Here is a 59560-nt window from a genome sequence, read left to right as displayed (position 1 = left end):
TGTTTTGTGAATTTTTTTGTGAATTCTACACCGTGACATATGCACGTTTGCTTTTATATAGCACTACGCTTGTTAAAAGAATATTCATCATCTCATTAATGCCAGTTATCCTCGTGAAGATTCCTTCAAATTAATATAAGTTACAAAGATTGTACAATGTATTTTGACAACGCCATTCTTCGATACTGAGTATACATTACCGTAGAGTACTCTCTCTGTATGGCATTGTATAGAACGGCAAATTTTTAACTAACAAAAAAGTATGAATTTCATAGCGATGGATTAGTTAAAATAATAAAAACACTATTACATTGTTTTGTTGATTTGCACTTATTCATGAGCACATGGCATATATTCGGCACAAAAGCTTACAAGTATGCAAAGCATGGAAAATGCATGCTTGGATTTGAACTGATTGAAAGAACAAATGAAACGGGGTACAGATACACATTATGGACATTGACTGAACAAAAGTCAGTGGGATTGGACAAGACACGCCGCCACGTATTTATGCATGTATGTTGAACTTCTTTCGCACCGTACGTAGCCAATCGTGTTGATAGGAGGCGCGGGGGAAGGACGAAAAGGGATGAGTTGTAAATGGTCGAAACTGACAGTTGAATGGCAGCCAAAAGAGGGGACACATATTAGATGACAACTGCTGATATTGAGTATTAATATCAAATCACGTGCAGGATTATTTCATCACGAGATCGTGAGGGATGGTGCATTGAGGAAGCCTTCATCCAGCAGTAAACAGATCATGGCTGATTATATTACACATTAGTTGTAACTTTTGCGTTGAACTTGAATTATAGTGCATAATTATGGATATTTTTTAAAAATCTCCTTCCATATACCTTAACGCATCTATTTTCACAACATGAACTCTCCTACACATAAACTATGAGTTCTAAACTGCAACTGTGTTCATTCAATCAGGGGACTGCATTTTCATGATCATTAAGTAGTTTGAAATGTTACATTTTTTAAAATACAGATAAGATTAATTATCTTGATTTGAAGCTTTCGTGACTGCCGGAATCCATACTCTTTGGTTATTTCGGTAAAGTCACGCAGATAAAAAAAAAGAAAAGAAATCATAAATGTAAAACAATAAAAGCAAAAAAAACCCACAATAAAAATATAAATAGTAGAATAAAATTAAATAGAAAATAATAAAAGCAAAAAACCCACGACGTTTCAATCGCAACACAAGCGGTCTTCATCAGGGCATAGAGAAAAGTTTAGTTTTGCTAAGCCATTCAGATCTGGCATCTTTGTACCATTGTCTATAAATGCTGAAAATTACAGTACCGTATAGCTACTACTACACTGTAGATGATGAAATTATTAATATAGAGTACAGTAATGGAAAATAATTGTATTTATACTGTATGTTCGTTATCATTTGTTGTACATCAATGCACAGCAAACAAAATAACAGTAAAATATGGCAGGAATAAACGTGCCGTTTATGTGTTGTACTGTAGTAATGGACAAGCTGATGATTCAACTTTATATTAATAAATGTATTTTGTACGGAACACATTTCATTTGTTTTTGTTTAAATGTGTTACTAATGTAGTATCTTTGCACAATACATCTAAGTTTGGTTTACATCGTATCTTTACACATTTCAGTTGGATCAGTCAAATCCACATTCTGCCTTTATCGGATTTATGTGAGCTAAGAATACAGTATAACACCTTGTATTTGTCATGAAGGTAAAATAAGTTTTCAAACTCAAGGAAAGTCATTTTCTCACAAACCCCTGGACTGTACTGATACAATTTCTTCATAATTCCCTGTTTGAGGCTCAAGTTCATATACTGTAGTCTGCCAGGTTTGACTGCAAGTCTTTGTGCGTTATTATGACCTCAGGTATTTGACACGTCAAATTCGTTGTCCACTGCACGCAAGGCAGATGATAAAAAAATAAAGCAATGGAATGATAAACTTAACACAAGTCAGATGCTAGTTCCCATAGAAATGTAGATTTATTGTTTATGTTAACCTCCTCTGCCCTATACATTATTGAACAACATTTTAATAGAGGTAATAAATAGAAGTAAGAAATTTAAAATTGCCTGAAAAGCATATTCCTACTGAATTGTACATAACACAATATATTGACTTCAAGGATGTATGGAATGCTCTTTCCACCATCGAACCCCATTTAATTTCCATAAGGTTCTTCTGACAAACATCCTTGAAGCTACCAGAATGATTGTAATTCGTTGGCCATCAATACCCATGACAAATGTCCGTACATCTTTAAAGCTGTAGGTGTCATTTATAAAAATGCATAAATCTAGCACATGGTGACATGCTTTGATTGTGTCAAGCCCTAAGGAACTGGAGACGTTTGTGATAATAACAGGTGTCAATATTGTACTATATCACAGTTTTTATTCCGAGATATATTTTGTAAAGAATTTCAGAATGTGTGTCGCTGAGAGCACTGCAATGTACACGTTTGAAATGATTAGGTGTGCTGAATTTTAGAAAGTACATTTATGGTGATACGTTGATTAAATGTTTAACGAGGCCATGATGAGTAGATTATTGATGTTGAATAATTAACATTGAAATAATTATGAAGGTGATGGACAAGTAATATAATAATCATCAATTTATGACAATTATAATCATGAATAAAGGAATACCTAGTTTTTTAAAAATGTAAATATGGTTCACAATACATTAATTCAGTAATCTATGCATGAACCAAAACAATGATACATTAATAAAACACGGAACTTTAAAGAACTGATAAACTTGTAATGGTATGCAGGCAAAGAAAAAGCTCCACATTCTCATAATGTTAAAACCTGTTTGACGAGAACAGCAATATGTTATGTGAAATCGCAATGTCAAAACAATCCATGAAACAGTGCAATCGGAATTCAGAGAAAGCATGGTAAAAAGTACTCAAAACATCAAACACGTAAGTTTGAAATGTAATGAGAAAGTAATTTTATAGATTAATAGCAGGCAACTAGTTGAAGAACAAGCCAGTTTCACAGCTGTACGCAGCACAAGAGGATGTTTTCAATGTCAGAATGTAAAATGCATCGACAGTCTAATGAAAATCTCCCGGAACATCATCGATAAAAAAAAGGAAGTTGAATAAGTCTGGCACCAGGCTTCATGTGAAATTGTGTGGAAACACAATATCATTCAAGGAATGAAAGCAATCGTATCAAGGCCCTCACACAGGAACGCACAAAGTGCAGTTTTTTTCAGGAGTATACTCATCGAATGGTTCAACACGGAAAATGGAGCACGGAGTACAGCAAGGCCACCAGCTGTCACTCTGCATGTTTCATTCGTTTTGGAGAAGATGATGATCGACACAGTTAAAGGAAAGGAAAGTCAGCAATATAATATAAGCATATGACATTGATCTAATAGAAAAACAGGTCTAATTTCAGATGACATTGAAGTAGAATACTTAAAATCTAGATGAGACAAAGCAGCAAGAGCGTAAATCAGTGTTGAGAAAAGCAAGTTGATGGCAACCAGAAATGAAACTATAGATTCTGTGTCAATCCTTATTGGAGAGGAACCTGAATGTGTATACTGTAATCATTCCAAGCAGCTCGGAAGCATCAACACTTTCAGTAGATCAGACTCCTAAGTGAAAGCAAGGTTAGCAAGTGCAAAGAGGCCACGAGCTAACTTTGAGATAAAATGGATTGGAAAATATATATCGATCAAATTTAGGATCCATTTACTGAACACAACTGTCATTGCAATTTGCGGTTGTGAATCGTGGATGCTAAGAGCAGACACAGCATGATGATTTTTTACTTTTGCACATGCAACCTAAACCATTTTTTATTTTACCAGGTAAGACCCACTGAGCTATATAGATATTTTCCAGAAGGGCTTTGGCCACAAATGATAGCTCAACGAAGTGGCTTATCATCTGGACATTTATAGCAGCCAAATAATCTAAAAGCATGCTTCCAAATGTGGAGGAAAACCGGAGGACCCGGAGAAAAATCCCAGCGACCACGGGGAGAACACGCATATACTCCAAATATAGAGAAGCTTCAGGGTCGGGATCAAACCCACAGCCTTCCTGCAGACCAGGCGACTATGTAAACTTGAAAACTATTTCAATTGCAATGACAGGTCTGTCTATATACCAGAGACGAAACGCCCCATCAAATTCCACATAAGAGAAATGTCATTATGGAAATCAACACATATTTGATTCATACCTGTCAACCCCTTATCAGTGCCTACCGTATAACAGACCAATTCAGACCTCATTGGTGACCCCGTGTCCTTATAAATCTCAACGTTCATCCAACAAAGCCTCATCGCAAGGGAAAAACACAAACAAATAGACAAAATATTTAGTTTTGCCCGTATTTAAAGGGCTGTACGCCGTATGGACCTGAAAACTCAATTCCCTTGTACAAGAATGCGGGTAAATCGTATGGGTTGACAGGCATGCTGATTATTTATCATCTTTACATTTCTCAGAATGTGTTATAGTCATAGTAATAATTAACAGGTTAAGATGGATTGAGATCTGAAGACCAATACGTACTCATGTGTTGCACCGCCACCTGGCGTATACGCTCAACATGTGCACCGATTTGAAGGTGAAACGCACAATAAGCTTGATACATCTCACGACATTCCGGTATTTATTTTTTAACACAATTAAACGGTGCACATTACCTGTATTGTAAACTATTATAAACTAACACACAGTACACACTAAACCAACACGTTCCACAACTAGTCTGACCGTGCAGGACACTGGACACACAACAATTTGTAACTCACATCAACAAACGAAACGAATGCAACGCTGACAACAAAGGGACACGCAAACTCGCAGTGCAGTGGCACGCGACTAATATCGGGGTGATTTGTGTGGATTTCATCAATTTGCTCGTGCGTCTGTATGTGTGCTTTGCGTATGACATAAGATTAAGTACTGCGAACACATCACGCAGGCAGCACACAGCACAGACAGCACACACATCCTGCAGGAAGCACACAGACAGCACACACACACACAGCCTAGGCAGGACACACACAGCACACACACAGCACAAACACACACACAGCACATAGCACCAACAGCACACAGCACCCACAGCACACACACAGCACACACACAGCCTAGGCAGCACACACACACACACACAGCCCACACACACGCAGCACACACACACCTCACACACAGCACACGCAGCACACACACACAGCACCCACACACACAGCACACACACACAGCCCACACATCACACAGCACCCACACACAGCCCACAGCACACACACGCAGCCGACGCCCCGTGGCGGCATGGAGCCGTCTCTCTCGGCAGGCATCAGGGCCTTCGCGCGAGGTTCCCTGCGGCCGCAGAGGACGCGGGTGACCACCCCGGGGGGCCTCAGCTACACCGAGGGGCCCCCGGGGGGCACCACCCCGGGGGGGGAGGCAGAGGCCCGCGGGGCTCCGGGCGGCCGCTCGCTGGGCTTCGTGCCCGACTGGAGTGTCGACCTGCAGGTCGGGGCGGTGAAGCCGTGGCTGCTGCTGGGTGAGGGTCTTGCCCCGTGTCCATCATCGCTGTGTCCTTCATCGCTGTGTCCATCTGTGTGTGAGCGGGGAGCGGTGGTGCAACGGTTAGCGCGCTGCTGCGTTGCGCAGCCGACCCGAGTTCTATTCCAACAACAGCAACACCACCACCAACACTAACACCAACACCAGCAACAGCAACATCACCACCAACACCACCACCAACACCAAATGCTACAGTAAAGGTTATAAGGAACCACTAGCCTAATAATAACCCCTATGGCCTTACTGGCTTTGACATTGCACTGGATTAGATTGTCCTCTCCACTCTGTGTTGTAGTCCCGCCTGGTGGTTGAAGTTAGCACTGCCGATCTAAGTTTTGTGAGAGAACTCGAGAACTCGGGATGAGTTTGATTTGCAAAAGTGACCTGGGATCACCAACATGGCAGAAGCAATAACGAATAAAGGACAGCAATGAATCAAACAGAAATTAGAGCAAACAATTGCACAAGTGTTCAATACAGAAATGCATTGGATGTTGTCTTAGTCGGCTTGGGCAGATGGTTTTCAGACTCATTTCAGTATACTGTACGTTTAAGTTACAGACAAAATGCAAGAGATATTGGGCAACTAATGTGTAAGTAAACGATTATATATGTCAAATGTAATTGCAAGTGAAATGATCAAGAATCGACAGCTCGGCATCAAATTGTGACAGATGGGAGTAGTCACCAAATAAATTTTGAATCGATGGAATTTCAGCTGTTCGGGGCAATAGCAGAGAATGAGTGGGAACCATGAGATCTCTATGTCCTCGGTACTGGTCCAAGCTATGTGGCTCGCACACAGCACTTAACCCCCAACCATCCTTTCATGATGGGGGGAGGGTGGTGCAGGCTGCGGCATGGATGCCGTGCAGGACAAGTTACTTATAAAGGGCTCATTAGCCTCCTATAGGTTAATCGTGTAACTGCGCAACACCCCCAACTTGACCAAGATTGAGCCACGTGTAGTTTATCAGAAGGACATCCCAACATATGTAGTTCTGTACGCAGCCAGTGCAACTATTGATTATTTCTAGACTTTTGATCAACATTCACGGCAACTGCCACCATTTTAAGCTTTAACCTATGATGGGTTTTGAGACCTCCTTTACCAGTGGCAAAATATAGTAATAGGTTTTTACCCTTTCAACTGGTACATAAAGGTGTCAGTTTTTGTACCAGTTGAAAGGGTAAAAACCTATTACTATGATGGGTTCTCAGCCAAAAGTGCCTCCAAGCATTTACTCGCACAGAGGTCCTTCCTTAAAAAAAGTAAATAGCCACATTCTAAGAATGGTTTGGTATTTTCCTTTAAACTAGGAGAATTGGACATTAAGGGATGTTTCATATCGAATGACAATAGAAGTGGGCGTTGGGGACGTGTCACGAGAAGGGATGATGGCCAGTTATAGAGACTAACGATGGAGGGCCAACAAAAGGAGGGAACGTGGCCACCGCAATTGAATCAATACATTTGAGCAACTTATGCACATGTCAATAGAGGGTAGCTGGAGTTGGGGTTGGTTGGGAACGAGTGTTGATTGGGGGACAACCATACCTCATTCTGCCGAGTGAAAAATTGCAATTTCCAGCTTTCATTCATTCTCATGCCCACGGGTTACCCAAGGTATTTAAGAGTAAAATAATAATTAATGCCGTGGATAATCGGATCCGCGATATTGGTTCCATATATGAGTGCGAATAAGAGGACATTGCATACAAGGCCAATTATAATGGCTGTGCATATTGACACAGTTGCCTTTGCCTTGGGAACAAGTGGAAATCTCTTTAACTCCCGAATGTATATGCAGAGTGGCTGTGCCATCAGTGTGGATGAGGGAGGGTTTAGAAATCGGGATGAAGGGCAGACAGAAAATCCATTTACACGGCTGGAGCAGATGGAGTGTAATTGCATAGCAACGATAATTATGCAGTGCATATGGTGAAAATTGCACTTTGAGGTCGTTGAATAACATAGGAGATGGCGTGTGATGGGAAGGATGGGGGGAGGGTCAGCAAGCATATCTGCTGGTGGGGCTGACTACAGGTGGGACAGACGTGTGGTGGCAAGCTGCATGACAACCATTCACAGAGATGTGGATAATATAACATCATTGTCGTTTTGCATAACAACATTTTTTTTCATGCAAATGCACGCACGTTACATTTTGATTGTGTAGTTTAATGGTTACAAACGTGACTACGTGCAAGGTGTGCAGATTCTGAATTTGGTAAATTGCAGGACTCGAACCCTGTTTATATACAGTATACAGGGATAGGATATAGCCTTTACACTTTACTTTTATTTCTTATTGCAAGCATAGTTGTTTGTGTCATACACATATGCCCACTTTAATACAGAGCAAGGACTAAAGTTAAGAGATGTGCATATTGCAGCACGCAGACGTGTTATATTTTGAGTGTTCACCTCCACCTAGTACAATTGTCCAAGTTGTGGTGATATTACATTGACCGAAGTTACATTCCATGTCAGTGTTAATACCCAGAAAAATTGAATTGGGTATAGTCATTAAATATTTTCTGTCACTATAACATATTGATTTTATTAATTTCAGCATTAAAATGTAAAATGGTATCAACACTAAATAGATTTACATTATAATTGTAAAATAGAATTCTTAATTTTTATTTGACAATGCTTGTGGCTCAGAAAGTCGTGCTGAAACACCACACAATATGAATGCGAAAACATAGCTAAATAAAAGTTTTTCAGTGTAATTTACCCTTTTTTATCAGGCTAAACAGCATATACAGAACATTGTACATAAAACATGGTTAAATTGCTCATGTTCTGGTATACATTTCCCGGGGTACAGGTTCACAAGACGTGGCTCAAGACATCCAGACACTACAGCAACATAAGGTTTGTTGCATAAGCTGAATAATTAATCCATGAGATTAGGTTTTCCCCTTTTTTTCTGGCAACAAAACAGGTGCTGAGATGTTTAAACACCAAACTGAAACCTTTTACAAGGAATCATGTCTGCATTAAACACAATACTTGTGGTCAGAATGCAAACAAAAAAACATGTTTTGATAATATATGCATTATCTTTGAAACTGATTGGTCCACACCAGAGACAGTTTTCTTTTGAGCCTCGTCTCAAATGGTGTTTGACCAGAGGACGCCAAAAGGCGTACAGCCCGAAGACAACGCATTATCAGAGTAATGAGAGCTTGGGGTGAGCAACTACATTATGGGACCTCCTTTGCCAGTATCAAAATATGATAATAGGTTTTCCCCTTTTTTCTGGCAACAAAATTATGTAGTTCTTCACCCCGAGCTCTCATTACTCTAATAGTGCGTTGTCTTTGTGCTGTACGCCTTTTAGTGTCCTCTGGTCAAACACAGTTTTGAGACGAGGCTCAAAAGAAAGCTGTCTATGGTGTGGACCAATCAGTTTCAAGGACAATGCATATATTATCAGAGTTTTCTGTTTGCATTCTGACCACGAGCATTGTGGTTAATGCAGACATAATTCCTTGTAAAAGGTTTCAGATTGGTGTTTTAACATCTCAACACCTGTTTTGTTGCCAGAAAAAGGGGAAAAACTATTCTCATATTTTGGTCCTGGCAAAGGAGGTCCCATGATGTAATTTATCCATGACCAAGTAATCAAATCAAAAGGACATTTGGTATGTACACCATTCTTATAGCACAAGGCAATTGCGGATGCACTATATTTCAAAAACAGTCTGCACTAGTTTTGCATTTTCCAATCGAGTAATTTGGGAAATCCATTTAAACAATTTGAGTTTTGAACCATGACTGCAGAACACTTGGGACTACTTTTTTTTAAATAACATCACCCACCGACCAAAACCTGGTTGGCCTTGGGGCTTGAACAACGAACCTCTCTGAATGTCACATATAGGTTAAATGGCATGAATATGACAGGATTGCCAAGTTACACTCGATAACCTATAAAAAAAAGTTTAAGAAATTCTGTGTTGTTGTGCTTGGCCTTTGGAGAGTTCATATCTTACATTCACAGTATTTATACAGTACTTTACCATAAAAGTATGGTCTATATTAACTCTTAATGTGTACTGAAGGTTTCACACATTCTGAACGTGGCCTACGGAGTGGACAATGCATTTCCCGATAGCTACATCTACAAGACAGTGACGATGCTGGATGTTCCAGACACGAAGCTGACCAACTACTTTCCAGAATGCTTCGACTTCATTTCAAGGGCTCACGAACAGGTGCGGAAAATTACTCAATTAACCACAGCACACTTATTTCAGATGCATTCAGGAAGTTGAAGCTAAATATAATCACATACCTTTGGAGCAAAGCCAGGTGCGGTTATATATCTCAAGTAGTCTGTATCAGAAGTTGTACTTTATCTTCCCCCACACCAACAGTGAAAGGATGTGTTGCCTTTATCTAGCTTCTATTCAATAAAAAAAAATCTGGAGTAGCAGGGATTTGAAAGTTCCACAATGTATTGCCCAACAAATAAAAAAGGGCAATTGTTTTACCAGTCATCTGGAACCATACCCAGGCCCGACTTACGTGACGAGTTGACTACGAATATGTTTGGCAACTTATCTGAATGTCTGCTTATGAATGTAACGTGATTATAAATTACGAGAAGGAATTGGTAAGTTATTGATGTCTGATGTGTATATTGTAATCGATATCCAGTATTAATTTGCTGTTCACACTCCATAGTTGTGTTTAACACGCAGTTTCATGCTGTCACGATTGCATACACGTCTCAGTAGGCAGTTGTATGGTTTAAGTACTCACCGACAGGTACAGCTGTTCACAGGGAAAAGGGGAGCATAGCATGAAATATTGGGGCATGTTAAGCACGCCGCTGTAGCCTGCTGATGTGTATTGCCACAGGGTGGCGTGGTGTTGGTGCACTGCAATGCAGGAGTGTCCCGTGCTGCCAGTGTCGTCATTGGCTATCTCATCCAAGAGGACGGACTCTCCTTCCAGGATGCATTCTCCCTTGTCAAGAGGACACGTCCTGCAGCGCATCCCAATACCGGCTTCATGCAGCAGCTCAGCGAGTACAACCCTTGCCTGCAAAGGCAAATGGGCGAGAGCTAGGCTCCCCGAATGACTCTTTTTGAAGTGGCAATGACACACTTTTTTGCCCGCGTTGGCTTTGAAGGTCTTTAATTTGAAAAATAGCCAGGGCAAGCCCTCAATGTCACGTCACAGGGGGAATAAGTTGGTTGTTTCAGAATTATAATCGCAACCCAGAAATGTGTAGAAGGTCTGCACATCTTAAAATACATTTTTCAGAGCCAATTTATTCAGGGCCAATTCAGTATTGTTTAAAACGAAATCCTTGTGTAAACAAAAACATCAGTTTATGGGGCTCCTCTAGAGTATAAGGCTCTGGTTTCTAACAGTTACATTGTACACTGCGATGCTTATTGTAATACTGCAGTTAACTTAGGTTTCCGGTTGTTTACTACAATGTTTTTTTCTTCTTCAAATAAACATGAAATATGCATTCATTTAAGTCTAATTATCTTCACTAGGGGTTCCAGCATTACTGTTTTAATGATGTAAAAAGTGTGCAAAATGTGACACCAAATAAAATAGACATGAATACTCATTTTCTATATAGCACTATAGATCACTATTTGTTCTATTTATGCAACCAAGAATGCAACGTATTGCACAGCATGTTTACTACTCCACAACTGCATCTTCATAACATATCCTTTATTTTAAATTGGGTCAAGCCATCTACCTCTGGGTGTCGCTTTACTTTCCCGAACCAAATGGTTATATTTGGATCCATTCTCAATGTATTTTTCCATACTTTTTTCAAGGTAACAATTGAAATGCATTGCATTCATATTTTATTCATATTTAATCGTGACATTTCCTTCCAAGGATAGCAGACATTTAACGGGGGAACAATATATTTTACTTTACATTTCTTACGTTTTCCATATGCATTATACACGTGATAAATTTACAATACTACTTCATACGTCTCAATGCAACACCACAGTACACTTATTTTATCGTTTGATTTTTCCATTGTTTATTTAACTTTTACAAAAATGGGTGATGATTTTATTGTAGTCTCAGTTTTCCTCGATATTTATTTTACAATCTTATTTTTTTTGCCAAAATAATATTGAAGTATACATTTTTACCCTTTAAATGAAAAGTTATAGGGATTCCAGTCTTTCCAAAACTAGAAGATTAAATTTAAATACCTTAAACGTATATATTTTTAAACAAAGACTGTGATACTTTAATATCTTTAATATTTGAAAATCTACATTCTCAGCAATTCAGTTGCCTTCCAAATCCAGGCTTTTAAGAAGAAACATTTCAATATACACGAAAGGTGGCTACTGCATAACAGTCTTATCAATCAATATCATCAGCTATATTAGTCCACTGCTGGATGAAGCCCTCCTCAATCCAGCTATATGGTCTGGCAATGTAGCAAGTCATCTACCACCTGTACACGAGCGGATTGAATCAATCCATCTCCAGAATGGTGCATTCCTTTAAGTGCCATTCCGATATGAGTTCTGACCATTGACCATTTAGTGCTGTATCCTGGACAAGCTGACATTAACAGCACTGAATTGAGCCTCATTACGCCACTAGAAGGCATTGGTATTCAACAAGCTTAGCAATGTACTTCTTCAGAAATCACTGCGCATCCACATTGGGCATCATTCCGTAACATCCTCACAGATAAACAATACCATTACATGTACAGTATTTACAATGTCACCACTCAGCAATCACCAGAGGTAACGCTCATTGAAATATAGTTGACAGTAACAAGTAGCAATGACACACGGGGTATTTTTTTTTACATTTTACAAACACCAACTGCAGTCGTCTCACAGACGATATAGAGCACTTGAAATAATCATGACATCGCCTAGAATATTGGGCTGACGCTGGCTGCACCACTGAATTGTTGTGGTACTGTACCAAATGTCTGGTGGTGCATGGTGAATGAAGAGTAGCGTATTACGTGTAAAGCAAAGTCAAGGTATAAACATTAAGAACATCGTTAGATATTACCAATTGCATCAGTATGATTTAGCAATAACAGCCCCACCCCAACGAAAAATCAAGTACAATATTTGTAATTGTTGAAGGATTTTTATATACAAGTCAACGAGATGGGCATAGTACTTACCATATGCTTTACAAATACAGTACATCTTATGCAGGCTGTTGGCAAGACTTAACAAATAGCATATTACCATATATTGGTGTTCATAGGAATGTATTCTGCAACATTAAGTCAGGTAAACATTCAAATAACTGCATTATCCTGTATAAGTTCATACGTGCAGCAGGCACAATTCATGACAAGTTAAAGTTTGAATGCAGGTTTCATGATGCCAAAGATAACAATTTTTGTAAGAGTATATATATCGTGGAAAAGTTTACGAGTTTATTAAACGGCACCTAAAACATTATTTAACCAAATTATATTCGTTAAAAATTGACGGCAATAGGTTAAAACGAGCAATACCTGTACTGTTTGGACAACACAGAACACATCACTAGTACACATTTTTCATCGAATATCAACTGTTTTGCAAGATTAAACGGAAATGCATATTTTGAAACTTACCACACACGATGCAATATTTTTTTTTATAATCAGTGGGATACGTGTTCAATTTGATTAACTGGAGGCTCATTTAAAAATGCACAAAATACACCATGATATGGGAGATACACGTTTGGTCTAGTTGTAGGATGGCATTAGTACAACATTTAACATTGATTCTGCACCTCAATCTGGAACATGTGCAAAATCACAACTGGGCTCTAACCTACGAGAGGCAGTAACATCACTAGCTTATATTAAACCGTTTTGTTTACGCTATTACTATACAAGCCACAATTGTCAACTATAAATATTTCTACGACTACCATTTGTTAGATTACTAGTGCCAACTAAAAGTGTGTAAAACCCAAATGATGTCCAATACAGCGAGTGGCAGTCACTCCTTTGGTCCATGGGAACTATGAGCTGCTCAATATATGGTTCATTTTAAGAGAATACTGTATACTTATTTATCTGGAATACAGATGACTAATAATGTAATTGATGACCGATGTAGTGATAAACACATACAACATAAATTCAATACTACGATAGTGGCTGAGGCCTAAGGATTAAAGTATGGAGTGGTCAATTCGACATGAGCAATATCTGCATCACATTGGCCGTGTCAATGTAGAAAGTACACCTTCACGTATTAATCCAAGATTACTGCGAATGTTAAAAGCAATATACTACCTTGTAGGTTTTTGCAGTTATGCTGTACGGCTCTCCGTGGGTGTTCAGGATGTACTACTATGTGCCGTTCGGAATGATGTCTAATGTTTCACACCATGTGCTGGAGAGGCTCCGAGCACGTGGAGCGAAACTATGGACATGACGAACAAGACACAATACAACCCAAAAAAGAAGTCATAGGAGAGCTCAAATGCAATGTGAGTATCTCGTATCTTGCATACAAAACCCAAAATGACTATAAATATTATTTAATAAAATTATCCTACAGTTTACCCGTTTACCCATACACACTTAAAATAACTCCCAAAACTACACAAATCTTTGAGTCATCAAAACTGTATTATACCATACAGATGATAAATATCTGAGGTCTACAGTAAAACAATTACTAACAAAAGCAACCTGTAAAATGCCTTGCCACATCATGGGTCCCATTCTGTTTCGACTGATCCATTATTATTTTGAGACAGGAATGTCACAGCAATCACTCAATATTGCACACATCTATTAATTATCCTCTCAGCTGCTTTCAAAAGGAATAAGTAGAGAAGCTTATTTTCGTACATTGTATGAAGTGGCCTAGTGTATACCAAGGGTTAAGTGGAATGCCTAATTTCCACTATGCAGTATGAACACTTTCTGGAACCACAAATAGCTTCAAGTCAGATATTTCACTCATACACGTATGTATAAAATTACCAATTTATATGAAATTTCTCTTGAAATGTTACTTTTCACCCAAATATCTGTGTTAGGAGCTAGAGAAGTGTACCTTTCAAGATAATGCCCATGATTAATCCAATTATTATCTTTATAAATACTGGTGACACAAAGTACAGCAGTCCTCACTATTATCTGATTTATTAACTATTGTGGTTGATTAATGTTGTACTGCCAAGTGGATTTATCTGCTAGAGCCATTACTGTAGCACTATCGTAAACTAACGTGCTTCGTCTTGAATATTATGTATAGCTAATCTAGAAGACTCAACATCAACATGGACTTGACAGGATCAATATTTCTTGAGAAGTGCTATGCATATCCCCATGAACTTGCATGGCTATACAGTAAAACATACATGTCTCCAAGTGACAGGGAGCTGTAAACAAAGGTTTCATGTATAAACTGCTATACGAGGCTTTGCAAGAGCTACTGATTGCACATTCATTATAAATTATCACATGATGCTCACATAATGTGAAAGCACTCCATTATTTTGGGAGCTGCATTTAAACAGTTACGATTATACAATGAGTGTACAAATGTAATGGTGTCAATCGCAGTGTAGTTATTCAATCATCCAGAAATGGAGCATCACAATGATTAATAACTCGGATGCACTGTCAGGTTTTAACAGGAAGGAAAGAAAATGTAACATGTAACTAAGCATCAGTCAACATGAAGCCATACTTGTGTGGGAGGAGGGAGAACCAAAGAGTCGTACAACACAAAGCTACTCATGTTTTTTGCAAAGGCTATCTCAGGTAATAAACCAGAGACTCTGGACATAGTTGCAAATGCTGAGATACCATTTTAAAAAAGCCACTGGGCAGACTATGCCTCGCAACACAATTACAAGTTGAAAACAAAAAGAATATTGCAAATCGAGAAGCAAGGCAAGAGTTAATCACACAGGCTGACACTACGGGCAGTGGAGTGGATAGGACTGCTCATTATGGCCCACATTCAGAAAGTGATGCCTCCAATCGGGTCACGTGGTTTGTCCTCAGTCCTTGTCGGGCTGCTTTTCAGCTGGCTGTGTGGTTAGGTTGGTAAACCAAGATGACATTGCACTCTTGGCGTTGGTGAGGGCTCCCCCAACGGAATGGCCTGCAAGGGAACAAGACACCAGCTTTTCAGTTTAACACACTGGCCACGGATGTCACTTATTTCAGGGTTCTACTACAGAAATGCAAGTAATGTTATGTGTACATCTCCATTTACAACTGTTGTATGAAGATATAGAGTGGCATATCATTGTTTTGTTTACACCTACATGACCAAGTACACTGAGAATTAGGAGGGTTTTAGGTAGATTCTCTTCCTGTTAAAATACAACACTGCCGTGGAATTGACAGCAGAAAGTGTCCAGATATTCCTGCGTAACACCTTACTGATATAAACCAATTATAAAGACATGTTTGAATATATGAGCAGCACACAACTATTCTTAACAATCTATCCAATCCTAACAACATTCCATGTTGTCACTAAACGAACAAAGGACAGGAACACCCTGGCTAGCCGGTCTAACAGGGGGCAGGCAGCTCTGTTCCGGTGAGCTGGCAAGTCTCGCTAGCCAAAATTTCAATGAAATCTATATACTATCCATATAAAAAAAAACAATACACGTGTATGTGTTTTTCCTTTACACGTGCACTATAGAGTGTGTGCAGTGAGTACAGTACAGGTAAAAATCTCGACGGTGTGTTGTACAGAACTGTGGTTATCTGTCAATCCGAGGGTGTCGGCTCTCTCACCCGAACTCCCATCACCCCCCACATCTCACCCACTCTTCCCACCCACACCCCTCTCACCCCACCCCCCTCCCTTATCAGCCCTTCCCACCAGCCCCACACTACAGGACTTAATATATCGCCACAAGTAAAGGAACACATTGAACTGTGTTTTAAACATTATACACACTATGACGTTTTCCGAGTGAATTCTATATTACAGAGCATATTCCAAGGTATTAAATACGTAAAGTATTGTAATGTGTTATAATCTTTTTGCAGTTAACATATATTTTTGATGGGTTTTTTTTCTTCTTCTACTTAAGTCAACCAGGTCCGGCTAAGTACAAAATCCGGCAAGCTGAGGTCTGGCTAGCCGGGGTTTACCGTATACCTATTTGAAAATAAAGAAAACATGGGATAAGCATTTCACATCTCTTAGACTTGCCAATGAATATAAAACGTATGATTTACCAACAGCTTTGCTGGTTTGCACTACGGAGCGACTTGTAGTTATCACAGCATTCCCAATCTTCTTGCCCCGCTCACTGTTTGACACAGAGCTGGAAATGCATGCAATTGAATGCTTAGCTGGTGCAATCACTGGCCATAAACATTACATTCAAATGCAATTACTGTTTTTAGCATAACATTCCGATTAGTCATTATATTACAAAAAAGCATTTAAAGCATTGACAGGCATTCCAAGGTTAATAACAATGACACTATATTCTTGGTTCTTTCGGTAAAGTCACGTAGAAGGTAAATAATAAAGTAATATAAAACTATATTATTTCATATTATTTACTTTCTACGTGGCTTTACCGAAAGAACCAAGAATATAAATCCCTGCAGTCACGAAAGCTTTAAATCAACAATTACACTTTTAAGTGACGAAGAAAATCTCAAAACTGAAATGTTTAGTGTCATGTTTTCAGCTGTATTCAACACATTCTCACTGACATCCTGAAAGCACGAATAAACTAAGCAAGTTAGCAATGCAAGTTTCACAATCAATGCACCAGCATGTTAGCACATGCAGTAGGAAGAGAAATATCGTTATAGGTGAATGGGTTAAATACGACACGCCATTATGGCTAGACATCATGCATCAATGCATTTCATTTATTGTTGGTGAGAATGCACTCACTGAGCAAGACGCAACTTGACGTCAGCCACACTATACTGCCCATGAAAAGCATGTCTGCAGAAATGGGAGGAAAAAACCCAATACATTAGGATGCACAAAAAACTAACTTTTTAGTTTAATAACGCATTGAGGAATCTCCACGAGCATTTGAGGGTTATTACAATGCAAGGGTCACACTTGTGACAATGCTACCACGAGAATGAGGTGCACCTCAAACTCTTGTTGCCTCAAATTGAAAGCATGGTGAGAATATTGATTGTGGATTTAGCGACATGTATGCTTGGTCGGTGGTACAGAGAGCGACACATTAGACCAATTTGCCATCAAATGTAGACAACGCAAACATTCTAAAGTGCATTTTTATAGCAATTGCATGGAGCCACTAAACATTATCAAGTTATGTAAAAAAATTATATCGTACAAAGCAAATGTTATTCGAGAATTTGCCAATTATGTCTTACAAATATGGATTATAAAACAATGAATCGGTGGGAAATTGATTTATAAAAGCATTTTGCAAATTAAACAATCCTTACATAAGATGGTCCACTTATGATACTGAAGTATAATTGTCCAGTGTTAAAAAGGGCTTAAGCTAAATTTATTACAATACACATTTCATTGGCATCTTTAATATTGCATATTATCTCTATGAGCAGCTTTACAAACCTGAATCTCGGAATAGGGATTCAATGGTTTAATTAAAGGACTTACCCTGCTTGGACATCATCCATTCCAGGGTGCGTGTTGCTGTTCCACACACGATAATTGTGTGTGTTTTGCCAAGCAGTCACAAAGCCCATACCAAAATCAGCCAAAAGCTTATCATTGTCTGTGGGACAAAACGTTCATAATGAGAACTCTGTACAGATGTTGGACCTTGAATGTTGATGAAACCTGCCTCTACTGTATTGTGGGATCACATGTGGATTATTTTGACATGTGGGCACTAGAGCACTCTGTTTTATATAATGGAATTTCAGCCAAAGCAGTAAAGACAATCAATTTGCATTATGAAGGCCAACATATATATCTATATAACTGTCAATATCACTTTGTAGCTTTCTTCATGTTACAAGTTAGGGCTGAATTTTTACTTAAACCAGTCAAAATATGCAATTTATTGGTTTACTCCTTCAAAAAAGACATGTAATTGGCCAGGTTCTAATCACCTTTACAATATATTTATTTGGAAGACTTTTTGAATAGTTCATTCACTGGTTTTTATAAATAGATTTTGAGGAATCATTGAAATAAATTAAATGTGTACCTACAATGCATGTGTAATTATCATATGTATCTATTTTAAATACAATTGAAACTTTAAGACGTTTAAAAAAATCTATTTAACTCGTGAAATATTTTCAATTAAGAAAACTGCCACTGCATAATAATTCCAAAACTACATTTTCAATAAATGTTACTTTCCTATCGCCCATACCAAAGCACATGCAGTTATCTTAATACATGGATTAATATAACTAAATTACCAACACTTAAATAGCAGAGGTGACAGCAGGCTGTGTATTATCCGCATATAATTAAGAGCTTACAAGTGTCCATTACATTTTGGCATGTACAACTACTTCGCAAATTCTGCCTTCAAGCATTTCACAACGTAGTGTGGGCATCCAGGGTAGCCTCTGTTGTTACCTGGCTGCAATGTGGTCGACAGGAGCGACAGCAAGTAGAAGGAGAACTGGCTCCGCACCCACTCATCGCCACCCTCCCAACCCGTGCCGTCAAGGAAGACGTCTTGTCGATTATCCGCTACATGCTTCACCAGCCAGTCTGCAAAGCGAAGATCAGCCGTGCCAAGCGCCAGCATGCGCCGCAGCTCTGGGTCCTGTATTTCCAGCCGACACTCTTCCACCTGTAATTAGTGAGAACACACACATCTGTGTAACTGCTATTGCAACACAATCATGCTATGTACAGCTATAACTGACGTATGCTCTGTAAACAGTGCCTCCCAATAAGAGAACACTTTTAAAATTTTATATCTCGCAAATCTCACTTTTGGATGAATGTTTATTACGTATGGATGGATGAATACAAACTTCTAAGTTTCTGCCCAGATTACTTAACCATGGAATGGCTTTAGTGGGTGTGTACACAATGTGGCCAATGGTCTGGTGGGTGTTTCTACAGGCGCATAAAGTGGGATTCCATTAAATTTCCACCTGCGAAAGCAGTGGCAGGATGTGCCCGTCAGATGTGCGGATTCACCCTTACGTGAAACTTTATTTTTGAGGTAGAGATTAGATGCAGGAGGTTCTTTAGTGGGATTGCCAATCATGTGCTTGTTCGGGATAGTGGTATTCTGCTAAACCCCTGAATTTGCAAGAGCTCAGGATATGCTCAGCATGTTAAGGAATAGAATCTGTTCTTCAAACACCATGTAAACCTACTCTGTTCAAGACACTTTTCATTACCCACCAACAATCTTCACTCTTACACTTTTCACATTATAGGTGTTATGCTTGGCAAATGCCATAAAAAATGAAACTACTGATTAGTCAATGTTAGCCCAAAAGTCACAAGTAGAGTGACAAATAGGAGATACGCATTATTAAATGATTGTTGAAATTATGAGCAAAATAGAGAAATGCTGTGCATGTGCGCGGGAGTGGTGCTGCGTTTCGACAATCGCGTACATCGACGATGACATCCGAGAGGTGTTTCTGCTGGCGGAACAAGACGTTGGTGGCACCTGCGAGGAATCCGCGGACCGACACGTCCGAGAGGAGATGATGTTGCTGGAGAGCCATGTAGGGCAGCAGCAGATAGCCCTGGAGCACCACAGCACGAGTAATGACATGTACTTAGCACTCCATTTGACACTTTTAAGATTATGACGCTTGTTTACCCAGGGAAGCCTCACCTAATCTCTAGTCTCTTTTTCAGGAGGCTCTTCGCAGTAGGGGGTGATGGTTGCTATCTATATTTCAATCATCTGGTTTTATACATTAATCCTCTATATTTTAATCACTGTTTTATGCTATATGCTGGCTAAACTATTAAATATGATATAATACACGAGTCACAATTCTTGTTTACAAATACATACAAATAAAAGCTGCCATTAAAAAATAATTGGGTAAATTCCACCTTTTAAAATAAAAGGCACTAAAAATCTGTATCTCATTTTAGAAGCATTACATGATTTAATGCATGATAAAACAGCAGATCCATAATGATCATTAATTTCAGCTCAACGTATTAAAATACACTTAAACTTTGATCAAACATGATGCAGTTCCATGGCGTTTTCATTCTTAACCTTAATTTGAACGAACGACAGACTCACGGCATGCACAGTGAATACTCTTGAGCCATTAGTATATGTACAATAACATTTAGAAAACCCACATTTCAACACTCCGTTAAATTGTTTCTGTATGGAGTTACCTTGGTGAAGATGGGCAACGGCATACCATGTAGGTCCTCCTCCAACCCAGATACAATTCCCGGCACGTGAACGTCACGCTTGGCCGTTTGATCATCCTGCTTGCCAACTTGCGCATGAACCGGGCCTAACGGCGCTACGGGAAGAGCGGACGTCGCCCTCGCTGCGCTCTCTTCATCCTGTGCCGGTGACAAGATGAGAGATCCCACGCCATGCTCCACAGAGTAGTCCTGCTCCTGTGCCTTTGTGGCAAGTGGTCCCAGGTCTTCGCCTTCCAGTCCAGGGTCGAGAGTCTCCCAGTCGCTCTCGGAGGAAGCCGGCGACGGGCGGGTCTTGCGCGAGCGGTACGGGCTGAGCCGGTCCTGGGAGCGCTGTGCCGACTCTTCCTCTGGCCTGAGCAGCACGACTGCCGTGGGCGTTCGGCCGAGGCTCGTGTCACTGTCCGGAGTTGGGCTGTTCTCGTCCAGCTGCCCGTTGGTGTCCTCCGACTGGGAACGAGACTCACCAGGCTCGGGGATGTCCGATGCGGACACAGACACAAATTCATCCGTGCTGATGTCTGTTACGTCGCGTTCCGAGGACACACTGTTGTGTGGCTTGTACCATGACGATTCCAGTAGGCCATACTCTATCATGCCTAAGAGGGAAACAAACACCAACATTTTACTTAGCAGGTGAACCACAGGCAGGATCGTACACAATAGATTAGCAGAGGACATTTATGTGTTGCACTCAATTTAAATAGGAGTTGGTCCACTTGACATTTTTAAATACAATTTAATAACCACACTGAAGATAAATCAACAAACTATGCCAGCTTTGGTAATAACAAAGCCAAAATACTTGTATATTATTGGTTCTTTCGGTAAAGTCACGTAGAAGGAAAATAATAAAATAATAAAAATAAAACAATCAAAATGATCACGATGTTGACTGCAACACAAGCAATCATCATGAGGTGTGAAAACTACAACAAGAAAAAAAAGTGTTCTTGTTGTGGTTTTCACACCTGATGATGATTGCTTGTGTTGCAGTCGAAACGTCGTGATAATTTTTATTGTTGTATTTTTATTATTTCCCTTCTACGTGATTTTACCGAAAGAACCAAGAATATGAATCCCTGCAGTCACGAAAGCTTTAAATCAAAATTCAAAATACTTTTCTCAAACAAAAGAAAACCCCAGCCAAGCCTTTTTCATTCATATTTGGGTTGCTGGTGCATACGTCACCTGGAAAGAGAGACAGCAGAGCAATCATTGGAGAGACTAGCTTGTGAACTGGGGAGCCTACAAACATGACCTGTGAAAAAGAACATACGAATGTTAAGGCCATAAGGATGCAATCATTGTTATAAAAACAACACAAAATTATTGGATGATAAGTCACAGTCATACCAAAAAATCTCATCGTTGTACTACTTGCATACCTGCATAATAAAATATGCAATAGCTTTACACGTTAGTAATGAGTAATACTGCAACAAAACATGCTTGACAATTATAAAAATATCACTGACATCACCTAACTAAGCTTAGTGTCTCAATTGTGAAGCAGTATTTATTAAGCATTTACAGTATGTTTCTCAATCCCAAAAGAACCATGATGTATATTGTAAGATTACCTTCTTTTCCAGAAGCAGAAGCTTGAATAAAATGAGAACCTGCAAAAACAGTTGCTTTAATAACACGCAATAATATTTAATACAAAATCCGAGTGCGAAAATATGGAATACAGCTTCAACCATTTATCCATCAACATTCGTAACTTTTCAGAGCAAACAGCACGTAATTAGTAGAAACAGTCCTCTATTTGGGCAATAATAGAATTGTCATATAAAAAAAATAACCCAGTATAAAGTGTATATATACTGGAGTGGTGTTGTAATGGTTAGATGACCTCACTATGATTCTGGCGATCTCAGTGATACACTGCCACAAGTGACATCAATGGCAAACGATATATCTGAACCGGTCTGTGCACTGACCAGCGTGGAGAAGTATGGTCAAACAACCCCCAAGACTGACACGGCATGGGGAGTCCATCTAGCAGTGCATTAACAAAGGGCTGAGATTATACTGGTAGGAATTTCCTGGTTACACCAGCCCACATGGGATTATTGTGTCAGTCCGTCGTGCAGGGAGGGGCTGGGTGGGGAGGGGAGGGTGGGGAGGGTGGGGCTGGGTGGGGAGGGGAGGGTGGGGAGGGGCTGGGTGGGGAGGGTGGGGAGGGGCTGGGTTGGGAGGGTGGGGAGGGCTGGGAGGGGTGGGGCTGGGTGGGGAGGGGAGGGGCTGGTCACCCCGTGGTGCCCTTATAAAACTCAACGTTTAACCTACTCACGCCGGCTTGTGCCCGCCCTCAGTCATATTTGTGGAATACACCACGCCGCCGTTGACCCTGGCCATTGCCCGAGCAACCCAACGTTCCTACCAGCTCCCTCCGCAGGAATGTGTTTATTTTATAAATGATTGTACTGTACCATGTATAGCACTCCAAAGTAAAGTTAAAGCATCTCTTTGTTCAAGCTAACATTGGAAAACATTCCTCTCTCGTGCAGACCCTTAGATGGCAGCGAAAGTCCTATGTTCCCAAAGTAAGGGCTAGTCTCTTCCGATATAACCACTGCTGACTTCCCAAAATACAGTACTGATCTTATCAGCCTCATTAGGGATGATGGGCTGAATGAACCCCTGATCAGAAACCTAAGTGTGTCTTCAGTGCTGCTGTTGTTTTAAATAGTCATATATGTATATTGCATGGACATTGGTGATGGCATTTTTCAGCAAAATAAACAACATGCTGTAAGGGGCTTTGTTGTTTGATGATCAAGTAGCAGAATTAATCCAAGTGCTCTGCAACAATGACTGTTTTAAGCCCCGAGCCAGAGCAATAAGTAAGTAATAACACCAGCTCATTCAAAGTGAAACATTACTTTGAGGGTCTGTTTTTATGGTCCCAGTTTGGTCAGCAGACGTGTTCATCAGTTGATTTAGTTTGCTCAGCATTGAGATTTCAAATGAAGCCACAAATGTAGTGAAATTATTGTGTGGCAAGAGGCAGCTCTCATTAAAAAGGATAATGAAAAAGCAAATCAGCTGCGCAACTGAAAGCCGCATCTTTGTCCAAGTCCAAGGTTGTTTCCATTCAGGATATGTAATAACGAACGACCTGGCAATTTTTTTTTATTTTAATGCCTGAAGAAACATTAATAGAAAATATAAATGTGCAAAAACTATAGACACTTTGCAAGAGTAGTAAACACGAGCTGTATATATGAATGTGATTCAGGTATTTCCCATTTAACAAAGGAACAATATGTGTATATATATTTCTTAAAATGACAAAAATCCTTATAGTTAGTATTTTATCATATTTTAATGGTTAAGGCTATTATGTGGTTCTTACTTTTCAAAAGAAGAGAGATATTCAGAACTGCAAGATTTAGATATTTAAACTTTTTCCCTTATATTTGACAAATGTTAAATAAACTAAAACATAGAGAGATTACTGTACGAGGGAAAAATTGGTCGAATGATAAGCATATCTATCTGGACTTAATAGCATGTAAACAAACATTCACGATTTTCATCCCATGTCCAATGGTCTAGAATGCTTAAGGACTAAAACAAAGGATTGGGCTAATACCCATGCCTGTCCATGAATATTTTAGGAAATGGCTTCTACACACATTCCGTACAACACACTGACATGCACGCATGAACACACACACACACACGCAGTAAAACATTTCAAACAAAATGTTGTATTACTTAAAATAACATTCTATGGAAAACTATATTTACGTGTCCATTAATATCGTTTAAAACACCTACAAATATTCTGAAGGTGATAGAATTAACTGTAAAAGACAGTGCGCATCGCCTGCGATCATCTACAGTTGCCATTCTCAAACACTGTTCTCAGGTGAAGCCTCTCGTGACATCGGAGGCCATCACTTGAGATCTCGGGCAACGACTGAAAGCTACCTTTGACAAGGTGTTTGTAAATTATGATTTATTTGTTGTTGACATTTTGGCTTTGGCAAAATGGCATTTGTACACTTAGGAAAGCCCCCCAACAATAAGTGTCCTCAGACTACATCCTTTGTGTACATGAAAGAGCATCTCACGTCAGCCTGAATTCATTATTTAACTCAAGAGGTTATTTGTGCTGCACCTCTGTTTAAAACATCTGAAACCACTGCACAAAATCATATTATAACATTGATGTAACAATAATTCTTATTCCAATTTACATATTTTAACTTAGACAAACTGTCACCACAAAAAGAAAACTGTTGTAGTTATAGAAACCTGCAATTATCAATTAATGTATCACCACTGTATGTTAAATTATCTCACTATCCATGACAATACTGTAGCTCAGTCCATCCCCTTTCATTCAGACATATTTACACAAGCATAGACTAATAATTCCAAGGCTTACATAAAGATCAACAGAAGCAATCAATATCCCTTACTTCCACAAATAAGCACTCCCTTAAGGCTAACTTTATTAAGCCAGAGAATTTTACCACTTTAAATTACTCATTTTCATATGGATAATTTCAAGGCCTATTGGGACAAAACCCTGAAGGTGTTAATATGCAGGTGGAAGCCAATCACAAAGTAGATATATGCATAGGCCTTATTTTTTATGTGGAAATGGATCAAGTAGTAACTAGCAAATTTGCTTTATTTGAAAAGTAACATTACTGTACCTGTGAATGTTATGGGGTAGGTGCACTATAAACACTGATGTTTTCAACATTCCCAAAAGGAATACATTTAATAGTCTAGAGAGTCTGTTGTCCTTTCCTCGCACGTCCGATTAACAGGGTTGGTTACGTATGGTGTGAAAGAAGTTCAACGTACATACAATCAATACCACTAAATTAATCATGTAAGATCACACCACAAACTGCAGAATGGATACGTTTGTGGCAACATATATTAAGAAAAACTATGCCATAACATAGCTTCCTCAATGAGCAGTATTGACAAAAACATTTTCGCCTCAACTGGTATCACACACAATGCACTCTCTCACCATTTGCAATGCCCCATGCTCCAGTTTATATCATGTTTCAGAGTCTATTGATTTCAGCAACATTGTATTTCTTTGATTAAATTGTTACAAAAAATAAAGAGGCTTGTTTCCTGTTCTAAACATAACGTTCAGCCGTATTCCTTTAATAATTCCAACACATTAAAAAAGACAAACATGCCCATTGGTCGAATCATTAAAAAAAAACTATTAAATATTTCAGAACATTTAATTATATTTGTTATGCTACTTAACCTTGAGTGTTGCAATTTAAACAGCGCAGTTGCTCCAATATCTGTTAAGAACTTATATACAGGGACCAAATACTGTAGCCCAACCGCAATCCATAACAAACATGGATAATATTTAATGTGGAATATTTTGTGGATACTTCCGCCAATGCATCCTACCATAAAACTGATGTTTTTCCTGTGCCCTTCCTAACACTTATCTACATTAAGACACAATTCATAACGTAAAACTACACCATTACGTGAAAATGTAAATCAGCGGTCGAGCAATTTATCCCATTATACATTGAAACCAGTGTACAATGCGACAAAAAGCTCAGGACAAATAAATAAGTATTTAAGCACTGTATGTCAGCTGACAGCTTGGCAGGCAGCTGCCAGGGCAGATCCGTGCAATGCATGAACCTTCCCGGAGCAGCCTCCTACAAAAGCAGGATTTCCCGTTTTTCACTGACAACTACACCATTGCCACCATTACCGAACAATCAGCACAATCTCCCGTGGTACGTGTGCCAGATGCTACCCATGAAATCTGAATAGGGATATCAATTTACGTGTATTATACATCGAGTTCTTCGTGGGGATCGCGCGTTTATAATAATATAGGCCCCGTTGAACACATGGCTTCTTTCAGTAAAGCAAATGTTTCTGTAAAAATGACAATGCCTAAAAAGTGTTTACTCTTTTGGTAACATGACCTCGTGTCTTATGAAAGCGAATATGCATTCTAGTAAGGACACTAGCCAATATTACTAGCTAATTTATTGTTCCAATTAAAACACATTATTTGTTGATACTCATTTGCAGTGGTACCACAACCACACAGCAAATACACTGAACATATGAATACATTACTTTTCCTTAGAATAATATATAATGAGCAACATTTCAGGCAAAGGTCCTTCTTGGCCTCTTTCGTCACAGCACATCGAGGCCTCTATCCGCAAGTTTAAGCACTTCCCCTTGCATTTTCCAAACACGTGCCTCTGCACTGCTGAAGAGGTTAACGCCACAAATACTTTTACTATGCGCTCTAACATACAGCAAACCTTTGAATGCCAGGACAACATTAATACTTACGATACAAACGCTCAATAAGATTGCAATCATTACATATTCTGAGGCAAAAAGGTACGAGCAAAAGCATAAACTTATTGGGGCAATAGTTGGAGGGCAATGAGATAGGTCCACATTTTACATTCAGGATCCAGGTGGACCCACAATCACCACTTATTCCACCCAAAAGGCTCACTGCTAGCAGACTATTGAATGTATAGTCACTCCTCCTCCAACATTCAGGCCTATGCTTCATAATCAATGTGGGCCTTGCTTGCCACGTAACATAAGCTCTGTTGGAGGACGTGTACAAATGTCACCACCATGTATGATCCCGACGATGACAAAGCTGTACAGCTTCGCCGCTGCGAGTTGCACACCGTGCCTTTTCAAACAACAGCTGTTAAACAAAGGGCAGCGACAGCGAGATGTAAGAGAAAGGCAACACCGTATCGGTGCTGCTTTACCTTGTGCTTGAAACGCAACACCAGATCACGTGCAGACAGACCTACACAGGGGATAGCAGGGACAACCTTTTGTCAACTTAAATTACCAATTAAAGAGCAGAACAGCAACAGAACACCACAAGCACATTATCAATGGATGCCTAGATTACATTTGTTTCCAGTATTGATACTTATTTATTTCGTTATGTATGTACACTACAGTATATATGCACTAAAACAGGCTAAGCCATGTGGTTATGAGATATGTCATATTTAAAGGAGCTTAAGGATTGGAGTACTGTACGCACCTATTAATTTGGTTGTTATGGTAAAACACAGCTGCTATAATCAATATAGTGTATACCCATAAACTATATAAGCTAAGCAGGTGAGTGACAATGTATGAATTCCGTAAGATAACTTATTAATCCTTCAGAGGCCTGTAATAAGGGTAAACAAAGCGCCAGACTAAGTAAAAGCTTTGACTCACCGAGGAACGCTTGGGAGCCTTCCAATAGGCTTCCCTTGAGGGAGCTGTTCACATGGTCGTACAACTCCTACAGCATAAAACAATACAGCTTTGTAAAACCAAAATGTAGAGTGCAGCAGTGCGGTGTTACGTACAATGCTGTGAGCACTGTAGATCATTTCTATCAGGGTCTCACGTTTTCAGCAAAACATTATAGAACTAGTAACATATTACAGTACAGGTTAAATACTTTATTATCGTCTTCATCATTAAAATTATATAAAAATGTTAAAGTTTTTTTTATTACATGTTGCTTTTATACGATTGTCAGTTAAAATAATTTATCCATAATAAAGGTTTTGGGTTAGATTGCCTAAATATAAATGTGTAGTTAAATCCGCCACTACCCGACGGCCAATTCGTAAGGTTTGTCACGAAAAAAACACATGCTAATTATTTACACCCAAAGTATACATTAAGACTATTCAACATTTGTTACAGATTGCGTAGCTTGTGGAAATTCCCAGTATTAGTGAGATAATTAATTCTATGCATACATGAAAAACATGACAATGTAACGATGCAAAGTTTACCATACATTTTTTATACAGTAAAAGTAGATCCGCTCGCAAATGTGGGTTTCAGAATGTTGTTTACTTATATAGGAACAATAAAACTGAGGTGATGTAGCCACAGCAATCACCTACCTTGAGGATTGAAATCTGAGAAAAATCCTTCTCTTCGAAGTAGGCATGCGTAATGAGCTGCAGCTTTGCTTGCAGCAGACCAAACAGTGGCTGAACGACATAAAAACAAGCATAGTGAGATATTGACGAGTGAGTCCACAGCTAGGCCTCGGCAAGGTAAGGTAAAAGGTAAAAACAACGAGCCTACCTTTACCCTACCTTTTACCTTACCACAATACAATCACTCTACCCTTACCTTTTACCCTTTAGCAAGGTAAGGTAAAAGGTCAAAAGCAACGAGCCTACCTTTACCCTACCTTTTACCCTTACCCCATACAAATTACCCGATTATAGGGTAATTACTGGGGTACTACACATGAAAAAGGTTTATAACAGGTAAATGCAAGGTAGAGCGCTTTATTCATATAGAATACTCTTGATGATTCAAATTTTAAATGGAGGCCACGGACTGCGCCACGGAGCTTTTAGCGAGCGGTAAATAAGGTACCGTATTTACCGGGTAATATTTCGATTTAAAGCTTTCGTGACTGCAGGGATTCATATTCTTGGTTCTTTCGGTAAAGTCATGTAGAAGGGAAATAATAAAACATTATAATAATACCTACCGGGTAATTCTTCCGCGCTACCTTTACCCTACCCTTTACCTTACCCCTTGGCATGTCGACACCTTTACCCTTTACCTTTACCCTTTTACCCGGTAAAAATGGTAAACTATCTTACCTTGCAGAGGCCTATGCACAGCTGGTGCTGTAGGTCAACGTGGGCATTAAGCTAAACATGCGTACTGTTATCACCTTTAGCTAACGTTCAACTGAGGTTTTTATCTCAATTGTAATCATAATTTTGCTGACATAGAACTACCAGATTGTAGTTAGACACTTGCTCATTGAATACACATCCACTAGCCATCTGCTTAAAATGCATCCTGCTGCATAGAAATTATCACGACCACTGTTTAAATTGTCCATGTAATTCATATGAAACATCAACCCATATTAACATCAAGTTTTAAAACCCGAAATTGTCAATTTCCTTTTCAAGGCACGATTATGTTAATACAATCTTGGGAATTAATATTATTACTATGGGTTTGAAAAAAACACAAAATTAACAGTTTAATATGTAGGCTTTCGCGACCAATATAATTCATAATACAGTGTTTTTTTGGTTAGATCGCGTAAATATATGTGTTGTTAAACCCGCCACCACGCTACACAGCCAATTAGTAAGGTTTGTCACGTAAACAGAACATGCCAATTCGTTACTAGTACAGCACACTGGTGTGTTGGAGAGCCAAGCCACAACATTTACAATCTGAGTATTCAGATAAAAGAAAACTAGCTTTACTACCCGGCTTCACCCGGGACTTGGATTGACCACGCCCGGCCGCCTTTGTCTCCCCAGTGGCGATGTTCACACACCACACAGCACATGATTTTCTCAGATACCTACATTTGATTATCTTAAAGCCATCTCAATCAGTATGATCTTTCTCACTCATTTGCATGCTTTATTCTTTTCAAATGTTCCTACTTATGATACCATAGGAAACCTCTTGTCTATCAAGATAAATATGTAACATGTCATTATACTTCTCTGAATTATTTCACCAAGTGGAGAATGGTTAGAAATGTAGAGCCATTTTGTGATGCTGTACATGGTTCAAGTATTTCCCTTTGAGAAGACAATACCATAATTAGTGTCCCAAAAAAGCACCTACATAATTTGTATCTGTCCTGTTAAGGCATTATACAGATGTCTGCTCGGTATTTAAATTAACGTAACAAACGACAGTAATTGCTATGAACATTATAAATGCACCACTGTTAATAATAACTTAGACAAAGGTGTGAAAATCTTAAAGATTCTTGCTGCTTTATTTTTATAACAATTTTGTCAATTCTTAAGAGTCCTCTCAAGTTTGACCACAAACTATTCACAAACTATTATAATAGTGTGCATACATTTTAGACACACACCGAAAGAAGTATTGAATCTATTGCTTTTGCATGAGCAGGCATGTATCAACCAAAAAAGTAAAATCAATCACCCTAGTGTTACCATACAGCAAACCAACTCCTGCTGCGTGTTGTTATTTTCACAATGTAAAATAATGTTACCCAAAACCAAAGGAATACAAAAATACAACTCTTTCATACTCTAAAAGAATGCACATGCAAATAAACCAAATGGAGTTTTGTTGAAAAAAATATATGACCTTCTATAGGCTGACATTTCATGGAAAGAGCAAATTAGTAGCTGGAAAGCACTCATCTTCCAGGAGAGTTTCTCGCACACCTCTCTCCTACACTGCATCAAAATTGCCACTTACCGTGTTGCTGAGCACACAGACACTCTTCTGCACCGTCTCCCTGGTCACATCTGCTTCACGGACTTTCAGTGTCTGTGTAAGTGAACAAATTGTTACTTAGAAATGTATTACGCAAGACTGCATATAGATTGCTTCTCTATTCCGAAAGCTACCCAAACAATTCAATGATGGAAATGTCATACTTTGATTAAATTGCAACATTTCTATTTTTGGATTTTAAAATATGATGTTTGCATTTGCACTCTTCAAAACCTCCAGATGAAAACTTTCAGAAGCTAAGGTTCAATGCACCTTTTGCCTCCTAATTGTGAGACCCACATTGTTTGGCAGACCAAAAATGTTAAATGTTCGAATTTCTCTAGTTATAAGCATAGAATCAACTATATTTCTGTCAAATGTCAGCCTTCATTCACGTGATTTTGATTTCAATTAGTCACTCAATTCAGGATATATATTGGATGAAACATGATATTATTTAAACGGACATACTATTCAAAGAACAAAACACACTGGCAGCAATGCTTGAGTATATTTATATATATAATAGCAAGTAAAAAATTATACTACTTCAACAGTTTAATGCACAATAAGCCAACTTAAATTTATAAGACTAGAATTTCAGTGGCCTATGGCACCCTTGTTCTAGCTCCTGCGGAAGGGCTTCTCGATACTTTGGTGCTCACCCGTCGTCCCCACCGATGTCCTCTTCTTCCCCCTCACCCCCCATGTGCAGATACTACTAACTATTGTATGTAGGGTATGTAGGCATATATGCTTACAAAATACACTTTCTATAACTTTTTGATTCGGTGCTTCTGAAAGGCTCTCGTAATTTAGTTGACGTACAAACGGACAAATGGAGTACTGGGCTGTTATAAAAGATGAAGCACACAATGAGAAATGGTGTTACAATAAATACGATGCGTGTGTAGAGTATCTGCAAAAGTAATCTTCTGTATTGGATGCTATATCAATCATTTTGGCTTGTACGATCCCAACAAGTCTGATACGTTGCACTTAATGTGGTGAGCAATATGGTTTCTTAACAATAAACAAAATTTATGTTCACTGTATTTAAGGCTGCTAAAACACACTACCATAGATTGGATGAGAAATGAATTCCAATTTTATATATTCTGGACTTGCAATGGTATTTTTCTAAAGCTTGTTTTTGCAAATTAGAAGTGAGGCATTTAGCTGCCAGCACTGATGAATGTTGTACTGAAGCATATGCCTTATGTACAAAATTTAAGTATGCTATTTGGTACCAGATCATATATCGTGCACAAGATGTTTTTCAGCAATTCTCATTTCTACTAACCTTTGCTTCAATCTGCCTGTAGCAGGAAACGCCATACACCGTTCCTTTCTCTCCGTCACGGGCAGGAAGAAGGAAAAACACCGTGTCTGTGGAAAATATCACCATACCCTAAGTGTGTATTTACGTGACTTTAAATGTTATAGTTTAGGTTCCAGGGCTGCAGCCTTCTCATCAGAAACACCTGTTATCCTCGTATCGATGTACGAGGCTGTTATTTACAGGTAAAATTGGCACTGAAAGTAATGTTTGCTTACTGTCGGCTGAGAAAGATTTACGCTTCCTTAAATGATCCTCGATGGGTTTAACATAACGATAGCCAGGTTCATCCAGTAGATTTCATTTATATGTTGATCGTTTTCAGTGTCATTTTTGCAGGTTATATATTTGCCCACTTGAAGGGGAACACTTAAACTCCACTTCACCCCTTTTGGTTCCACACTATTGAGAAAAAATTATTTCCATTCATGAAAAGCCATTACACTAATACATGTTTTCTAATGGCCCCACTTGACCAGCACTTCAGAAAACCTGGGCTGCCTCTGATGCTGCAACGTAGAGAACACATTATTTCCATTCATTAAAACACATGACATTTATAAATTAAAACCCCACACATTCAATAAATAATTAACCACATTCATTACAAATAGCATGCAGGCAACGATACAAAATGAAAATGTGTTTCGACTGTTACCGTGGCACTATATAAACAGGGATCTGCCGTGATGTAATTGGAGAGCACAATGGGATTTGCAATCTAACAGGTCGGCGGTTCAATTCCATCTTTTGGCACAAGTTTCTTAAAATCCCCCCATGACTGTCCACCGAGCAGTAAAAATGGGTACACCACAGAGGGTCAATCAGCAGGTTTGTGTGTGGTGGGGTAAAGTGTGGGTACTCCCACCTCTAGCAACACATCTTGTCAGTGTGGAAGAACACAGCCCCTAGTGCTCCTTCAGCTAGCAGTCACATGAGCAATCAATGGCAGGGCTGCACTGTTACCTTTTACAATACAGATAAGGCTCTAACAAATGTATTTTTAGTTCAATTGACAGTGTAAACTCTCCAATGGACACCCATTTAATTTCATTATGCATTCAATCATTTGAAAATGTCGTGTGCAAGACAACGCTGTTAAATCAGTGCTGCATGATGCAGTCACAGCCTCATTAGGGGTTAATAAATGTTGCACATGTTAAAGGCACGGTAGTAGAGACACAGTGTGGCCCTCACCCTCCTGGAAGTTGTGAGCTCCATCTGGTAGCGCAAGGAAGGGCAGGTACTTCCACTCCTCGGGTAGGCTGTGGCTGTCATGTCCCTCTTTCTCCAGCAAAGGCGGATACGAGAACTCCACCTGCACCAGCAGAGAGAATTATGCAGCACCGTCTCAACACCGTCTTGGAAATGCGTGTCTGACACGGGCCAAAAAGCAATATTTAACTATGGCCAATGCCGCTGATGCAACCACACCATGTTATCACTTTCTTCCATCACCCAGATCATATATCTGTTGCAAAGCCGACACCTGTGCTCAAAAGGTACGCTATTAGAGTGAATTTCCACCATTTGGCTTTGGTTGTGGCACTCTCGTCATCCATCCCAATGTCTGTCTCAGAAAACACCCTTTAACAATTCTGCAACCTCTTCTATTTACATTGGTCCATATTGCTTGTACAGATAAAGAGTACCAAGCGGAATTCAACACGAGTGATAACATTTGGCATTTGATGTTGAATAATACAAAGTATAATAGTGTGGGTGTTTTAAATCTGCGATTTAAGAATGTATATTGTGACACTAGGCCTCGGCAAGGTAAGTTAATTTACCCTTTTTACCGGGTAAAAGGGTAAAGGGTAAAGGTGTCAACATGCCAAGGGGTAAGGTAAAGGGTAGGGTAAAGGTAGCTCGGAAGAATTACCGGGTAGGGTAAAGGTAGCGCAAAGTATTACCCGGTAAATACGGTAACTTGTTTACCGCTAAAAACTCCGTGGCGCAGTCCTTGGCTTCCATTTAATACGTAATATTTTTAAAAACTTTTCTTTAAACACGCTTTTATGAAATGTACTAGTAATGGCAGACAGAACTCCACGACTCCAGGAAGTGGCCCCGAAGCTTGCCATAACGTAAGGGACCGTGGCCAATTACAGGCAACGTCAGTTGACCGTGGACAATTAGACCCAAGCCGAAACATAACATATAAAAAATAATGTTTAAAAATATATATATTATTTTTTATGATAGAATATAGTATTGTCATCAGTATGACATAAGTATACAAAGGTTGCAGTCGATACCACATTGGGAAGTGGGTTAAAATTGAGTTACAAGATTTGAGGATACAACAACAAGCGTGTAAAATTGGAATGATCGAGAGTATTCTATATGGATAAAGTGCTCTACCTAGCATTTACCGTTATAAACCTTTTTCATGTGTAGTACCCCAGTAATTACCCTGTAATCGGGTAATTTGTATGGGGTAAGCGTAAAAGGTAGGGTAAAGGTAGGCTCGTTGTTTTTACCTTTTACCTTACCTTGCCGGGGCCTATGTGACACGATCAGATTGCTTGGCGTAAAATACTGAAAATATATCATCAGAGACCGCTTCCTCAAAATACGAAGACTACTCCCGAGTTCCATAAAAGCCCACCTGTACAGCCAATGTAAGGTTACAATAAACAATTTTTTTTAACAATTACATAAAACCCAACTAAAAAAAAGAGAATCCTATAGTGGTGTAGAATGGAGGTAATAACTAAAATCTTTACTGTTTCCAGTGAAGTGACAGTTATCGAAAACGTGTCAATGGTGCAGAATGTACGAGTTACTTTTGCGTTACTTATTTTATGTAAATCTTTTCCCATGAAATTAATCTTGCAAACTTCTGAGAGTGCGTGTAAGATCGTAACCATAACTGTCCAACACAACTATATTATTTTAAAATCACATTTTATTTTCACTTCAGGTGCACATTGATGCAAAATTTTATTCCACTGCAAAATTGCACACTGCCAAGCCAGTCCACTGCAGGGAAACTCAGATATCTTGAACACATTTCAAGTTTAAAATGTTAGAATCCTCGATGCAAGTCCAGGACTAATTTTTTATACACTACCAGGCTCATGAAAAGAATAATTATTTCCAGTTTTTCCTTTTCCACGCAAAATGTCATCGTTACACATAGTAGCATTTCATATAAACGCGAGCATGTTTGCAGTATAAACAATAACATTTCATTATATGCATTTATTTAAAAAGAAGCCACCGAAACAAAATATGGATTTCAAAACAACTTATCTATACACGCATGTGTCCTACAAAAATAAACCGATTATGTTATTCAAAGTAATGCAATGTCTACATAAAAAACTTAAATACTGCACTACAATGTATCGACCTTTGTCAGTATCGAATTGTTTCCTTTCAAATTATACAATTAAAAAGGAAACAATGGGTTCAATATATGAAACATCTAATTGATAAAAAGAGATGTGTGCAAATCTTCCATGAGCACAGATGAGGGATTGTGCGGGCTCTGCATATATTTAGCCATTTTTTATTCAGCATGTGAAAACATGGTAAACTCTGCATGTTTCCTGCAGATATATCTAATGGTGTAATTGTTCCGATAAGCACACATACTATGGTAGACTCCTTATAGACCATCCTTTTTAATCAAGATATTTTACCCGAACATTTCGTTTGCAAGGGTTGTACAAGTGCGTACATGTATGCTGAACTTCTTGCGCACCGTATAAAGCCAACCGTGCTAATCAGAGGTGCGGAAGGACAACATTGGGTCCTTAGTGTGGAAAATTTGTATTTATGGGTGTAATGACATAAAATGTCACTTTATAAAGGGCAGGGCCAGTATTCCGGAGTTAAAATAAGGAGAACCACTAACTTTAATGACTTATTCAGCGCATTTATTCTCCAGCAGGTCACATTCCACTACTTTGCAATAGTAATTCAGCCCCTCTATGCATTTTGTGGGGTCATTATATGTCACCTGGACCAATATATGACCATTCCAGATTCTCATAAAATACATTAACTGGAGAAACTTACTTATATGATTTTGACCAACATTCCAGGTGCCTGCAACATATTTTTCTGGGATGACCCTTCAAAAATTTGATCGTTGACCTTGAAATTACAACTCATTACCCAAGTATTGTATTTGAAATAACAATTTAAGTGTATTATATGCAAGTTAGATGCTTGACAAAAAGTATGTTTTACCTATCATTTCAGAAATGTATTCAGAATTTAGCTATTCATCTCAGATACTAAACAGCAACAATTAGAAAGGAACTTTTTTTGCATGTCCACGATTTTCAAAGCATAAAACCTACAACCGAAATGCTAGTTTTTCTACAGTGGGCTATTTAGAATGGGGAGCTAAAAGGATGGTGCCCTACACTACAAATTTTCCAAACTAAATGTGTTCAATAATGTACAAGATACAATTGAAAAAAAATATCTTCATGAGCTTACTTGGTGACAAAAAATGAAAAAAGACCACATTTTTCCCTTGAGCATCTTTAATATGGTATTAATTTCACACGTGTTACACACAATGGCGGAGCCAGGATTTTCAGGTAGGGGGGCAACCCCTTTCAGCAATGAAAAATGATAGGAGTTGGTAGTAAGTAAAGACTTGTCCCTTGCTTTTTATTCGACGCGTGTGCGGCGATGGCACAACCATCGATCGAGGGTCTAATTCAAACCGCGTTGTGTGATCGGCATCGCGCTCGCTGAAGGTGTTTGCCTTCAGGGAAGTCATGTCCTGTATATGCAACTGCGCACAATTCTGTGAGTCACTTATAACTGCTTTGCCGTTACTTATTGCCAATTATGGACTCAGACAATTGTCCTGGCACGTAATAATATGCTACACAGTGGCAGTGGGGGTAGCAAAATGCCGATTTATCACTAATAAATCCCTAATTTCGATCGGATTATTGGGGGGGAGGGCACGTGCCATCCCACACAATCTCTTCCGAGTTAAAACATATGTAAAATTTGGCAATTTTCACACCCTAACATTACACCAAGGCTGCTAATTGAAAGGCACACTTATGTTGAAAATTAATGAGCGATTACCTTGTCAATTGTGAAAGGTTTTCTTACCCAATTTATGAGCATAATAAATGGACCTTTAATAACTCATAATTAATTAGTTGACAGCAATATACTGTATTTCCTATTCATCATCCTGCAATAACTCAAGTGTTATACTCCTCACTGCTTCTAATCTCTAACAATCGCTTTGAAAAGTGAGAAACGTGAAAGGTTTTCACTCTTTCATGTGCTAATTGTAAGAGGAAGACTTTGTCAAATCCATGTTTTTATTGGCTACACATAACAGTTTAAATTAACAAAACCTTAGTAAAATAGGTCTAAAGTGGACTTTGGAAAGGTAAAAAATAGGCATGGCATCTACAATACGCTGAGACGAGTTAATAGGAACATTTTTCCACATTGCAAATGGTTTTAACACTGAATAGTGTACTGGACACGCAACCTCCAGGGAAAAAACAATGTTTCAGGCCAAACAAGTCCAGTACCTGAGCACAAATTTTGGTCACACTTCCTTTAATTAAAACTGCAATCAATTGCTTGATTTACTCAATTGTTAAACATATGCAATATATATGGCTGTTCGTATTTATTTTTCAAGACCAGCCTTGTATGTGAACGTAACGTAATACAATTATTGCCCTTCGAAGGACAAACTGCAGCAGAATTCATGTGCAGAAGACTAATCCGCTCGAGCAGGTTGTCATGTGTAGACAATTTAAATAGCCTGCTGCTTCTTTGTTGGAGTGCTCAATTGGGCATAATCAACAGACATAATTGGGTCGCCTCACATTAACTCCAATGGCCTCACCTGACACCGAGAATCCTGACTTGTAAGTACTCTCCAAATGAATTCCCACAAAAGCTCAGGGTTAAAGGTGTTGGCAAAAATTATAAACATACACCATGTCCTCCTGGCAACATACTCTGGGTAGGAGGGCTAATGATTGGCCACAAAAATCAATATCAGGCTATTAGAACTTGATTCCCTAGAGACGTATGCTTACTATTGGCAACAAACCACTCTACAGAATGGGTCCTAAGGCATACATTTATGCAGACTGAGCAATCCAGTTAGATTTACCTGAGTCAAAACATATATTTAAGTGGACAAACAAGGTAAATATTTAATTTTATGTTTACACATCTCATACTGAGATTAAATATGAGTACCTCATAATAAAAGATGGCCTTGGACTTGACCTCAGTTAAACCCAAGCCAGAAACCACGTACCTTGAATTTACAAAATATTGATCCATATGTTTGCCTAAATACATTGCTGCTTCAAAGGTATCTGGAAGCACCTGCTTTATGTACAAAACATCACCAAACTTATTTTCACACAATTAGATGTACTCACATATGCAGTACAGCATGTGCTTGCTGTATATTTACAAAAGTACTGAAATAATCCCCATTCATGGTCTTTAGGATGACCACAATGCACTTGTTCACCGTCTTGACACATCACAGCCTGATACCCCACCTGCCACTTTTATCCATCCATTGAAATGGTGACATGGCCAAGCGGTGGTTGTTGTTGAAATTCAGTGCAAAAATCGGCAGTCAGCATTGGTTATTACTGCGGGTGTATTAACAATAAAATACGCACAGTCTGCTTCACAGTAGAAGTGAAAAGGGTCCCCCCCCTTGTCTTTTGAAATACGGAGGGGCCATAGTGTGCTGGCAGGCGTCGTAGCATAAATTTGCCAAATTCCAAAACTTACTTGCAAATGACTAGATTCTGATTAAATATAGCAACTTGGCCATATATTGTCAAACTACCGCAGACTTGGCTTTGCACTATGAGAATGACAAATACCAAATGTATTAAATATTACATTTAGCACTTGCAGAACAGTACAGTAGACTGAAGGTAATTATTTAAGTGTGAAGCAACCTGGGCTGAGAGTGTATTATACATGACATTTGTGATTCTATGACCCTAGGTAAATGTAATGGTAACACGTGGTTTGAGGTCTTAATTTATCTGTACAGCACATTTTAATCGTGAATGTACCATTATGCATGTACTGTCAAATATTGGTACGAAACATCAAGGTCGATGGAGCAAATAATTATAGCACCAACATGTTCAGACTCAAACTTGCAGGCAAACTGAGGAAATAAAATGGTTATGTTCACATTGTGTTTCTGTAAACTTACCATCTGCTACCTTTTCTTTCCTCTCACAGTAAATAAAACCGACATTACAAGGGCTAGCGTTTTTACACAGCCAGCAATTTAAAATCCATGCGACAAAAGCAACATTCCACACTAGCACATTATAAATATTTAAAAAAATCTCATGCTGTTTTTGATTCAATGCCATTCATAACGAATGCTCAAGTGGAGAAAAAACCCAGAATGTGTTAGTTGCGTTCCAAACAGTGTTAACATCTGGACTTGTTGACCTCAGAATCATTACACTCTGAAATAGGCATGAAATATAGTTAAACAATCATGAGTTGTCAGGTTAGGACATGTAAGGTGAGCAGAGTGGGATATAATGGTCACCACCTCCCCATGGGACGACACACACACAGCTCGTCAGCCCCATTTCTTGTACAACCCTAACAGGAATAATCTGCAAACGTTTCACCATGAGATCAACTTAAAGTGCGGAAGGAAAATGGATTGTGGCATCCCAACATCAGATGAGTGATGGAATTGATGGAGAGGCCTTCCTTCCTCTGGCAGTGGGTGGATCATGGCTAATGTTGACACTGATGATCTTTTAATCGAATGGGCAATTCAAAACTGCGTACATTTTCTATCCTGTATTACAAGTTACAGGAATTGTATCAACCAATACAATTACATGATGGGCCACAGAGTAAGAGAAACTGTTGATGTGGGATAGTCACGTGGGTTGCCAAACTGGTTCCTCAAGTTCACAATGGACACAAACGCAACACCACCTTGCGTCAAGGATTCTCAAGAGATAGATTATTATCGGACGAGCTTTACACGTGGCAATTAAGTTGCAAGTGAGATAAACAATGCTTGTAAAAAGGGTGCAGATAGAGACCGGTGAGTGGGAGAACACAGTTGTTACAATGAGACGTTGTTTGGTCCAAGGGGCAGCGGAGTCAATAGATACCCGACTGAGGCAGGGTTCTTGAAAGGATCATTTTATTGAGACTGTAACTAAATAATGCTGGTTTGGGTATAATTGGGGTTAAAGGAACAGGGAACAAGGGAGTCTGGACAAGAGGTTAGCCGGGCGAGCAGGCCATGAAGAGACTTGCACGAAAGTAAATAATCCTGAAGAGAAGTCGTTTCTAAAGGAGATTAAGTAAGCAGAGGACAGGGAAGAGTGGACTGGGGAATGGAGTGGCCAGAGTGGGATTCCGTTTTGACCGATACAAGTACCCGAGGCATTAGAAAGGGGCCAATGGAAGGTGGATGCAGAGAGCATGATAAAGGAGGATGTCGGGATATTGGATGGATATGCGGGAGCCTCGATGGAGTGGACGGAAAAGATGATGCGAAAGATAATGGGAGAGGGTGATAGAAGGGATGAATTAGTTAAAGGTGGCGATATCACAGAGGTTGTTGAGTGGGTGAAATGCGATGAAGGGATTCGGTGAAGGAACGGGGTTAATGATGGAGGTGGTAATGACACAAGTAAAACAGGTAATTGATCACGAGAGAGAAATGGTTGTGGGTAATGAGGTTATAAGAAAGGAAGTCCATTAAGGGTAATCGACAATAAGCATAATTTTGGATAGTGGCACCAGTTTCTGGCCATTCTAATGGTGGATGTTGGTCTAACATGCTTATGAGTGAATATGATGACGGGTGATCATGTGAATGGCTGACTGGTTAAATTGGTTATGTGTTGAATGGGTAACAAACAAGCAGTGATGAGGGAAAGCCTCACCTCGCAGGTGTTTTGGTGATCAATTGCGATGTGGTGGATTGTATAGATACGTTCTGCAGAATGGGTGACGGGAGGTAAAGCCTCGTGGACAATGAAGCCAATGAAGGTGCTCACCTGGTCCGCCTTAAGGTGGATGGTCACTTTTCACAGGGTGATCATTTAAAACGTCATTGAGCGATGGCTTGTATTGGTAATGTGTTGAACGATAACCTATCAAAACGTGGCCAAGAGCCCCTCTCGCCTGACAGAACATCTTGTGGTAGATTGAAACATGCGACTGCGGTGACAATGAACATCGGGGGACACGGATGATAGTTTAAATGGGCAACGCGAGACCCTTCTCGCGATAACTGGACGGCACCTGACGATGGCAATGAGTTAAACGCGTAGTTAGTTTTGAATGAGCGATGGCTTCTTGAAAAGGTGTTGTTAAGATGAAAGGGTGTTCATCTGAATGTGCGACGGGTCCGCATGGTTGGGTCAACAACGCGCCCTGAGCGATAACGGAGGCCCTTTACTCACCTGGCAGCCCTTCTTGTGGTGGAAGCCCACGACGGCTACGTGCAGCACGGGGCCCCCCTTCGACTCATCTTTGACCACGGATGCCTCCATGTCCCGTTAATGTCTCTCCCCCCCCACCCCACACACACAACTCTCGCTCCCGCAGCCGATCGCAGAGAACCCAAAAAAAAACCCAAGACTTAGCAAGTCGTCATCGCGCCCGAGTGCCGGTGGGTCGGTAAACGTAGCGAGAGAGAACGCCGCGGTTATAAAGACAAGAAAAATGGATTTGCAAGTGCGCCGCCAAACACCGCCGACACCGCCACCGCTCCTAATCGCGTCAACACGGGGACGAGCCCGCCCCACGTGACACCCGGGCGCGTTCCGCGTTACGTCACCAAAGTGTGTGTCTCTGTCTCTCTCTCCCCCACCCTGTCACCGGACCAACATTGCGTCACTTTTATCGCGAGATGACGTCATCTCGCGACGGTTGTGCCGCTCGCTCTCTCGCGCGTGGGCTGTGTGAGGGAACGTCATCGGATATGGTTTACAACTGTACTCCGTGGTGTGACGTCACTCACACAGTTAAAGCCATGGGCAATGGCCTACAGTCTAGGGCTCTAGGCCATTGCCCATGGCTTTAACTGTGTGAGTGAAGTCACAGCCCAGGCATTGTCGATGGTTTTACTGTGTGAGGAACGTCACAGCACAGGCATTGCGCATGGCTTGAACTATGTGAATGACGTCACAGCACAGGCATTGCCCATGGCTTGAACTGTGTGAATGACGTCACAGCCCAGGCATTGCCTATGGCTTTACGATGTGAGAGACATACTTAGTTTTTTTTAGGTGAAAAATAAATTAAAAATAAATTAAATAACGACGTTTCGGAGGCAACACAAGCTTCCGTCTTCAGGTGGCACCTCCACAGCAAAATTACTGTATCAAGTGGAATGTGAGAGACGTCACAGCCCAGCATGACCCATCGCTATACTATGTTAATGACGTCACAGCGCAGGCATTGCCCATGGATTTACTGTGAGTGATGTCACAGTCCAGGCATTGCCGATGGGTTTACTGTGTGAGTGACGCCACAGACCAGGTCATTGCCCATGGCTTTAAGATGTGAGTGACGTCACAGCCCAGCATTGCCCATGGATTTACTATGTGAGTGACGTCATCGCCAAGACATTGCCAATGGCTTTACGATGTGATGTCACTGTCCAAGCATTGCCCATGGCTCTCCTATGTGAATGACGTCTACACCCAGGCATTGCCCATGGATGTTCTATGTGAGTGACGTCACCGGCCAGGAGATGCCCATATGGCCCATTAATGAATATGTAATGGGATTCCTAATGGAATTGGCTATGACTAACACACTTCAATAGTTGTGTATATATATTGATTGGGTTGTTGGGCAATCTGTGTAGTTATTTTCAGACGATTATTGTTTCTATAAGCCAAAGCTAATGGGCCCTATGGTGTGGAAGTACGATATCATGGTTCTCAGATGAAGACTTTGCAATATTTGAGTATTGGTGACGTATACTGAGCTGATGAGTCCTAATACGCATGAAATTGTCCACATGCAGCTGTCTGTCAGTGCATCCCTGCTGTTATCAGTTGGTCACATTTATTCAAGTTAAAAATGTAATGTTGAACAATATACATTGAATTTGAACTTACACTACAGAGAATGTGGTGATTATGGAATCTCTGGTTTTCCTATTTTGTATGACATTGACCTGATGCTATTCGGGTTGAGATGGAGAAAAGCTATTCGTCCTGTATTGTATTCAAGACACGAGCGACTAAAGCTATGCTTTGGGTTGTTTAGGGTGAGTGTTAAGGTCAACAGTTGTCCTCAGCTGTCATTTAAGCCGGATGACTTTCCATTGCCAAAAGAGGCCAACCTTATTTAGATGGGGTCAGAAAGTGTTAAACAGCAACAGTCCTTGAAAATAAAAGAGTAGCATTCAAATAAGCGCTCTCATGCAAGAATGACATACTGTACGGTGCACAGTTTATTATTACACAGTATCCGTGTTTATAGCACGTTTGAAAACGGGTCATTAAAAATGTACAGTCGAATAAGTCAACACAGATATCAGTTGACCGTGGACCTGCAATACTCAGCATAGGAAATGTACGTTTTTTTAATATTAAATTGCGTTACAATTACGAACAGTTATTGTACTACTGGAGTGTAGTGTGGACAACCGTAACGTCTAATATACAGCAATTGTATTCAGTGGTGGTAGTGGTAAATGTGCAAAATATATCGATGGGTCACGGAAGCCTGCACGGGTGACGGATGGGGGGGGGGGAAGTGTTGGGAGGTAAAGGGGGAAGTTCTTAAGGGTGACATGACCTTGCCTTCACCGCTTGTTGCAGAGGTTCCACGATTCGAATCCCATCGGCTGCCCTGGTTATTACTGCAGAGTGTATTGACCGTAAAACAATACACGCCCTCTGCTTCACATTATGCGTTAAATATGCCGTGACGTCATTCGCAAGATTAGGCCATTGTGTGCCGGCGTCATGGTCCAAATGTACAAAAAAAAATCAACAATTTCACCCGCAGATTACTGAGAAAGCTTGGCAGGGCCCTTCCCGGTAAAGAGCCATAAGACTTAGTGAGGCTTTCCTGAGTAAACAAGAATAATAGTCAATTAAATACATGTAGCAAACAAGCGCAATGCAAGTACAGCTAGCCACAACCAAGCAGGGATCGCCAAGCATCACCGACCCCTTCATTGTTCAGATAAAACCCACTGAAGGCGCGGGCTTTTGCTGTTTTAATGTAGAGAACGCTTTCCTGAAGCCCTGTCGTGGTTGGCAGACTTCGACATTGGCATTTATCTCCTTAACATATTACTGACATATGCAGGGACATATTGTAGAGTGTATTCGCATCACAGCAGGCGGTTGGGACCAAACCCATAGATAAGTAATGATCAATCTTGAGTAATCGCGCACAGTTGTTTAATAGAGTGCTAACTAATTTTGTTCCAGTTATAAGCTACGGCTTTTGCAATATTGTACATCTCAATTCGATCTGGACGTAATCTCTGCTCGAGTCGATTTGCACTGCAGGCAATTATGTCAGCAATATTAAAAACTCTCATGTGATAGATGAAGTTGCTTTTGTTCTGAATTTAATTTTATTTTGCGTTTATCATTTCGGTGACCCAGGTCACTCTTGCAAATTGGACTAATTCCTGGTCTCTTAGAGTTCTCACCCGGTTAGACTAAATACACTTAAACTGTAGTGTTAAACATTAAATAATATGCAGTTTATAAAATAAAATAAAATGTGCAGTTAAGTACTGCATTTTTTTTACATTTATACTTCTCATGGTGATGCCACCACTGATTTTACTATATCCATTAACTAAATCATATTTCATGACTGACTGTGCATTGCAGTTGTACGTTCAATCATCATTTAAATTTACTGCATTTGCAACACAGTAAAGTGTCAATACTCTGCTTCAAATTGTGTACAGGTCAGGGATTTAATTGGCTTCATAGTGTTCCGATGTTTTTTACGGTATTTATTGAATCCATTAAGCCTAGGCACGAAATTTCGGACAATCTGAAAATATTAATATATTCAGAATGATCTGATGAGGACATTTTTACTTTTCCCGGAAAAAATTGCGTTGCTTCACATTGGCACACATTTTTTTTACAGAACAATTGTACACAATGTAAATGATCCGAACAAAATCCGAAAATATGGATACTTAGCTTATACCGAAATGGTTTAACCCAAAAGAAAGTAATTGTGAATCAGAATATTGGTCGTCAAAGCCTACCTAATGAAATTAAGATCCGAAATTATTAAATTATAAATGTATGAGATGGGGTTTTTGCCGGGATGTACATGAAATTGATATTGTATGCTAATAATCATTTGAGACTTCCACAATGTCAAGTTATAGCTATGTATACTGTCCCAGCGAATCATGCATATTGTGCAGAATTGAAAAGCCTGTGGTTTTGCCTGTGGCTTAAATGTGTTGTTTCCCCCTTCCACACGTGGCTTTATTTGAGGATGCTCCAGTTTCCTCCCAAATGTATGCTGAAAACATCTCAATATATGCGCCTCTCCACATGTACAGATCACACAGCGTTGTGCGCTGCAGCTGCATAAATAGCTATCTATATAAAAACTACAAAATTATTAGTAGTATGGGCCTTATGTTTATTGAACAGGATGCAGGTGGGAGAAAATGAAAATGCATATTGGTTAAAGGTGATTTTGCTCATTTATACCATGGCGTTGATCATTGGGCTGATAGGCATGAGGTTAATTATTTATATTAATATTTTGCAACTGTGCTAGGGTCTTCCATATTCGGGTTTTATATCAGCTGTAAATGCTTGCCTTTTTCCCACAGTCCAATTAAGCTCCTACACTGGAGACACGTTATTGAGTGCCTCGTAAATGCTGAGTTTACAAACTGTCTAGACTTTTGCATTGGAACATCAGAGTACTAACGGTCTTAGACGATTAAGCACGTAATAAATGTATCCCCTTTTGGTGTCATATATTTGTTTACTGTCTGTTCAGATTGGCTTTCATTGCTCATGATTAAAAACGTAGAATCTCTGTGGTTTATTCTACACATTTCTCAGCCACAATGCTGCATGAATGTTCACTGTTTACACCCTTTGATGATGCATTGACCACACGACAGCACTTGTTAAGTCAACAAAACGATAGCATCTGTCATGCATGGCCTTTTAGTATGCAGATACTTTTACAGAGTGGTAGCCTGTTTTCCAATTACTTATATATAGGTGGCGTTGTTGGATCACGCAGAGAGTGAGTTAACTGTGTGCATATTACACCTGGCCTGGCCTGAATGTAAATCGGACCCTGGGGAAACATAGAGTCTCTGTCTTAAATAACCCCACCATTTTATTGTTGCACTATACCTACTATAATCACCCAGGAATATCTGTCAATAACGCTCGTGACGTCACTCCACATCAGCAGGGGATCAAATACTTGTTTCCCTCTGTATACTTAATGGGTCGTGCTACTTAACTGCAGTTGCAGACGGGGTCCACCAGGGGCAATACCTCGGATCGGGATAGGGGCCGCTAGATTCCCCAGCTCCCAGGCAAGGGGGGGCTGCGGGGTGTGCTGGAATCCCCCGAGACCCCCCCCCCCCCTGGAACTCTCTGGAAGGGAGGCGTGGCCGGGGGCGGGCACGCCTCCGGAGCTGTATAAAAGCCAGACCTCTGGACGGCTCTGGGAGCCAGTTGAAGACTGAAGACTAGCTAGCCAGGACCCTGGGCTCCCCTGACCTGCCGTCCTTGTAAGGGCCAGGTCTGAGTGGGCCAGTGGTGCGACCCTAGAACTCTCGGGGCCCGACGTCCTTGTAAGGGCCGGGACCGAGCGGCCCAGTGGTCGGGAACTGTACCTTGGTTGGGTCAGATCAGAATAGCCTCCCCTAGGTCACCCTTAGCCGGAGGACCCAGAGACCGTAGCCTAAGTAGTAGGGCACGTCAGTCTGGAGGCGGTACCTCCTAAGGCAGCGGGTGAAGGGGCCGTTACCCCTTCAAGTGTTAAGGTTCGCTACGTGCTGTATCGTAGCCATTGTTAATAAACGTGTTGCCTCTAACCGTCCGTCTCCACTCTTGTATAATAGTATTCACATCAAGTCATGTCACAGAGGCACGCAGTGATGTCAAATTGCACAGAGTACGGACGTATGTGTGTTTAACTAATTTCGCACCTTACGTAGCCATCCGTGCGAATCAGAGAGTATGCTGCGATGTCACAGAGCACACTGTGATGTCGAAGAGAATAACGTCGGCTATAACGTCACAGAACAAGCTGTGATGTCACACAGCCCTGAACAAACTCTAGAATCATGAAGACATGCAGTAAAGTCCCAGCTAGCCAGACCCAGGCTACCTAGAATACAAAAAAACCTGGACTGTCAGCTAATTATATAATTTTATATGAAATGCAAACAAACACAATAAATTGATGTATGATACAAAACGTTACGTGATATTTAAGTAAATGCATTGGAACACGTGATATTGTGACCTGTGGCAGACGTGGTGGAGTACTATAATACAATGAATGATCATTATTATCCTCTGGAGCAACAGACACAATCTCCCGCACCTCCGAGAAGTACGGTTGGCTACGTAGGGTGCGAAAGAAGTTCAAGATACATACAACTTCCCCTGGCGGCACTGGCGGAGCCAGTGGGTGGGGTGGCACGTGCCCCCCCCCCCCATGATCCGATCAAAATCCCTAATTTCGATCGGATCATTGTAGTTTATTAGTAATAAATCGGCATTTTGCGACCACCACTGCCACTGTGTAGCATATTATTATTATGTGCCAGGAACTCTATGAGATGATAGGACAATAGTCTGAGTCCGTCATTGGCAATAAGTAACGGCAAAGCAGTTATAAGTGACTCAGAATTGTGCGCAGTTGCGTATACAGGACATGACTTCCCTGAAGGCATTCATCTTCAGCGAGCTCGATGGCGATCACACAACGCGGTTCGAATTCGACCCTCGATCGATGGCTGCGCCATCGCCGCACACGCGTCGAATAAAAATCAAGGGACAAGTCCACTAACAACTATAATTGTTCATTGCTGGAGGGGTTGCCCCCCCTACCTGAAAATCCTGGCTCCACCATTGCCTGGCGGCAGTTGAAGGTATCAAACCTCCAATAGTTTAAACTGTACCCATTGTCTTTCATATACAATCCCCTATTTAAGCTCAAGGTCCAGTACAGTACTTTGCTTTGATTACCAAGGTAAACTACACTGAAATGCACTCTCCTTAGAATGGAGCTATATTATTTGTCGAAAGTAACTAACGATTACAAATGCATGTAAATACAGGTACTGATCAATAACATGTTTAAAAAACTTTGATGTATATTATAGCGAATGTTCATATTTGCTATCTATGTTGCCCAAGGTTTGGGGAATCTATTACCCCATAGTAAAAAAAACTCAACATGAGTCGTTTGGTCAGGGTCACGGTCAAGGTCATCAAGCATTCTGAAAATAATAACACCTTTGTATGGGTTTTTGTCATTTTTGGCTGGAAAGTCTAAAAGAAAGCTTTCCAACTATGTCTTAATTTAATATGTAGCACCAGAAATAAGCATGTTATGGCTTGCAACGCTGAACTTTACCCCTGTAGCAAAGCGTGGAAGCCGTTTGACCCACTGGCCTTCAATTTTGGAATTGTATCATATCTCCATAATCCTACGACTGTCCTAAATTTCATCAAGATTGGAGGTGAAAAAATATACGTTCTGATTTCCACTTATAATACTTAAACTGACCCAGAAAATACACGAATGTGTTAAACCTGATGATTTTGTACACAATAATACATCAGTGTCCGTGTGTCACCCAAATCGGACATTTGAGACCAAGTAATACATTCCATAAAATGTTATTTATAATGGTGAATCAGGGTACACCCTTGTATATTTCTCAAACGGTGTTTTTTTACAGTTTTAAGTCTCAAACGTGGTTATTATATGCAACAACATCCAGCCGAATCAGCAATTTCGTTGTGGATCTTTCATGACAGCAGATTGTCATCTGCATATTTTGTGGACAATTTGGCCGTAGAAAAGCATAAATCCACATACACACACACATAAAAACCCTTTTACCTTATCTTGTAGCCGGAATAAACAATTACTGTGCAAAAATAAATTGGAGTGTTAGACTGTAGCTATAATGCATGTCACGTCAATATCTAGGTAACTCAAATACAGTCCCCTGTTCAAATTCGTCTGTGATATGTTTATGTGTTAATTTTCATATTACTCTTCTCAAGAGTACATTATATATCTATTGTAATCATATTTGACACAATCTCTGGTGTTTAAAATGCTCAAATTATCAGTGTTAAGAAATATATTTTGATTTTATTCATATTTAGACAGCCTTCTGAAGGGGACTTAACTGTAATAAGGTCACAAGCATGTGTGTATATATGCTATCCTGTTGCAAGCATCAGTGCTAGATATATTCTGACATGAGCAGTCTGAAATGTGAGCGAGAATAGCAGGTATTTTTTCTTGACAAATCTCAATCATTTGGCACAATGGATCAATTCGCATCTAATCAAGCTAGCACATGTGAAGTATTGGAAAATGACGGCAGGAAACTCCTTGACGGGAACACACTTCTTTTATTAAATCTTGACTTGTAACGATACAACGCGTGGCCTCTCTTCTTCACAATGCGGTCACCATACAACGGTACAACTCGTGACCTCTTCTTCTTCACCCTACGCTTCTCTTGACTCTCTTAGATTCTGTGCTGCTGGCTCTCTGTGCCTCGTGTAGACTCCGCGCCTCGGCTACACTCTTCTCTCGCCTCGTGTAGACTCTGCGCCTCTGCTACACTCTCCACTCGCCTCGTGTAGACTTTGCATCTCTCTCTCTGGCTACACCGTATGCATACTCGGCTCGTGTAGACCTTCCTCTCTCTCTGGCTACACCGTATGCATACTCGGCTCGTGTAGACCTTTTTCTCTCTCTGGCTACACACTATACATCACTCAGCTCGTGTAGACCGTTCTCTCTCTCTGGCTACACACTATACATTACTCAGCTCGTGTAGACCGTTCTCTCTCTCTGGCTACACACTATACAGTACTCAGCTCGTGTAGACCGTTCTCTCTCTCTGGCTACACACTTATACCTTACTCTCCTCTACTCTCCATTACTCTCCTCTCCGGGCTCTATCTCTGCACCTTCGTCTTCATTCTTAGATGGTTCCACTTCTGCCCCCTGCTCCTCTGTGCATCACCTTATATACCTCTTCTTCCCGGGAGACGGAGCGGATGCGGACCTCAACGTCGGCACCGCTCCTCAGTTACCCAATCCCCACGCGCTATCTCTACGATCCGGTTCCGCTCAGCGCGTGTTTCCACTCCCCGACCAATCACACCGCGCTGCTACCCGATCACTCCCTCTGGGCGCGTCACCGGCACACAGCCAATCAGCAGCACTACCCCCACCCGCGCACTGACGCCTGCTCCTCCCCGTCAGCGCGCGTCACCACACACACACCCGTACATACGCGCTGGCACACGACGTATACACCCAGCGCGTATCACCACTACATCACCCCCTCCCACATAGCTCGCAGCCGGCCCGGCTGCTAACAACAACCAACCGCGACGATAAAACGACAACCAACAAAAAAAAACCCGTAACCCCCCGAGTGTGCCCCGTAACATAACAACAACAACAACAAGAATAACTATGTACAGATTGACAATGAACACGAAAAGTCAACAATAACACGATACGAGCAAATTCCAAAAAACGAACGCGCCCCACGTCCCTGCGACTACACGCAGTGACGAGGCGCTCCAACTGCCCCGACTCCTCACGAGGCAGGTCATGCAAAGTAGCACGACCTGGCGCGAGTCCGTCTGGCTGGTCCGTCGTATGGGGCGGGACACTGACGACCGTCCGGCGGTTCCGGCTGCTCCAGACGGCGCGGAACGGGCCTGAAAGGGCCGGCCCCGCCGCGGAGATCCGGCCGCCGGTGATCGGCAGCTGTCAGTTCCGAGACACCTGGGAGCAGATCAGGCGAAAATACGTGTGGATCAGGCAGAGACATTTCCCCCTCTGGGTCGCCGGTCACGTCACACGCCCGGCCATCACGACACAAGGGGAGGCCATATGGAGGCGAGAACGGTTTCAGTCGGGAGGGGTGAACGTACCAACGGCGCTTTCCCCACTTTATCTGAACGCACTGGGGCCGTGCAACGCGCACGACCTCCACGGGTCCCCTCCACGGTCTCGACAATTTAGGCGACGTAGCCAAGGGTGCCTGAGGGCAATGCAGCCAGGCCCTGTCACCTGGTTTCCATTCGTGCATGGACACCTTCCGTGCCCGCAACCGTTCATTAGCAATTTGGCGAGCCCGCGAATTAAGCCGTGCGGCCTCCCTCGCCTCTGTCAGCTTGTGAATATTAAACTTAATATGTTCTGCCAAATTAGAATTAGTTCGTGGAACGGACAGGCCAAGTTGCGTTTCCATTGGCGGGTCAGCTTCCCGACCGTACATCAAATAGAATGGGGAAAACCCCGTAGCTGCATGGGGGGCCATTCTATACGCGGCAAGGACTCCCGGGACCTGCAGGTCCCAATCTACATGTGCCTCGCACACCTGCTGGCACAGCATGGAAGTCAAAGTTTTGTGGAGTCTCTCCACCATCCCGTCTGTCTGCGGGTGGTACGGGGAGGTACGCACCTTCTTGGTACCCAACAGATCGCACACCTCTTGCAACAATTTACTCGAAAATTTTTTACCTTGGTCGGTCAGCAGGCGTTCGGGAGCCCCCTTGTCCAGGACATAGCCCTGGACGAAGGCATCCGTCACAGCCGCTGCCGACTGGTTAGCGAGAGGCCACGCCATAGGCCATCGGGTAAAGTATTCGACCCCCACTAACAAATATTTATTCCCTCTCGGCGTGACTGGGAAGGGCCCCAAAATATCGAGTGCAACGAGCTCGTTGGTACGCGAGACCTGAATAGATTGCAGCGGTGGATTGGCTGCCACGGGCGGTGGTTTACGCCTGGCGCACTCAACGCACCCCTTCAGAATATGTACCACATCACTTCCCATTCCCGGCCAGTAATAGTCACGCTGAAGCAGGGCAAGCGTCTTGTTAACTCCCAAGTGCAAGAGGCGTTCGTGTGCCGCCAAGACAACCCTCCCCCTCACAGCGGAAGGCACCACGAGTGCGTTCCGCCGGGACAAACTGTCCCATCTCAATAACACGCCCTGCTCAAGTACATAGGAGCCGGTACGCTCCTGGTCCCCCTCGGGACCCCCAACCTTGCGGCGCAATGCTAGCAGCGAGCTGTCCGCCATCTGGAGGCGGCCCCATTCGCTGAGCGACAGCGAGAGCAGCGAGTCCCGACCCTGAGAGGCAGTGGAATCATCCACGATCGGTGCGCCCGCTGTCGCAGCCAGTGCCCCCATCTCCCCCGCAAGCGTCGGTTTACAGCGCGCCGATCCCGACAAACACGCGCATTCATCACAAGGCAACAACCGCGACAAGCAATCGGCATTTGTGTGTCGCAACCCCTTACGGTACGTAGTCGTAAACTGATAGTCCTGGAGGACTTCCAACCAACGCGACAACTGGCCCGAGGGCTGGGCGACCCTCAATGAATACTGTAGCGCCGCGTGGTCCGTTCGGACTGTAAAGTGACGACCATAGAGATATGGCCTAAACTGCTGCACAAAAAAAACAATGGCAAGCAGCTCGCGACGGGTGACACAGTAGCGCTGCTCCGCCGGAGACAACACCCTACTACCGTAGGCGACAACTCTTTCGACACCCCCAACGACTTGGGATAGCACCCCCCCAATGCCCGTGTTGCTAGCATCCGTGTCCAGCAAAAAGGGACTGGCAAAATCGGGATAACACAAGGGTGGGGCACCCACCAAGGCGTCCCGGAGGGAGCGAAACGCGGCCTCCTCCTCCGGTCCCCATTTGAACTTCACTCCCTTCGCCGTTAGAGCGTGCAAGGGTTTTGCAATAGTGGCGAAGTGCTCAACGAACCGCCGATAATAAGAAGCAAACCCGATGAAACTACGCACGTCGGAAACGGACGTAGGTGTCGGCCACGAACCGACACAATCCGTCTTCGCGGGATCGGTGGAGATCCCCGAAGAATCGACAATGTGACCCAAGTATCTAACCGACCTACGAAGGAGGTGACATTTGGCCGGTTTAAATTTCAACTTAGCCGATCGCATTCGCAAGAACACCCCTCTCAATCGCCGGAGGTGTTCTTCAAACGTTTTACTGAAAACAATGACATCGTCCATATAAATCAAGCATGTATCCCACTGCAAGCCCGACAAAACCAGCTCCATAAGTCGCTGAAACGTCGCTGGAGAGGAGTGAAGTCCCATGGGTAACCGGTTAAACTGGAACAGCCCCCCTGGAGTCCGAAATGCTGTCTTAGGTTTCGACTCTTCGTCGAGCGGCAACTGCCAAAACCCCGATAACAAATCAAGAGTCGAAAAATATCGCGCACCAGACAATGCTTCGAGGGACTCATCCATCCTGGGGATGCGGATACGCGTCAGCCACAGAGATCTTATTCAGGCGACGGAAATCAACGCAGAATCGCAGGGACCCGTCCTGCTTCTTAACCAGCATAATAGGCGCTCCCCACGGGCTAGAGGAGGGCGAAATAATATCGGCTTCTAGCATATCGTTAACAGCCGACTGAACATGTTCCTTCTCCACGGGACTCAGTCGGAAGGGATTTAGCCTGACCGGCGCCGCATCGCCCGTTTCAATGTGATGGTGCAACAAATCCGTGCACCCGATGTCATACTTATGTTTACTGAATACATCAGAGAATTCAATGAGCAACTCGCGCAGCGCACCCAACTGCGCCGCCGACAAATCGTCCGAGGCGGCACATAGCGAATGGACCCACTCAAGGTCTTCCCTTGGCTCAACGTTCCGCGCGGGGCTCGAGCCCACCTGCGCAACCAACCCATCATCCACAGGGACCTGCGCCGCGTGAGCCAGCACGGTGCCCTGCGGAATGACAGCTGGTCGCGACCCCGCGTTCAAAACCATCACAAACGGATCCCTGTCAGCCCGCACCAAAGTGTGAGCCACCGATAAATCAAGACCCCCGACAGCCTTGTTAGAAGGACCCAAAAGCATACTTTGTCCCGAAGCCTCCCTCACCCATGGTTTCCGCAACCGGAGGGGAATCAACATCTGTGAACCCGGGGGCACTTGCACTGTCTGCGTCGCCACCGCTTGTATCGTAGCACACGCCGTCCGAATGTCAGTAGGGCCCGTCAAAAATGAAATCCGGCGACCCGATGGCAGTTCAATGCATCGTTGATCGATAAGAATTTTAATAGGCATTTTAGCCAAAAAATCAGTGCCCAAAAGACACGGAACTGCCAAAGAAGACGAAACGAAAACGAGTCCCGACAATTTGATATCTCCAATGCAAATGGACGCCCTAACCTGACCGATAATGCCCAACGATCCCCCATTAGCGGCGTAAAATGGCACATCCACTGGAAGCAGCGGACGACATTGGACTGGAAGAATATTATAAATGAGGTCCGATATAATAGTTGCCGATGCCCCCGTGTCCACTAACACCCTAATCTCAACCCCATCAATAGATCCCGTAACAACGGACGAACCCGCCGAAGCAGCCACAATTCTATGCCCCAATTCCGCCCATTCAATGTCTCCCTGGTCCCGGCCGAACCCCCCTCGCCGAACCGAATCCCCGAACCTTAACCGGCCCTCCTCCGCCGCAACGCGGCGTCCCATGTGTGCCGAATAAACAGGCCGAGCGTGTGAGGTGCCGCGACTTGCCGGGGATTGTAGAGATGACTTGGGCTCTCGGTCGTCGTCCAGCCGAGCTCCCATGGCGCGCTGCCGCGGAGCGCGGCACCCGGACGCCACGTGGCCCCGGAGGCCGCAGTTATAGCACGTGACGAGGGTCGGAGTAGATCTTGGTTGCTCCGACTTTCGGCCCGATCGCAGAGGCGACCGGGCCCCCGGCCTCCAGTCCCCTGGTCGTCCCGTGGCGAACGCCTCCTCTCGTGGGCTGACGACTTGGGGTTCGGCGACCACCAAACCCGGGGCTGCGACGACAGCAGCGTTGCAACCAACGCCTTGCTTCCGTTGTAGGGCCTCGTGCGCTTGAATACTCGTGGCGACTCTCAAAGAAGAAATATCAATCTCGTCAGCTGTGTTGATAGGGACCCCCAGGTCCTGCGCCAACTTGAGCAGCTGCTCCAAAGCCATCGCGTCTTGGCCCTCCTCGTCCATCCGAGGGAACGCAGCATCAGCAAGAGCCAGCAACGCCGTGCGATAGGCCAGCGCGGTCTCCGTGGCCGCTTTCCGTCTTGCGTAGAACTGATGGCGGCACGTAGAGGGAGGTCCGTAGACCCTGGCCAACAAACCCAGCGCATCCTTCAGCGTGGAGCGGTCCGACTTCCGTGCAGCCCTGAAGGCCGCGAGCGCATCGTCGTCCAGCATGGCGGGCAATGCCCGCAGCGCCGTAGCATCGGACCACGCTGACATCTCTTGATGCGCCAAAAACCTTCGCTGAAATTGGCCCCAGTCTCCGCCTTCCGCCTTAAAGGCTGACAACGTGGGCAGGCGCTGCTGAAAAATGAAGTCATCCGCCTCGTGGTTCCTCTCCGCCTCTCCGTCGGTGTGTAAGATGGCGGCTCCAGCAGCAGACGTAAAATGGCGGACCCCCTCGCGCGCTGATGACATCGATGCGCGCGCTTGGGAACCCACCACCACGTGGCGCTCGCCGTTCCCGCCAAAAGTAGGCCCAGGCGCAATGGCGGGAATCCCCCATTCGTTTTGGCGGGAATCTGCGGGGCGACCTTGTAAAATGTCCCCCACCATCCCCGCTCCTCCCGACGAGCTGATCTCCGCCAAGATGGACGCGGCGGCGAGCAGCAGCTCCGCCAGTCGGGAGTGCGCCTCACGAAGCCCGGCGTCGGTCCCCGGTCGCTCGGCCGGCGCCGTCGACGGATCCTGTAGCGTGGGCAAGTCCTCCTCCTCACCCCCCGCCACCAGCGGCCCCGAGTCGTCCAGGTTTTCCTCGCGGTCAATCCCGTGGGTCCTACGGGTCTTCCTTGTCTCCATGCTTGGAAGCCCGTTTCACTTCTGACGCCAGATGAAGTATTGGAAAATGACGGCAGGAAACTCCTTGACGGGAACACACTTCTTTTATTAAATCTTGACTTGTAACGATACAACGCGTGGCCTCTCTTCTTCACAATGCGGTCACCATACAACGGTACAACTCGTGACCTCTTCTTCTTCACCCTACGCTTCTCTTGACTCTCTTAGATTCTGTGCTGCTGGCTCTCTGTGCCTCGTGTAGACTCCGCGCCTCGGCTACACTCTTCTCTCGCCTCGTGTAGACTCTGCGCCTCTGCTACACTCTCCACTCGCCTCGTGTAGACTTTGCATCTCTCTCTCTGGCTACACCGTATGCATACTCGGCTCGTGTAGACCTTCCTCTCTCTCTGGCTACACCGTATGCATACTCGGCTCGTGTAGACCTTTCTCTCTCTCTGGCTACACACTATACATCACTCAGCTCGTGTAGACCGTTCTCTCTCTCTGGCTACACACTATACATTACTCAGCTCGTGTAGACCGTTCTCTCTCTCTGGCTACACACTATACAGTACTCAGCTCGTGTAGACCGTTCTCTCTCTCTGGCTACACACTTATACCTTACTCTCCTCTACTCTCCATTACTCTCCTCTCCGGGCTCTATCTCTGCACCTTCGTCTTCATTCTTAGATGGTTCCACTTCTGCCCCCTGCTCCTCTGTGCATCACCTTATATACCTCTTCTTCCCGGGAGACGGAGCGGATGCGGACCTCAACGTCGGCACCGCTCCTCAGTTACCCAATCCCCACGCGCTATCTCTACGATCCGGTTCCGCTCAGCGCGTGTTTCCACTCCCCGACCAATCACACCGCGCTGCTACCCGATCACTCCCTCTGGGCGCGTCACCGGCACACAGCCAATCAGCAGCACTACCCCCACCCGCGCACTGACGCCTGCTCCTCCCCGTCAGCGCGCGTCACCACACACACACCCGTACATACGCGCTGGCACACGACGTATACACCCAGCGCGTATCACCACTACACATGTATTACTGAACGCGTGCTGGCACATCGGTTTGAATTGGTGGAAGTCCGGTGTAATAATAATATAATTCAAATTTATAATGCGCATTCCATCCTAGCATCCCAATACACCATGGCAACTCCCTTCGTTTCTCAGGTATAAATGTAAACATTTAATGTGTACTGCTAGGCATTTCTATATGTGTGAACTAGCTGGACTACCCCGCCTTCGCCCGGGACTTGGATCCACCACGCCTGGCCGCCTTTGTCTCCCCAGTGGCGATGTTCACACACCACACCAGTTACTCGTTTGAGGCTGAGTCGACCTAGGGGAAGCCCAGGACCGGTTGAAATAATCGTCACCGGTGGTGGCCGTGAGCGGGAATCGAACTCGAGTCGCCGGGTTTGTAGCGCAGCGTGCTAACCGCTACACTACAATGCGTTACGCTTCCACATGCCCGGGTCACGTGACAGATTTGACGTCACAGCTCACTTGCAGTGCAAAAAATATATGCATTATTGAGCTCCCACCCCCCCCCCCCCCCTAAAAAAGTGTATTTTCATCATTTTTGCATGGTGTACAGTCTGGAAAGTACCCATGTGGCAAATTTCAAGTTTGTTGCATGTCGGGAAGTACGCTAAACATTTTTAACAGACACATTCACAACTTTGCCTTTTATATATATTTATTTTCATGTCATTAACAACCATAATTCAAACCCAGGTTCTCAGTGTCGTGAATAACACATTTCCTCCCCAAAATCTATAAAGGTTTCAACTCATGGTGATTACTGACAACAATACAGCACCCATTATGTATGGTGTGAGCAAGTCAACATATATCACTTTTATGATAGTTTTTTTCGAAAAATGCGTCAGGTTTTCAGTATCGTCTCATAAATCTAGAAAACAGAAGACTGAGGGTGGGCAATTTTCGATAATTTGACCATGGGGTGGCCTAAAATTTAATCAGAATATTGAAAGCTCTTTTTCACAAATGTCCAGTAGGGGCAGGTCAGAACGTTACAACAACAAACAATACAAAACACGATAGGAGTGCAAAGTATACGAAAGGTAAATAAATCACTTAAAAAAAATACAAATAAAACGAAACTATGGTTTATTTTACCAGGTAAAGCCCACGAAGTTAGGAGATAATTTTTTTGTTACCAGAAATCGTAGAAAACCAGGGACGGAGGAGGGTGAGATGGTAGAGATCGATACGAATTAATGGCGATAGAGGACTTATCGAACGATTGAGACTGAGAGCTCTATACACCATCTGCCGTCTTTCAAAATTATGCACGATTGGAGTGATAATATTGATGTCGTTGTGTCCTGTAACCCTACAATTTGTTATTATGGAGATCCCAACCACTGCCTGAAGCAAATGATTATGTAGATCTCAAACTATGGTACTACACACGTCTCTGTTAAGGACAGCATTAATATGAAATGTGCAAATGAAGGGGGCTGGGTTGGAGTGATGGAAATAGACCCTGGTTCAAATTGCATCCTTAATGGCTGTTCTGCATGCATCATGGATGCAGAGGGCACCAGAAAGCAGATCATCATAAGGACATTATAATATATTTAAATAATGTCTGCACATCAACAACGTTTTCCATGCGAATGAAATGGTGTTCACAATTCTCCTGTAAATTATTGCATTCTTACAATACACTAAATAATATCTTGATTTGAAGCTAAATAATAATTAAGCATTGTTGCGGAAAATGACAAAAACGAAATCTTTTCCCCACCACTTAAAAGATACATGTGTAATGTAGCTCTCAGAGTCACCGTGTTGTCTTTTTGGTACATTTATTAGAATAAAGTCCACTGACAACTCAAC

The 59560-nt window shown here is 42.1% G+C and overlaps 2 protein-coding genes across 2 annotated transcripts; one reads left to right on the top strand and one right to left on the bottom strand.

Moving 5' to 3' along the window:
* Positions 1-4675: 4675 nt before the first annotated feature.
* On the top strand, positions 4676-11183 carry DUSP19 (dual specificity phosphatase 19). The gene is made up of 4 exons (XM_078865431.1): positions 4676-5567; positions 8428-8474; positions 9668-9820; positions 10470-11183. The coding sequence occupies exons 1-4, from the start codon at positions 5333-5335 to the stop codon at positions 10677-10679; spliced, it is 645 nt and encodes a 214-aa protein (XP_078721557.1). The 5' UTR covers positions 4676-5332; the 3' UTR covers positions 10680-11183.
* A 282-nt stretch (positions 11184-11465) lies between these two features.
* On the bottom strand, positions 11466-42400 carry LOC144943497 (late secretory pathway protein AVL9 homolog). Its single transcript, XM_078870999.1, has 16 exons — positions 42011-42400; positions 33756-33876; positions 32523-32608; positions 31202-31273; positions 28870-28959; positions 28184-28250; positions 27715-27755; positions 22519-22557; positions 22127-22196; positions 20900-21534; positions 20146-20280; positions 19142-19361; positions 18203-18320; positions 17489-17542; positions 16813-16901; positions 11466-15712 (listed from the first exon to the last, which is right to left on the bottom strand). Exons 1-16 carry the CDS (start codon positions 42098-42100, stop codon positions 15609-15611), a joined length of 2031 nt encoding a protein of 676 aa, XP_078727125.1. The 5' UTR covers positions 42101-42400; the 3' UTR covers positions 11466-15608.
* Positions 42401-59560: the final 17160 nt, after the last annotated feature.

This window comes from Lampetra fluviatilis, chromosome 2 (assembly GCF_964198595.1).
Source record: "Lampetra fluviatilis chromosome 2, kcLamFluv1.1, whole genome shotgun sequence".
Lineage (NCBI taxonomy): Eukaryota > Metazoa > Chordata > Hyperoartia > Petromyzontiformes > Petromyzontidae > Lampetra > Lampetra fluviatilis.
This window is presented reverse-complemented; position numbering and strand designations above follow the sequence as displayed.

Excerpts from the sequence above, each read along its gene's own strand:
- DUSP19 (XM_078865431.1), top strand. The coding sequence starts at position 5,333 with ATGGAGCCGTCTCTCTCGGCAGGCATCAGGGCCTTCGCGCGAGGTTCC. Across the intron at positions 8,475-9,667 it reads AGACACTACAGCAACATAAG|GTTTCACACATTCTGAACGT; the intron begins GTTTGTTGCATA and ends TGTGTACTGAAG. Across the intron at positions 9,821-10,469 it reads TTTCAAGGGCTCACGAACAG|GGTGGCGTGGTGTTGGTGCA; the intron begins GTGCGGAAAATT and ends GTATTGCCACAG.
- LOC144943497 (XM_078870999.1), bottom strand. The coding sequence starts at position 42,100 with ATGGAGGCATCCGTGGTCAAAGATGAGTCGAAGGGGGGCCCCGTGCTG. Across the intron at positions 33,877-42,010 it reads ACCACAAGAAGGGCTGCCAG|GTGGAGTTCTCGTATCCGCC; the intron begins GTGAGTAAAGGG and ends CTGCTGGTGCAG. Across the intron at positions 27,756-28,183 it reads AGGCTCCCAAGCGTTCCTCG|GTCTGTCTGCACGTGATCTG; the intron begins GTGAGTCAAAGC and ends TCCCCTGTGTAG.